Source organism: Lathyrus oleraceus, chromosome 2, assembly GCF_024323335.1.
Source record: "Lathyrus oleraceus cultivar Zhongwan6 chromosome 2, CAAS_Psat_ZW6_1.0, whole genome shotgun sequence".
NCBI classification, from domain to species: Eukaryota; Viridiplantae; Streptophyta; class Magnoliopsida; order Fabales; family Fabaceae; genus Lathyrus; species Lathyrus oleraceus.
Window position 1 is genome coordinate 84312451 of NC_066580.1, and position 72089 is coordinate 84384539.

Here is a 72089-nt window from a genome sequence, read left to right on the forward strand (position 1 = left end):
ATCAGTAATGATCTTATCTGGCACACCATAACGGCATATGAGTTGATTCTTGATAAACTTTACGACCACCTGCCTGGTCACATTTGCATATGACGCCGCTTCAACCCACTTAGTGAAGTAATCAATTGCTACGAGAATGAATTTGTGTCCATTGGACGCTTTCAGCTCTATCATGCCAATCATGTCAATTCCCCACATGGAGAAAGGCCATGGTGATGAAATCACATTCAGGAGTGTCGGAGGAATATGATTCTTATCCGCATAAATCTGACACTTATGGCATTTCTTCACATATTTGCAGCATTCATACTCCATTGTCAGCCAATAGTAGCCTGCTCTTAACATCTTCCTTGCCATGGCATGTCCATTGGAATGAGTACCAAATGAACCCTCATGGACCTCAGTCATTATCAGGTCTGCTTCGTGTCTATCCACGCATCTGAGCAGAACCATGTCAACATTTCTCTTGTAAAGCACATCGCCATTGAGGTAGAAACTGCCTGACAATCTCCTTAAAGTTTTCCTATCTTTCACAGATGCCCCAGGCGGGTAAATCTGGCTCTGAAGGAAACACTTGATGTCATAATACCATGGCTTATCATCTTTCACTTCTTCAACTGCAAATACATGAGTTGGTCTACCCAAGCGCATCACAGTGATATTGGGAACTTCATTCCACAATTTGACCATAATCATTGAGGCAAGCGTAGCAAGAGCATCTGCCATCCGATTCTCATCTCGAGGAATATGATGGAAATTAATCTCTGTAAAGAACGTTGAAATCCTCCTCGCATAATCTCTATATGGAATGAGACCAGGCTGATTCGTTTCCCATTCACCCTTAATCTGATTAACAACAAGGGTCGAATCACCATAAACATCAAGGTGCTTGATCCTAAGATCAATGCATTCCTCTAAACCCATAATACAGGCCTCATACTCAGCCATATTATTCGGGCATTTGAAAGTTAGCCTTGCTGTAAAAGGAATATGTGTGCCCTGAGGAGTAATGATCACTGCCCCAATACCATTTCCATACTGATTTACAGCACCATCAAATACCATTCTCCATCTGGAACCAGGCTCTGGCCCTTCATCGAGTGTAGGTTCATCACAATCTTTCATTTTCAAATACAGAATTTCCTCATCTGGGAAGTCATATTGAACTCACTGATAATCCTCAATCGGCTGGTGTGCCAAGTGGTCAGCCAAGATACTACCTTTGATAGCCTTCTGAGCTCGATACTCAATATCATACTCAGATGACAACATCTGCCAATGGGCAATCCTCCCAGTTAAAGCAGTCTTCTCAAATATGTACTTGATTGGATCCATTCTGGATATTAACGTAGTTGTATGATTTAACATATACTGGCGTAAGCGTTTAGCAGCCCAAGCCAAAGCACAACATGTTTTCTCAAGCATTGAGTATCGAGACTCACAATCAGTGAACTTCTTGCTTAAGTAGTAAATAACATACTCTTTCTTCCCTGATTCATCTTGCTGACCAAAGACACAACCCATCGTCTCTTCAAGAACTGTCAGATACATGATCAAGGGTCTTCCTTCTACAGGCGGAGACAGGATTGGAGGTTCGGACAGATACTCTTTGATATTGTCAAAAGCTTTCTGGCAATCCTCGGTCCAATTATGAGATTGATCTTTCCGAAGGAGCTTGAATATTGGCGCACATGTGGTAGTCATGTGGGATATAAATCTGGAAATATAATTCAAGCGGCCAAGAAAACCTCGGACTTGCTTCTCAGTTTTGGGCGCAAGCATCTCTTGTATTGCTTTGACCTTTGCAGGATCAACCTCAATACCTCTTTCACTGACAATAAAGCCCAATAACTTGCCAGAACGGACTCCAAATGTACCCTTGTTGGGATTCAGACGAAGCTTGTACTTCCTCAAACGCTGAAAAAGCTTCAACAGGTGCTCTACATGTTCCACTTCCGTTCTAGACTTAGCAATCATATCATCAACATATACCTCAATCCCCTTGTGCATCATATCATGGAACAAGGTGGTCATAGCTCGTTGATACGTGGCTCCGGCGTTCTTCAAACCGAAGGGCATCACTCGATAACAGAATGTTCCCCAAGGTGTGATGAATATTGTCTTCTCCATATCCTCGGGTGCCATCTTAATCTGATTATATCCGGAAAATCCGTCCATAAATGAGAAGACTTTGAATTTAGCTGTATTGTCTACCAACATATCAATATGTGGTAGAGGGAAATCATCTTTTGGACTAGCTTTATTTAAATCTCTATAGTCCACACACATTCGGACTTTTCCATCTTTCTTAGGCACGGGCACAATATTGGCCACCCATTGAGGATATGTAGAAGTCACCAGAAACCCCGCATCAATTTGCTTCTGAACTTCTTCTTTGATCTTCACTGCCATATCAGGATGAGTTCTTCTGAGCTTTTGCTTCACAGGCACACACTCAGGCTTCAAAGGCAGGAAATGTTGCACAATATCTGTATCTAGACCCGGCATGTCTTCATATGACCAGGCGAAGATATCAACATATTCTCGTAGCAAATCAATCAACCCCTTCTTAACAGATTCTTCCAGGAGTGCCCCAATCTTTACCTCTCCCACACAATCTTCAGACCCCAAGTTGACTGTTTCCAGATTCTCAAGATGCGTCTGAATGATCTTCTCTTCATGCTCAAGTAGACGGGTAATCTCATCAGGAATCTCTTCAACATCATCTTCCTCTGCCTCAAATACAGGGAATTCAAAATTGGGAGATGGCGTTGGGTCATTATGTTCAATGGGTTTAATCAACCTGCATAATGATTTTGGATATAAAAAGCTTTTAGAAATCAAACAAGGCAAATCATTATGCAGATGAAAAGATTGATTTTATTCTTCTTCTTTTTTAGGGTTTTATGTGATCACCAATTTCATGCAAAAAGAAAAAAGGGAAAATAATTGGGAAAACAAACATTTAACATGAATTTACTGAATGAAAATATCATTGTATTTATGTTGCCAACAATGTCATCACTCCTCCTTTTGGCATGGGAGAAGGGTTTTTAAACAAAGTGATCATTACGTTGACTTGTGGACAACTGTAGGAACATCCACAGTGACCCAGTTGTTGCAAATCCCTCCAAGGATGACAAAATTTTCAGAGTCCTCTGCATCCTCTTCCAAGACAGCAGCAGCTTCTTCCTCTTGACCAGTGTGGATAAAATCTCCACTCTTGAACAGCCCTTTCTCATTGAAGACCCTAGAAGAAAAGCCAATGCCAGCCCAAGACTTATTGTCTTCTAGCTCAATCATTTTTCCTAGACCAGCAACTGCACCACACTCAATGGCCAACTTTGCATCTCTATAGGAAGCAAATGAAGAAGTTCTCTTCTCAATAGGCTCAGCTATAGATAAAGCTTGGAAAGGAGTTCCAACTTCATCCTCAGCATCTATGTATGAGAAGGAAGACAAGTGGCTAACCAGGAGAGCCTTTTCTCCCCCTACCACTACCAGTTTCTTATTCTTCACAAATTTCAGCTTCTGGTGTAGGGTGGATGTCACGGCGCCAGCCTCGTGAATCCATGGTCTGCCTAGGAGACAGCTGTATGATGGGTGGATATCCATAACCTGGAAGGTAATTTGGAAATCACTTGGTCCAATCTTGATTGGGAGGTCAACTTCCCCAATCACAGTCTTACGCGACCCATCAAAAGCTTCCATAACTACTCCACTCTGCCTCATGGGAGGCCCTTGATAAGACAGTCTTGAGAGAGTGGACTTTGGCAATACGTTCAGGGATGACCCAGTGTCCACCAGCACATTGGACATGGCGTCGTCTTTACAGTTCATGGAGATGTGTAATGCCAGGTTGTGGTCTCTTCCCTCCTCAGGGAGATCAGAGTCACAGAAACTCAAATTGTTACAAGCAGTAATGTTTGTAACAATGCTATCGAACTGTTCTATAGTGACATCATGATCTACATATGCCACATCCAAAACTTTCTGTAGAGTCTCTCTATGGGGTTCTAAATTCAGAAGCAAAGACAACACGGATATTTTGGATGGTGTTTGTAGAAGCTGGTATACAACATTGTATTCACTCTTCTTGATGAGCCTTAGCATCTCATCACAGTCTTCTTTCTCATTGCCACTAGGGCCAACAGAAGCAGGAGTTAACAATGTAGAGGAGGATTTAACAGCAAGTGTCGGATTAGGAGTATTCACCGTATTCCCAATCGGGCGTTCAACAAAATTAGCCTTAGCTTGAGGCTTGGGTGGTGCTGAAAACACACGACCACTGCGGGTCAGCCCACTTACATCAGCAATATTCACAACAGAGGAGGATGGCAAAGTCACCTCTTTCCCATCTTCTATAGCAACATCATTGTAACGGAAGGGAATTGCTTTTTCGGACGAATAAGGCACTGGACCAGCAGGTTTGATGATCGGGGAAGGAGAAACCTTCTGCTTGCTACCATCGTATTTGATGATAACAGGTTTGGGTATCCGAAATACTGGAGAAATTAAGTTGACCTCAGGTTCATCTTCGTCAACATTCCTATTCTGAAGGATCTCGATAACTCCTTCATCCAGCATTTTCTGAAGATCTTTGCGCACCTGGCGGCAACCCAATCTGTTAACAGAGCAAACTCGACACCTGTCATGATCGTGCTCATAGTGACTGTACTCGCACAACAAACGATGCAACTCAACCAGAGACTGTCGGATATGACTGACATATTTGACCTTGTACTTGCCAGGGCAGCCCTGGACCATGTTGACAGATTTCCCATGCTCGGGCAATGGGTTCTTCTTAACATTAGGACCTACGTCCTCAAAGCACAGAATACCACACCTCATAAGGTCGTGAACCTTGGTCTTCAAAGGGTAACAGCTCTCCACGTCGTGGTCGGGAGCACCAGAATGGTAGACACAATGTAATTCAGGCTTATACCACCACTGAGGGTTAGCAGGTATAGCCGGTGGGTCTCTCGGAGTAATCAGTTTCCTCTCTATCAAAGAGGGGTATAACTCTGCATATGTCATCGGAATAGGATCAAAAGCGATCTTCTTCCTCTCATAACTCGTGCTGGTTTGATTACTATTGCGAGGCTGGTAGGCCTGCTGCTGCGGACGGTGTTGTTGTTGCTGATATTGCTGAGGTGGTTGTTGATTGTTATTGTGATGTTGATACTGTTGATTGTCTCTGAAAACAGGTGCTATATGAGCCACCTAGTGCTGGTTATTGGCAGGACGCACAGTCTTCCTCCTCACAGAGGGTCTTCTAGGTTTCACATGGGAGGTCACACCATGTGCCTCTCCATCTTTCTTCTTCGCAAACGCCTCATAACGTTTGGCAGAAGAGCCTTCATCTCTGGTTAGACATCCTTCTCTAACCCCTTATTCTAAACGCATCCCCATATTCACCATCTCGGTGAAGTCAGAAGGAGCGCTAGCAATCATCCGCTCGTAATAGAATGAACTCAAGGTCTTCAGAAAGATCTTGGTCATTTCCTTCTCTTCCAGCGGAGGCACGATCTGTGCTGCCAACTCTCGCCACCTCTGGGCCTATTCTTTGAATGTTTCCTTGTCCTTCTGGGACATGGCCCTCAACTGATCCCTATCGGGAGCCATATCCACATTATACTTGTACTGCTTGACGAAGGCCTCGCCAAGGTCGTTGAAGGATCGGATGTTCGCACTGTCTAGCCCCATATACCATCTCAGGGTTGCACCGGACAGACTGTCATGAAAGTAGTGAATGAGCAATTGGTCATTATCAGTCTGAGTTGACATCTTCTTGGCATACATGACCAGGTGGCTGAGAGGACAAGTATTTCCCTTGTATTTTTCAAAGTCGGGGACCTTGAATTTAACATGAATGTTCATATTGGGAACCAAGCACAGATCGGCAGCAGACTTGCCAAAGAGATCCTTTCCTCTAAGAGTTTTCAATTCCTTGCGAAACTCCAGAAATTGGTCGTTCATAGCATCCATCTTCTCATGAACATCTGGGCCCTCAGATGGCTCAGAATGATAGATGGTGTCGTCTACCCTAGGCATGGTATGCACGACAGGTGGAGGAACAACAAGAACCGGGCTAGATGCCGGCATAGAAGCAAAAGTTGGAGCAGGACCCTCAGGCATGAAATTGGGAGGCATCCCCCACGGAAACCCGGTTGGCATGGCTGTAGGAGCAAAGTATGCACTAGCAGCGGGCACAGTTGAGGAAACAACCTCAGAGATGAATGTCCTCTGGGGAGGAGTTGAAGGCGTCGGAGAGGACTGGCTCTGGGCAGCCAGGAACGATTCCATCAAAGCACTCAGTTTGGCGACTTCTTCTTTGAGTTCACGGTTCTCTTGCTCTAGATGATCCATCAGTCTTGAAGAGTTGGCTCTAGTGTAGTACCGATGAGTCAGCTTGTCTTCAAAATAAATGAAGAACACAGAGTTAGACCACAGGACCAGAAGCCAGGAACAAAACTTGCTTATGCATATGATGCATGCAATGCTTGTGCATATGATTTGTTTTTATATTTCAAAGGAACTCTAGGGTTTTATTTGCAAATTTTGGAAATATTAAGCATTTTATCGCATATGGAAATATCTCATCAAATAATATCAGGAAAAAGAAGTACAACATTTGTCAATCGTATACAAGAGGAAAGGAAAATAATCATCCTATGGATCCCTATGCTCGGGACACAGGAAGATGAGATGCACGAAGCCTCTTCACTTCCCTCTCATAAGTTGCCTCTATATCTGCCTTTTCTTTGGCGAGTCGATCGTACTTCCTCTTCCAAAATTTGGAAGACTGAGGAAGTAGAGAAGTCCATGCATCATTAGGGTCATCAATAACCTGATGCTCAAGGAACTCAATCAAAGCATCTTTCTCCTTAATTTGCTGAAGCAACTCTTCCCTTTCACGGATCCAGGCACGTGAACGGTCTTCGTCTCTCAACTCCTCTACTCCTTGGTTATGGAGGGTTGAAGGCCCAGCCACAACCAAAGGTGTAGGTCTCGGATACTCGTAAGGCATGAGATACTCAGATGCTCTCTTCCTTACCCAAGCAGTGTAAGGCTCCAAAGCGATGCAATTCTTAGGACCCAACTCCTTCCTTCCTTTCTTATGAACCTTGCGCCAAGCGCGAACCATTCTGCCCTTCAAGCCTTGGGGATCTTTACCCTCCTGAAAGAACACACCCTCTAACAGAATGTTATTAGGTTTATCCTTTAGGGGGAACCCAAGATGACGACGTGCCAAAACAGGGTTGTAGTTAATCCCACCACATGTACCAAGAAGAGGCACATTGGAGAATTCACCACAAGAGTCGATAATATGCACACCATCATATACACGGTTATACCAAGAGATATCATCATTAGTGAGAGACATAAGTCCCGTGGACCACCGTAGACATCCCTTATTCTCCTTGAAAGCGACCGTCTGAGGTAAGTGAGAAATAAACCACTTATACAACAGAGGCAAACAGCACACAATAGCGCCTCCACCCTTTGCATTCCTCATATGCAAAGAGAAATAAGTATCACCCAACAGAGTCGGAACGGGATTAAGAGCTAAGAAGATCCTAATAGAGTTCACATCCACAAACTTGTCGATGTTGGGGAACAATACCAACCCATATATGAGAAGTACAAATATGGCTTCAAAGGCGTCCTCACTCATGGCCTTCCCATAGATAGTAGCTTGAGAAATGAGGAACTCAGAAGGGAGACCTTCAATTCCACCTTTGGTAGTCATATGAGCACCAACCAGAGATTCATCTATGTGCAACATGTCAGCTATCTCTCGAGAAGTAGGAATACTCTCCAAGCCACTGAACGGCAACTGATCCAGGATAGGTATACCCACAAGATAGGCATACTCCTCAAGGGTAGGAAAAAGCTGAAAGTCCGGAAAAGTGAAGCAACGGTACAGAGGATCATAAAACTGCACCAATACGCTCATCAACCCTTCATCCACCTGAGTAGTCAGAAGAGGAAGAAGTTTCCCAAAGCGAGCCTTGAAACCAAAGGGATTTAGTACATAGGATGTCAGATTCCTTAACTCTTTCAAATCTGGTTGACTGAATCTGTACTTCTTTGTATTCCTTCTTTGTCTTTCCATATCTGAAAATTTTGCAAATAAACTCCTTAAGTTCCTTGAAAATTTTCTTTTATTATTTTGATGATATGGATGCAAATGGGTGCATGAATGCATGAATGCAACAATCACACTCAAGGATCAAGCAAAGCACACCAAACAAAGGTTATGGGATGGATCATATTATCCTTAATATCAATCATCCATTTTGGTGGATCATGGTTTACACCTTATCAACACCCAAGTTCCATTGATATTAAGGATATATGAACGGATCAACCATGAATCAAGGGTTTGTTGCAAGTCACGAGCATGGAGTCTCGGTTAAGAACCACCCAAAGGGAATGTACTAGGGTTTAAACCTACCAAACATGTTCTACAAGAGGTTCCCATAGTCATCATCCCATCTTTCGGATATTATCGGAGAAACGACTACTCGTATTCCAAAAATATTCTCAAGAGAGACTCTTATGAGTGTAGTATCGCATAACAATCGTATCAAATCTTACATTTGAACGACTTTTGCACTACATCCTAAGAATAGGCCAAGATGGGCTTGGTAAACTAAGGTCCTTGGCTTCTAAGGTCTATATTGGAAAGAGTAATGTCTAACCACAACTTACTTGTGTGACATTATTGATCCCAACATGACCTCCACCAAGTGAATGGACTTGCAAGTCAACTTGCTAAGGAATAACTCCACACAAGTCAACAAGACTATGCCATTCTCCTATCCTAAGTGCGCTCGAGTTCGGGTATAGAACTCATCTCAAAAAGATCACCAAGCATACAAGGAATTAATATCAAGCAATTCAATCATTACATACAATACAGTAATCCCAAATTGCACAAAAATATGTCCCAAAACAATATAATACAACAAGCATGAAAAGTTGGCAAAACCCACTAGGAAATCCCTCCCCAGCAGAGTCGCCACTTCTCTGTAGCGGGGTATTCGTTACCATTGGAGATATTGACTAAACCCAAGGTAAACCATACAAAGTCGAGTCGCCACCGCACTTCTATTTATCCAAAGGAATGGTTAGAAAGCGAACAAAAACCTAAAAGTTTTAACAAAAACTAGTAAAAGAAACAGAGATCTGGGTAAGGGGGTTGGTTATGCAATGGGAAGGTGTTAGGCACCCAAAACATCCTAGGTACTCCTAGGGAGCCCTTTTCATACTTGTTGCAAAGGTTGTTTGTTTTGTGAAAATTTTATTTGTGCAAATATGATTGAAGAGATGAGAAGAGAATATACAAGTTATTTACATTTTGTGTTTGGATGGATAAACCCATTGCCTACATACCCTCTTATAAAAAGATTAGGATCAAAACCTCGTAGTTCGGGGTAAAAATCTCAAAACAAATGAGTGGATTGATTGGTCCAAAAGCCTTAAGGTCTTTTGTTATCAAAGGGAGAAAACTCAACCTAAAACCACAAGTCCACCTGTGAGGATAGCTTCAACATGCTAGTGAGGGGTTAACCCTATAATAAGCATGGAAGACTCATTGTCCATCACTAAGGACAAAGGTGAGTATTACATCTACCACAAAGATAACTCAAACCTAATAGCTAAAGGTTATGAAAAAAGTTGATTAAGAAGTGGTCATTGAAACCACAAAAGGAATTTGAATGGGTTATATTTACCAATTAGAAGTATATACAAAAGTAGTCAAAGTTGACTTAAAGATTCAATTCAAAATGAGTGTTATGAAAAGAAAGTTTGAAAATCAAAAGCATAAGGCTTAGGTTTCTAATGTTGAAAACAAAGGTTAAATGTTTGCACAAAAAGGGTTTTGGCTTGGGTTAGGGTGAAGAGATGAAGAAGGAGGGGTAAGTCCTAAGGAAAACAAAAACATGAGGGATAAGAAATGAAACCACACTAGGAGTTCCTCTCTTGAGATCATATTGATGATCCAAGTGGCTCCCATCCTTTGGAATAAACAAGCACAAAGTATAAGCAATCAAACAAGTCTCACAAGAGATCCTCAATGTATCTTGCACTTGGATGAATATGGTAATGATCCTCCCATTAAGCTCAAATGGAAACTCCTAGTTCAAGAGCACACACATCAAAAGTTCCAGAGACCAGGGAAACAACAAACTAATAGGGAGATTAAGACTCGAGCCTAATAGTTGTCATGCAATCAACATCCCTAAGTTGAGGTCTCTAACAAAAACTTAACTCACAAGTAAACAAACATCACACCCTATATCCATACAAGAGGCTCAAACAATGGGTGGGCTTTAGTCAAGAGGGGTCATGTCAACCTCGACAAATAAGCCAAACTGTAAAGGGTAATTTGTAGCTCTTAACAACTAACATTGAACGTTAGGGTGAAGCTTATCAAAGTGTAAATGAGGATGAGACCTCATGCTCTTAACCCTGGCCAGGGTGAGCTCATGACAAAGAAAGCGTGGGGATCCAGAAAGTGGGATCCTTTTCCACTTGACAGACTTTGGACAAAGATCTGGGGCACATGTTCAGAAGCATCAGCACGTAGTGCGAGCATAAAGAACGACTCACTGAATAACGGGGGATTGACTACTAATCCCTTTTATCCGTCAATTGCCTCTTCTCTTGGAGGTCTTATCAGATAACACATGCCTCTCCTTGGAGGTCTTTGAGCACAATTTTAAACAAACACAAACAGAGCCTCTGAAGGAGGACTTGCCAGCAAAATGCCTGCCAAAAAGGTGACAGGACTTCAGACTACATGAAGTAAGAAGCTAACTACCTGAGTGGTGTGTCAACCACAATCCAAAGCTCAAGCAAAAGCTAAAGCAAGCAAGCAACTAAGGTACCTATACAAATACTAAACAGTCAGTACTTCAGTCATAAAACCAACAGACAAACAGTGAAACTCTCCAACAATTGCACAATTCAATGCATAATACCCAAGCACTCAAATGAGCTCATGAGTTCACCATATCACTTAAAACCCTACAAAACAAACATAGGTTAGAACTCAAATGCATTTGCATCTCACAAGGTGAGAACAAACTCAATTACCAATGCTAAGTATCCAATCCTGAAACAAAACAACAAAGTTAGCTTATGTACATCCAATCAACACAACAAAGCACAAACAACCAATGGCATGAGATGAATCAAATCTCAAGCCCTAAACAGAACCATATGAATCACTAAACACCAATCACCATGGCCAAAGATCCACCATACTCCAAATATCATTCAAATGCTTCAAAAAGCCTCAAAAATATGCACAAAATGAGCTTCCAACTTAGAAAATCCATATCAAATCAGAAAAGCATGCAGTGACCTTGAGATTTTTTGTATAAGTTTCTCATGACATGAATATTCAACATGCAAAAAATCAAATCCAGAATGATGCAAATGCTATGTGAACAAAAATGCACCAATTCAATGTCAAAAATGTGACACAAATTGTCACATTTATCTCTATGTGTCAAAAATGATGATAACATGTGAGAAAAATTCCAAGCCAGTGACTAATAATTCACATCATGTATGAATGTCAAGTATGCAAAAGATTAGATCAAAAGGTTCAACATAGAGAATTTCACAAGGCATTGAATGCAATAGGTCCATTTGGCACAATGTTCATAAAAAAATATCCACATAAAAATCCAGACATCAACAATTCATGAAATCAGCACCATAAAAAAATAGACATCAATACAAAACTATGAAAAACAATTGGGATTCATTTGGATCATTTTTGTATTTTTTATGAATTAATCAAAACAAGCAAAATAATTGAAATATTAAAAGGAAATGGAGGGAAACAAATTAATTCAAATAAACTCAGAAAATACCACAACCACACGATATGGCGCGCTCATCAATCCAATGGTCCAGGTTCAAATGTTGAAACGCACCGTTTCATTAAAACACATCAGCATGCCACTCAGCGCTTCAACGCACGCGTGGCTCCAGTCAAAGGAATCACATCCAATCAATCGTCCAAGCAAGCGCACACATGGAATCCATATCATAAACCCTAGCTAACACGCAGACGCCGGAGCTACAGCTCCGGTCGTCTTCTCCGGCGAGACGCACGGTGGCTCCGCCGTAAGAATTTCCAGAATTCTCTCAAACTTATATCATTCGAACCGGTTTCTAACGTAGGTTCCAGATATCATATCAATTCAACCTAATTCCTTCTAGATTTTTCAGATCGAAGGGAAACATTTTTGAGATCCAAACTTTCAGTCCACAATAAATCCTCCATACTCAGTCATTTTCAATTCTAAACATATACTCATGCTCTACACATCAAGATCAAGATCTACACATCTATGATCTAAAAACAGCAAAAGGAGAGATCGAAATTGAAGTCACCTTGGAATGGAGCTTTCTGAAAACGTGTCCTCACAAGCTCTACAGCTCCAGATCTTCTCCTATGATCTTCCTATGAAGCTTTAAGCAAAAATGAACGGTTGAATCCTCTTGAATCCACTTTAATTTCCAAATTTGATTGCCATGTTCATGCTCTTGTACTGCTCGATTCCTTGATGAATTGCTCCAAACAGTGGATGAATCTTGCTCAGTGAAGCACCAGGAACAAGAATATGCAAAGATCTTGGAGAATTGTGTGAAGAAAAATGCAAATCAAAGAGAGAGAAATTTGAAAGAGTTCTTGAATTTTTGATTTGAAAATGCTTGTTCTTTCAGTTATGATTAGGGTTTCAGTATTTATACTTCATGCTAATGACAATGCTAATCATATTTTCCATTGGTTAATCATGATTAGTGAGATATGAAGCATCTTGCAAAAATGCAAATTAAGCTCTCCTTGCCATAATACATGTGATCAACTCCATGTTATGGTTGGAATTCACTCAAAAGCAACCAATGGTCAAGATGGAAGTGTTATTTTGCTTGTATCTTAAACCAAAAATGAATGTTGAATATTTTCTTCAATTTGCACATGTGTGAAATAATGAACATTTGACCATTATCCCTTTGCACAATTGAGCCAAATGATGCCATTTTGAGATGTCTTGAACATGAGAAGCATTTTGCAAAAAGAATGAACCAATTTGAAGCATTGTATCAAAAGTTATGCCATTTTGAATTTCCATGCATACCTTGTGATCAAATGATCATAACTTCTCAACCATTCATCATATGGACATGAATTAGGACTTTTTGGAAAGGGGAGACAAAAATCTACAACTTTCATGTTCACCAAAAATCCATTTGAAACTTCTTTGATATTGACAAGTCAAGTTGAATGTGGACCAAAAACTTGCCAAATTTGGAAACTTTGAATTATAGGTCATTTTCCATTTTTAGTAACTTTTGCCATGACCTTTGAATCTTCAAGATGGATGTTTAGAATGATGAATAGACCCCATTTGAACATGATTGAGGTGTTTCAACTCATTTCCCCACCTCATAGCCCTCAGTTGACTACATAGTTGACTTTTGGTCCTCAGATGACCTTGAAATGCCTTGATTGACTTGAACCTTTACCACTTGATGAAATTGCTTCAAAATGAAACCCTAGCTCATGTAATCTCCTTATAATAATCATGTGATCCTCTTGCACAAAGGATCTTCTTGAAGCTCATCTCTTGCACAAAGGATCTTCTTGAAGCTCTTGACCTGGTGATTGCTTAAGCTACAACAAAAGATATTAGTGACATATTTTTTGTGCTTTTGGTTAGCAAATGAAACAAGAAAAGCAATGATATACAATTCAAGCATGCTTGGTGATCTCAAACCACTCACAAGAGATCCCTACCCAAAGGGAAAGGGAGCCAAGATGCTCAATGATCCTTGAGGCTATGCAATGCAATGTTATGATGCCATGAGGGATCTTAGGGGAAAAATGGGGTCTTACACCAATGAAAAGTGTTTGTAAAAGATGGTCAAAGTTGACTTAAAGATTCAATTCAAAATAAGTGTTATGAAAAGAAAGTTTGAAAATCAAAAGCATAACGCTTAGGTTTCTAATGTTTGAAAACAAGTGTTAATGTTTGCACAAAAGTTTTGGCTTGGGTTAGAGTGGAGGGAAGAAGAAGAAGGGCTAAAGACCTAATCATACAAGAGATGAAGGATAAGAAACAAGACCACAAATGGAGTTCCTCTCTTGAGATCATATTTATTATCCAAGTAGCTCCCATCCTTTTGAATATGCAAGCAAAAAAGTGTAAGCTCAAGCAATCAAATTAATCAAACAAGCTCTTAGAAGATCCCCAATGGCTCTTGTATCTTTCACTTTGGATGAACATCGCAATGGTTCTTCAATTTGGCTCAAATAGGATTCCCCTAGTAAAAAAGAAAACACGTCAAAGAGTTCTATGAAGTAAATCAAGAATGGACAAGAGTGAGTTTAGAGCTTTGGTCCTTCTAAACCATCTTCAACATTAAGGCCTTTTTACTCTAATTTTGCATAGGGAATATCCTAGAAACTAAGTCCATTTGTCCATTTTTTGCATTTGGTCCACAACAATCAAAACAAAACACAAGCACAATAATATATACACAATTATGTGCTCAAGTGAGCAAAAGGCAAATTGCATTAACATAAACATGTGCTCAAATGAGAAAAGGAAAAAGCAAATGAATAATATGTACAAGAATAGTAAATTGCATAAATGTAAAGAGCAAGAATTAAATGTTAATGGTTAGTGTCATACCCCAATTTTGTCCGGGCATTTTAAATTTTCATAATTTCGATTTCATTTTTCAGTTTACATCATATGCATAGCGTGACATGCATTTCATCATGAATAACACCTGAAATGTCGGTCAGAACGAATTTATTTGAGAATACAGACAAATCGGTTGAGTTGTCAAAATTTGAGGAAGCACTGTATTTTTTTTAATAATAAGTTTGTTTTGTGCTGACAATTTTAGTGTGACCGGTTTAATTTTTTCCGAATCAAATTTGTACTCGATTTTTATTTTATTAATTGGTCAAATATTTTTGGTTTAGTTATTTATTTAAAATAATTAAAATCTATTCAAATTAAACATTAGTTAGAAACTTTATGAGTTTATTTTTAAAATAAATAATAAGTGTAGAATGTATATATTGGATTCTAAGAAGAAAAAAAACAAAAAGATCCTCACCCTCTCTTTCACGTTTTTCCCCTAAAACGTCTCTCTCCCCTCTATTCGACACGTGTCCCGGTTTCCCTCTCTCCACTCAATATTTCCAGCTCACCCACCTCACGCAGAAAATCCCTAGAAAATCTCTCTAACGCAATCTCTCCACTCACGCACAACAGACAACAGTCTCTCAGCCCACTCTCAATACAAAAAACCCTCACGTCTCTTACTCAGAAAAAAAAACTTCTCACCTCACACTCTCCAGCTACCACCTAACAACCTACTACACTAAAAATTCTCACAACTCCACTCAGAAATCCATCTTCGTGGCCTCGCCGCCGCCACACACAAACCCTATTCATCGTCTCTCTCAACCAAACCTCAGTGCCTTACCTTCAATCGTCCTACCGTCACCGTCAAATCACCACGAAACACCAGCTCCACCGTCAAACCCATCTTCAACTCTCAAAACCCTACCGCCTCACCTTCCCTCACTCCATCTCTTCACTCACTCTCAAAACCACAACACGAAACTCAACGAAATCCCTCAAAACTTCACCTCGCCGTTACCGTACAAACCCTACCGCCGCCGACCTTCACCGCTTCAAAACCTTCATCGTCCGTCAAAACCACAACCCACGAAACCACCCCAAATCGCCATCATCATCATCGCTAAGTTCCTCGCTCATCCTTCAATCCACCGTCAAAAACCCCAAAACCATCACAAAACCCAAACGCCTCCAGCAGATAACACAATAGCTTCAACTCAAATCTGTTTCGTCATTTTCGAATTCCAGGAGGTTATTTTCTTTTTGGTTGTCTCTGTCGTTGATCTGTGTGCAGGTTGTGGGTATCATTCTAAGATTTGGGGAACAACCATCGCGGACGACACACAACAACACCAACAATCATTGTCGGTTCCAGCTCAAATCACCTTCGATAGCAACAACCAAATCACCTCGTCATGCCACGAAACCGCCGGTAAAAGCTATTCAAAGAAGGAACCCTCCCAACAATTTCACGTATGCTTCAATAGAGCTCTTGACGATTTCTCTCAACCATGGTCATAATCGTCGGATTGGCTCTTACATCGTGCTTCTTTAACCAAAATAGCACATTCAGTTTTCTTGGGGTAACATTCTGAGTTTTTTTTATTGATTCTCACATTTTTTTTTCTCACACTACAATATACCAGGCATTGCTGTGTTTATGTTGATGTTGAGTATTGTTTATCAATAGAATGGCATAAGGCTTGGTCTTATTTCGTATTAGAACAAATGGACGTTGCTCAGGTTTTGAACCTATTTCTGGACGCTGACTAGTGCGTACTAGTTAAGCTCATTTAGATGGTATCTACTTATTTATTTTCAAATATAAGCTTTCTCTTTCGTTAATTGTCTAGAGCGTTTTGGTTCAGGCCTGCCTGGATAGCCTTTCGGTGATGCTCTGCTTATGTTGAGGCTTGTATGTTAATTTTCTTTTGTTTTCATCTATGCTTGACTCATTGTGCACATTGAGGGTGATATGTCCTATTTTGAATTTTTATGAAAGTTGTGATATTGAGAAGCTTTGAGGAGGTATATGTAATCGTTTGAGCCGATAGTTTTATATGTTGTTTATGGTGTTGGAATCATTTCTTTAACGGTTGGAAAAGCTGCGTTCTCATTTACCCATCTAGTTATGTATATCCATGTTCTTTCAGAAGTAAATTCAATTGGGATATTGGATTTTTTGGAATAAATAACTAGGCCCATTAGTTTATTTAGATATTGTTGCACCTCTTATATGGTAAATAACTTTCAAGCTATACTGATGTCTTTATTGTTTAAATTCATTGCGTTTTAATTGGGGTTGAGCCCGTGGATTTGGTAATCTTGTACCAAAGTACCGCCCAAATTTCAGTATATCAAAAGAACACTTTCACCGTGTTATGAACTTGTGAATAACATTAATCCTTGTTATCTCGCCTTAACCGGTTTTGAGCATATTGTTACCGATTCAATTTTTATAAGTCAACGTTGTCACTATTTTGTTTTCATAAAAAATATTATTAATTGAACTTTTGTTTGATTATTTCTTTTTAATTAACCTTAATTAAATTAATTATTTGAGATAATTAAATTAAAGGATTTTCTTTTCCACCGTGTTTTCATAAAAACAAAGTCAATTTTGATTCACCAAGAACACAAACCAATTTCAAAAAAGCACAAATCATACAATTCTCGATTTAAACATCGAGCCCATTTCAAAAACACCCTTATAAGTCGATTGCTCTTCGCATCGCCATCAACCTCACATAGCTTACTCTTGGGCTTCCTTACAATGAAACCTACTTGGTTATTGATTAATCGAGTAGATGAAATAATACACAAAACAAAATTTATTTCATTCATAAATATGAACTCAAACTATTTTCCAAACCAACTCAATTTTGAAAGACTTTTCTTTTAAACATAAACTTGGGATGAAAAGGAGATAGGAGGCGTACGCCTTACTATTTCTCAATTACTCGAATAATTGGCGTACGCCATATTGCGCGAGTTCTTGTCACCCGATTAAGTCTTAAATCACACAATTGCAAATCACTTTTCAAAATCAAATATAATTTCCAAATTCAAATCATAATCATTTTTACAAATTCCAAATCCTTTTAATTACATATTTTGGATGAAAAGGAGAATAGTGAGCATCCGCTTCATTATCTCTCGATTATACGAATAATTGGCGTACGCCATATTGCTCGGATTTTCGTCATTCAATTAAAACCTTAATAATCATACAAATTCAAATCACTCTTCCAAATTAATATAATTCTTACAACATTCTCTTAATTCCATATTTCAGATGAAAAGGAGAATAGTGAGCATCCGCTTCATTATCTCTCGATTGTTCGAATAATTGGCGTACGCCATATTGCTCGAATCTTCGTCATCAAATTAAAGCCTATCAAAATACAAATCATTTTCACAAATCAAATACGACATCCAAACATATCTTTTACAATTTAAACTTCGGATGATAAAAGATGAGAGGCGTACGCCTCGCCATCTCTCGATTATTTGAATAATTGGCGAACGCCATATTGCACAAATTATCGACTTCCGACTAAAACACATTAAATAAACTTGGATAAAGGAATAAGTGGCGTACGCCTCATTATTCTTTGAATAAGCAAGTAGGGGGCGTACGCCTCACTACCGTGCATATTCAACATCCACAAACAAACTTTCAAAATAATTCGAACGAAAAGGGACTAGAAGGCGGACGCCTTACTATTCCTCGAAAGAATTGGACGATTGGTGAACACCACATTGCTCAATCTTTCGTCGTTCTCCAAAAAATATTTCAAAAAAAACAAATCAAACTAATTTCTCGCCCCCGCGCGATCGAAACCAATCAAACCCAAACACATCAATTCAACTTGTCACCCCCGCGTGACCAAAACCCTTTCAAAAAGAACACTGTCAATCCTTTCTAATGCGCACAACAAACCAGTGCTTAAGCCTCCGCCGAGAGTAGACAAGCCAGCGTTTAGCCTTTAGAACGCCGACCTACACAGTCGTTCATCAAACAAAACACACCAAAACCGTAGTTGCCCGAACTACGAATGCTCTGATTTCCTTATTACACCATAAGGATACGTAGGCAGGAGATTGCTGTATCTTCGCGAGCACACTAATAAAAAACCTCCCCTTTCCCCTTCTGAGGTCTTCATCCATCTTTATTATTAACTCTAATTACTCGAAGCAAGAAAATAACATTCAACTAACATTTAAATAGCAAATTAGACTAAAAGGTTCCCGTTGAGTACAACGGACGTGAGGGGTGCTAATACCTTCCCCTTGCGTAATCGACTCCCGAACCCGAATATGGTTGCGACGACCATTATTCCATTTTCTAAAAGGTTTTATCGATATTTTCCTATTCCTTCATTGGGATAAATAAAGTTCGGTGGCGACTCTGTTCGAACTAAATTTTTCCGCGACCATCGCGAGGAATCGCATTTTTTGAGGTGCGACAGATGGCGACTCTGCTGGGGATCCTGCTCCAAGCAAGAGAGAGTCAAGCCTAACTTAGTCAATTTGCTATGAATGTTAGAATACCGCCTTTTATTTGCTTCTGTATATCTTGATGTATTATTTGAGCTATGTAATTTATTCTGCTATTATGGTGGGTGATCTATGGTGTTTGACACATGCTGTGAGATAAGCTCCGTACCCAAGCTTTGAGAAGAACTTAGAACCCGGAGTTGTGTAGTATTGAACCGAGGGGTGTACACCTCATTGGGACAATACGAGAACTCCACCTAGAGTAGATCTGCTCTGAATTTCCATCATAATATGGCTAGCCCATCATTGCGAGGAAACGATGAATATGATCCATGACTCTGGGAACCTCATCTTAAACTGAAGTTCGTCTTCATGATTGGCGATCGTGTAGTATTGAACCGAAGGGTCTACACCCTGTTCGAACAATACGAGGATCCCACTCAGAGTAGACTGATTCAGAATTTCCATTTCAATGTGGCTAGCCCATTATTGCGATGGAAGACTGAACTTGGTCCATGACTCTAAGTTCTTATCCTGAAAACGAACAACCTTAGGAGCCATCCTTTGTGTGTGGGGTAGAGAACATAGAACCTCCGTATAAGGTGTACCATATGATACTCATGATATCCTGGATCCTAATTATACCTGCATTACATTTTCTTTGCATACAAATATAAAATTGCATGCATTCGCATTTCATCAGCATGGATTGCATATCATTTTCCAATACAAAAAACTCATCCCGTCCTTTTGCTAATTACCAGCAGGCTGATTTCCTGGCACTCGTACTGAACCTTTGAGAGCTACTAAAAGACAAGGGATCACTGAGAACATAATCAAGTTGAGTTGAAAATGGATATGAACAACATGAAAGGAAAGGTAGACCAGATGTTGGAGGCTAGGCTAGCCCAATCAAAAAACAATTTTCAACATGGTGTCACAGAGAATGTTGGTTCCTCATCAGGCTTTACTGTAATTACCAACCCAATGTATGACCCTCTGTCTGACTATAATCCTCCACAAGTGAACATTCCTACTCAATCCCAGTTGATGCCATTGACCAATCCTGATGTTGAAAGGCTTCATGCCCTTGAGGAGAGAGTCCGAGCAATGGATGTAAATGACAATTTTAGGCTTGATATGTGCTTAGTACCAGGCCTGGTAATCCCCCCGAAATTCAAATTACCCAACTTCGAGAAGTACAAAGGGGATAGTTGTCCAAGGCACCATTTGGTGATGTTCTTTCGAAAAATGGCATCACATACTCACGATGACAAGCTGATGATTCACTGTTTTCAGGACAGTTTGATTGGAGCATCGTTGAGCTGGTATATGAAATTGGAAAGAAGCCATATTCAATCATGGGAAGACTTAGCGAATGCTTTTTTGAAGCAGTACAACTACAACTTGGACATGGCTCCAGACCGAAGGCAGCTGCAAAGCTTATCCCAAAAGAGCAACGAATCTTTCAAAGGATATGCACAACGATGGAGAGAATTGGCAGCCCAAGTGCAACCACCACTCTTGGATAAGGAATTGGTTGACTTGTTTATGGATACCTTACAGAGTCCTTACTTTGAAAGGAAGGTAGGCAATGTGTTATCAGACTTCGCCCACTTAGTGACAATTGGAGAACGCATCGAGAGTGCCCTAAAAAGCGGAAGAATCCAAAGCGCCTCGAGCAGCCAAGCTAGCGAGACAGAATCCCTCAACAATTCCCAAAAGGAAGAAGAGGATGAAACCAATGCAGTCATAACAGATGTCAGGCAACCAGCAACGCCGAGAGCACCATACCAGCAACCATGGTGTACTCCTTACGCAAATCAACGATCTCGTGGTCGAGGATATCAAAATCAGCCTTCGAACCAATCTAGGCCTCGAAACAATCTGGAAAGAAGGAATGCTCCTCTCGATCCAATTCCCATGTCATACAGTCAACTTCTACCATATTTGATTCAAAGTTCATTGGTGGATCCCAAGTCTCTCAGGCCATTACCAGAACCATACCCACCTGGATATGACCCTGATGTGCAATGTGGATATCATGCCGGGTCAATAGGGCACTCGACCGAAGACTGCAACGCTTTCAAAGCCAAGGTTCAACAGTTGATCGACAAAAAGTACATATCCTTTCCAGACGGAAATCTGTTGGTGCATGTCAACCTCTCGTCTGAATAAGTTCGAAGACTTCAAGAGAGTATCTTATAAGGCCAATGGTTCAAGCAGGAAGACATCCTTAACATTGGCAATCATTGGACTGATTTGTTTTCATTTGCATTTGTAATTTCTTTGTTGATTAAATGCTACTTGCTTTTAAATTTTGTTGTCTTTAATGGTAATATTAATGAAGTAATGACGCATATTTTGAACAAATTATCTCACATTCGCTCATTTTTCTTCTCTTATATAAAAAATATACATCCATGTTCTCCACCTCATCTCGTTTATCAAACTGTTGTTTTAGCAAAACTGGAGGGAGGATGACGAAAATAAAATACCCATAATTGCTGACTGTATGCTTTCAGATAAGATCCTGCTGATGATGTACAGGCATTGTTTCAAATTCCCAAACACTGGAGAGATAAGGAGTTAATCCCTAGTCAACCACTTCGAGCCTAGAAGTAGGAGTTTCTTTCGGATCTAAAAAACCATACATTAAACCTGGGGTAGGGTAGTGTTCAGTTAATCTAACTACACATTCGGATTACAAGACGAAATATCCTGTTTGTGGATCAACTACATGACATTCTTCGCACACATCCTAAAGTGTCGAAGGAACCCTGGAAAATCCAAAAGTTATGACGGTTGTTCTTCAAGGACCATTGACTTGGCAGTCACAACCTATCAAAAATAAAATCAAAGAAAAGCCCGCTAAGTTGAACACCCAAGAGGCAACTTAGGCAAAAATTAGGGCAATCCCGATGGACTAAAAGCTTCAAAAGTAGTTCAGGCAAAAGTTAGGGATCAAGAAAAAAAATCAAAAGAGGTCACGAAAATCCTCAGCAAAACCAAAACAAGATTCAGTGACCACCATACTAAAATCAAAGGGTCACCGACATTCAAAAAAAAACAAAATAAGGTGGCTGCCATTTCAAGAGACCTTGAATCACCATCTTTATCCTTACACCTTCAAAAAGATGAATGTGTATGTTGAATTAACTGAGCGTAGGATTGGAGTTTATCAAAAAGAAGGGTGGGTACAAAAATAATTTTGAGCCTCATATCCTTTGTTTCGATAACCATGAACCAGGCCATGTTACAACCCATAAAAGACCTAATTGAAGCAGGGTTTATTCTGAAAGCATACTACATCAAAGTTGTGTAAACTGACTCCTAAAGATTTGCTAAACTTCAACATCGATGTCATTATTCTCACTGTGTCTTTCACACTTTAAAATTGCTAAATCAGCCTTACATTTGGACTCATGGTCCACTTGTTTCACACTATCACATCATTCAAATAAATGATTTTTCAAAACTTGCGTGAGTATCGCATTAAAATTACCATTTCTGAACAGACAATTTTAACTGCAAGTCAGTACTTGACGTCAGGGAAATTCCAACAATAGAGAACAATTAGAGGAACTTGGACATTCGTTGGTGCTAACAAGAATCAAGGCTACCTCATAATCCATGAATCAGGGGCATGCCACCCTAAACATCGGTCAATCATAGGAAGATTACTCCAAGAATTGGTCAGCCTGAAACAGTCTCCAAACATCTGTTAATCAGGGGCAAGTCATTTCAAGAATCAGTTGATCCAGAGCAAATCATCTCAGGACTCTATTAACTAGGGGCAAATCACCTAGAGATTTTGTTGGCCAGGGGCAGACCCCCTCAATATTCAGTTAGGGTGAGTTAAGTCGCTTCAACGCTCATACCGGGGCAAGCTACCTCAAGAGCACAGAAAAGTCAACCACTCCAAGAGTCGATTAACCAAGGATAAATCCTTTCATGGATCAAAATTCTGGGGCAAGCCGTCTCCAAATTATGGTACAATTGCTTTCAAAATCCTTTCAAGGTAAACATTTTGCATAAACCCATCACATTGGGGCAAGATGAGCCATACAAGAGCGAGCCCTCTCCATGTTTTCAAGCAGTTCAGGCAAAAGCTTTTTCCGCAAGTCAACTGCAGAGTTCAAGATGAGTGTCGGGGAATCATGATATCACCCCATAAAATAACCTGTTGACAGACAGAAGCCTTCCTGCAAAGAACATTCTCTTCCAATACCCACGCAGGGGCATTTTGAAGGCCTTCAAATCATTACATAAATCATCCTCATGCATCAGTCATGTCGCTTTGCTTTAACATAAAGCTATGCATATCATAGCATTCATCGGGTCTAGCCCCATAACATTGAACCTGACATCAAAAAGCCTTGTAACACAAAATACGACACCAAAGCCCAACATCACTTGGCAATTCAAAGTCCAGTTCCCGTCTGGCAAACCTTTTCAAAGTCTAATTCTCGTTTAGCATTCATTTCAAAGTCCAGTTCCCGTCTGGCAAACCTTTTCAAAGTCCAATTCTCGTTTGGCATTTTATTTCAAAGCCCAGTTCCCGTCTGGCAAACCTTTTCAAAGTCCAATTCTCTTTTGGCATTTTATTTCAAAGCCCAGTTCCCGTCTGGCAAACCTTTTCAAAGTCCAATTCCCGTCTGGCAATTTATTTCAAAGCCCAGTTCCCGTCTGGAAATTTATTTCAAAGCCCAGTTCCCGTCTGGCAATTCATTTCAAAGTCCAGTTCTCGTCTGGCAACTTATCCCAAAGTCCAGTTCCCGTCTGGCGAACTATATCAAAAATTAGTTCTTGTACGAAAAATCATTTGCCAAATACCAGTTCTCGTCTGGTAAATTATCTCTTAATACCAGTTCTCGTCTGGTAGGTCACTTATTTCGATACCAGTTCTCGTCTGGTAGTTAATTATTTTAACCAGTTCTCGTCTGGTAGCCTACCTTAAAAGTCAGTTCTCGTCTGACAAACAAAAAAATAAAAGTCCCATCTGACATTTCAATTATTTCCACCAGTTCTCGTCTGGTGACATATCCTTCAAGTTCTGTTTTCATCTGACAGTTCAATATTCTTCACCAGTTCTCATCTGGAAATTCCCATTTAAAGTCCAACCTCATTGGCAATCAAGAATAAAACCCTACAAAAACATCCAATTACCCAATTGCATTCCCACATGCATCACATGCATCATTTCATGCATAATTTTCCTGCCAAACGGGAAGATTCATCAAATACAATCCTATCAATCATCAGCATACCCATGCATAAGCACTCCTGTCAAAACAGAAATTTCATAAAAAATGAACAAAATTACTCGCATTCATACATACACATCCTAAATATCCCCAACGATTGCATCTCTTCATGCATCTAATGCATCATCCCATGCATGGCATTGCCACCCAAAGTGGAACATCATACAAACACAAAATATCAAGATCCAGGGTCATCCATGTGTATCCCGGACTTTCCTCAATAGAGTTATTACCTTGCATGTGCTCGTGGAATTATTTCCCAGCCAGTCATTCTTCAACTTTGTGATTAATAATGATATTCCCCAACCTCTTTGCTATCATTGCTCCCCAAGCAGAGGTTACCCTAAAAAGTCTCTTATGAGCTTTTCCACTGCAGAGCATTTATAGTAAATCTCCTCCAAAAGGAGTCTTGTCTAAAATATTTCCCCCAACAGATAAACATTTGAGATACTGCTTCATTTATATGGAGAATCTCAGTTGTCTGTTTGAGATGCTGCTTCATCAATATGAAGAGTCTCATTCAGTTTTTAGAGATACTGCTCTAGTATCCTCGAAGAGTCTTAGATTTAATTAAGGTATCATTCCCTTGTTCGGAATATCTTAATTCTGTCAGATAAGATGCTGCTTCGACTCGATACAGAGAATCTCATTTCCGCTGTTTGAGATACTGCTTCATCAATATGAAGAGTCTCATTCATTTTTAGAGATACTGCTCTAAGTATCCTCGGAGAATCTTAGATACGGTTGAGGTATCGATCCCTTGTCGGAATATCTCAATTATATCATATAAGGTACTGCTTCGTTGATCCTCAGAGAATCTCATGCGTTCAAATCGAGACACTGTTCTGCTAATTATCAGAAAGTCTTAGATACAGTTGAGGTATCATTCCATTACTGGAATATCTCGATTATGACATCCAAGATACTGTTCTGACGATTCCCAGAAAGTCTTGATTGTTTCATTTTACCTTCTAATAACTTTTTCTTACTGTATTTCCCACTGCATTTTCTTTCTGCATTTCTCCATTGCATTTCAAAGGACAAAATTCGGGTCTTTTCGTATTTAATTATCTTCCACCACGAATGTACAAAGACTATTGTCATTTATACTTTCTGGTTCAAGGTAATTAAATAGGGGCAGCTGTCATACCCCAATTTTGTCCGGGCATTTTAAATTTTCATAATTTCGATTTCATTTTTCAGTTTACATCATATGCATAGCGTGACATGCATTTCATCATGAATAACACCTGAAATGTCGGTCAGAACGAATTTATTTGAGAATACAGACAAATCGGTTGAGTTGTCAAAATTTGAGGAAGCACTGTATTTTTTTTAATAATAAGTTTGTTTTGTGCTGACAATTTTAGTGTGACCGGTTTAATTTTTTCCGAATCAAATTTGTACTCGATTTTTATTTTATTAATTGGTCAAATATTTTTGGTTTAGTTATTTATTTAAAATAATTAAAATCTATTCAAATTAAACATTAGTTAGAAACTTTATGAGTTTATTTTTAAAATAAATAATAAGTGTAGAATGTATATATTGGATTCTAAGAAGAAAAAAAACAAAAAGATCCTCACCCTCTCTTTCACGTTTTTCCCCTAAAACGTCTCTCTCCCCTCTATTCGACACGTGTCCCGGTTTCCCTCTCTCCACTCAATATTTCCAGCTCACCCACCTCACGCAGAAAATCCCTAGAAAATCTCTCTAACGCAATCTCTCCACTCACGCACAACAGACAACAGTCTCTCAGCCCACTCTCAATACAAAAAACCCTCACGTCTCTTACTCAGAAAAAAAAACTTCTCACCTCACACTCTCCAGCTACCACCTAACAACCTACTACACTAAAAATTCTCACAACTCCACTCAGAAATCCATCTTCGTGGCCTCGCCGCCGCCACACACAAACCCTATTCATCGTCTCTCTCAACCAAACCTCAGTGCCTTACCTTCAATCGTCCTACCGTCACCGTCAAATCACCACGAAACACCAGCTCCACCGTCAAACCCATCTTCAACTCTCAAAACCCTACCGCCTCACCTTCCCTCACTCCATCTCTTCACTCACTCTCAAAACCACAACACGAAACTCAACGAAATCCCTCAAAACTTCACCTCGCCGTTACCGTACAAACCCTACCGCCGCCGACCTTCACCGCTTCAAAACCTTCATCGTCCGTCAAAACCACAACCCACGAAACCACCCCAAATCGCCATCATCATCATCGCTAAGTTCCTCGCTCATCCTTCAATCCACCGTCAAAAACCCCAAAACCATCACAAAACCCAAACGCCTCCAGCAGATAACACAATAGCTTCAACTCAAATCTGTTTCGTCATTTTCGAATTCCAGGAGGTTATTTTCTTTTTGGTTGTCTCTGTCGTTGATCTGTGTGCAGGTTGTGGGTATCATTCTAAGATTTGGGGAACAACCACCGCGGACGACACACAACAACACCAACAATCATTGTCGGTTCCAGCTCAAATCACCTTCGATAGCAACAACCAAATCACCTCGTCATGCCACGAAACCGCCGGTAAAAGCTATTCAAAGAAGGAACCCTCCCAACAATTTCACGTATGCTTCAATAGAGCTCTTGACGATTTCTCTCAACCATGGTCATAATCGTCGGATTGGCTCTTACATCGTGCTTCTTTAACCAAAATAGCACATTCAGTTTTCTTGGGGTAACATTCTGAGTTCTTTTTATTGATTCTCACATTTTTTTTTCTCACACTACAATATACTAGGCATTGCTGTGTTTATGTTGATGTTGAGTATTGTTTATCAATAGAATGGCATAAGGCTTGGTCTTATTTCGTATTAGAACAAATGGACGTTGCTCAGGTTTTGAACCTATTTCTGGACGCTGACTAGTGCGTACTAGTTAAGCTCATTTAGATGGTATCTACTTATTTATTTTCAAATATAAGCTTTCTCTTTCGTTAATTGTCTAGAGCGTTTTGGTTCAGGCCTGCCTGGATAGCCTTTCGGTGATGCTCTGCTTATGTTGAGGCTTGTATGTTAATTTTCTTTTGTTTTCATCTATGCTTGACTCATTGTGCACATTGAGGGTGATATGTCCTATTTTGAATTTTTATGAAAGTTGTGATATTGAGAAGCTTTGAGGAGGTATATGTAATCGTTTGAGCCGATAGTTTTATATGTTGTTTATGGTGTTGGAATCATTTCTTTAACGGTTGGAAAAGCTGCGTTCTCATTTACCCATCTAGTTATGTATATCCATGTTCTTTCAGAAGTAAATTCAATTGGGATATTGGATTTTTTGGAATAAATAACTAGGCCCATTAGTTTATTTAGATATTGTTGCACCTCTTATATGGTAAATAACTTTCAAGCTATACTGATGTCTTTATTGTTTAAATTCATTGCGTTTTAATTGGGGTTGAGCCCGTGGATTTGGTAATCTTGTACCAAAGTACCGCCCAAATTTCAGTATATCAAAAGAACACTTTCACCGTGTTATGAACTTGTGAATAACATTAATCCTTGTTATCTCGCCTTAACCGGTTTTGAGCATATTGTTACCGATTCAATTTTTATAAGTCAACGTTGTCACTATTTTGTTTTCATAAAAAATATTATTAATTGAACTTTTGTTTGATTATTTCTTTTTAATTAACCTTAATTAAATTAATTATTTGAGATAATTAAATTAAAGGATTTTCTTTTCCACCGTGTTTTCATAAAAACAAAGTCAATTTTGATTCACCAAGAACACAAACCAATTTCAAAAAAGCACAAATCATACAATTCTCGATTTAAACATCGAGCCCATTTCAAAAACACCCTTATAAGTCGATTGCTCTTCGCATCGCCATCAACCTCACATAGCTTACTCTTGGGCTTCCTTACAATGAAACCTACTTGGTTATTGATTAATCGAGTAGATGAAATAATACACAAAACAAAATTTATTTCATTCATAAATATGAACTCAAACTATTTTCCAAACCAACTCAATTTTGAAAGACTTTTCTTTTAAACATAAACTTGGGATGAAAAGGAGATAGGAGGCGTACGCCTTACTATTTCTCAATTACTCGAATAATTGGCGTACGCCATATTGCGCGAGTTCTTGTCACCCGATTAAGTCTTAAATCACACAATTGCAAATCACTTTTCAAAATCAAATATAATTTCCAAATTCAAATCATAATCATTTTTACAAATTCCAAATCCTTTTAATTACATATTTTGGATGAAAAGGAGAATAGTGAGCATCCGCTTCATTATCTCTCGATTATACGAATAATTGGCGTACGCCATATTGCTCGGATTTTCGTCATTCAATTAAAACCTTAATAATCATACAAATTCAAATCACTCTTCCAAATTAATATAATTCTTACAACATTCTCTTAATTCCATATTTCAGATGAAAAGGAGAATAGTGAGCATCCGCTTCATTATCTCTCGATTGTTCGAATAATTGGCGTACGCCATATTGCTCGAATCTTCGTCATCAAATTAAAGCCTATCAAAATACAAATCATTTTCACAAATCAAATACGACATCCAAACATATCTTTTACAATTTAAACTTCGGATGATAAAAGATGAGAGGCGTACGCCTCGCCATCTCTCGATTATTTGAATAATTGGCGAACGCCATATTGCACAAATTATCGACTTCCGACTAAAACACATTAAATAAACTTGGATAAAGGAATAAGTGGCGTACGCCTCATTATTCTTTGAATAAGCAAGTAGGGGGCGTACGCCTCACTACCGTGCATATTCAACATCCACAAACAAACTTTCAAAATAATTCGAACGAAAAGGGACTAGAAGGCGGACGCCTTACTATTCCTCGAAAGAATTGGACGATTGGTGAACACCACATTGCTCAATCTTTCGTCGTTCTCCAAAAAATATTTCAAAAAAACAAATCAAACTAATTTCTCGCCCCCGCGCGATCGAAACCAATCAAACCCAAACACATCAATTCAACTTGTCACCCCCGCGTGACCAAAACCCTTTCAAAAAGAACACTGTCAATCCTTTCTAATGCGCACAACAAACCAGTGCTTAAGCCTCCGCCGAGAGTAGACAAGCCAGCGTTTAGCCTTTAGAACGCCGACCTACACAGTCGTTCATCAAACAAAACACACCAAAACCGTAGTTGCCCGAACTACGAATGCTCTGATTTCCTTATTACACCATAAGGATACGTAGGCAGGAGATTGCTGTATCTTCGCGAGCACACTAATAAAAAACCTCCCCTTTCCCCTTCTGAGGTCTTCATCCATCTTTATTATTAACTCTAATTACTCGAAGCAAGAAAATAACATTCAACTAACATTTAAATAGCAAATTAGACTAAAAGGTTCCCGTTGAGTACAACGGACGTGAGGGGTGCTAATACCTTCCCCTTGCGTAATCGACTCCCGAACCCGAATATGGTTGCGACGACCATTATTCCATTTTCTAAAAGGTTTTATCGATATTTTCCTATTCCTTCATTGGGATAAATAAAGTTCGGTGGCGACTCTGTTCGAACTAAATTTTTCCGCGACCATCGCGAGGAATCGCATTTTTTGAGGTGCGACAGTTAGTATTAGAGTTAGTGTTCCATAACGCAATTTAGCGCTATGTTAAGCAATCGTAATTGGACTTATGTAGAAGTCACAACTATCTGAGGTCGGTCAATAATAATGTAGGCAACAACACAAGTTAGAGATTTTGATTAGTGAATCAAACTCCTACAACTTGTCATGCCAAAAAGAAGATGAGAAATGATCTTGTATTGATTTAGGTTTTTTGCTTGATTAGGAAGCAACCTATCCTTAATGCAAAGCCATTCACTTGATCCATGATCAAGTTGAATTAGATTTGAATCAAGGAAGGTTAAACCTCCAGTATCAAGGCTAACCACCAATCTTTAACTCATTGATCAAAAAGAAAAAAGAAGAAGAAGAAGAAGAAGATGAATATTAAAGCACATTAATGGAAATGAAATGAAATAATCAACAAGCATTGACCAAAGATAGAGAAGATCAAGGTCAAACAATAGAAAACAGAAGCAAAATGAAGATTAAAAGTCAAGAAACAAATAAAATATTTTTGGTATTTTTCAATATTAAAATGAAACTTGAATTAAAATAATAAAGAAAGGTCAAACTTCAAACTCACTTCAAATCAACTTTGAAAAGTCCAAGTGAATTATCCCAAGTTCAACAAGGTCAAACAAAGTTTGACAAAAAAATTCAACATTTTTAGAAGTCAAAAACTATTTTTGATCAATTAAAAATGCATAAAAATTACCTAATTGAATTAAAATCTCAAATAAATCTCTAATCAATTAATAAATTGATAAGAATATTTTTCATAGATCTATCATCATTCAAAGAGGTTGGAAAAATATTTTTTGTATTTTTTGGATATCAAAAACTATTTTAAATGAATTAAAAATAACCAGAAAAGAGAAAATTCCTAAAAAATATCAAATGATAACATAAAAAATATTAAAAATCATTTTTAGAAACTAGAAATTAAAAGGAGAAAAATGAAATTGGTCTCATATTTTTTGGACCAATAATGAAGGAGCTATGAATTTTTAAAAAGAAATGGAATTAAAAGAAATAGAAATCAGAAATTAGAAAATGTGAAAATGCGTGGACCGTCTGATGAGACCTCATTAATTGACGTGGATCATCACGCGGTCAGGAAGCGCGCGTTCACCATATGCACAAGTCAACTGAATAACACATGGCCTTTAAATAAATCATAACGTTGGATGGACGAGATCTGGTCTGGAAAATGAGATGGATGGTTCAGATCTAATCTGGAGAAGGGACGGTGACCAGCGCCACCGTCTTCTCCGGCCAAGCTCAAAATTGCAGAGAAACAAATGTTTACCAAATGCTACGATCCAAGCACCATTCGAAAGCTGGGGTGATGTACATCACCCCTGTACCAACCAAATCCACTCTAGGCTTCTACATTGAGAGAAATCAGAGATGGGATTTTAATGGTGTTCAACTGAACTTGCTAGATTTCAAAAATTCGAAGCTCAAGAATGTTGCCTCTATGCAGAGGACTTCAGATCACACAACAACAACAAGAAATAAGCACAATATAAGCTGATTCGAAGAAAATAAAATGTGAAGTGAACCTCTGATTTGCAGAGCTTAGAGTCATAGTTTCTTGGTGTTAATGCTTGCAGTACACTCTATGGATCAAGGTGATGAGGTTTAGGAATTTTTAGATCTAAGAAAACAATCGATGCAACTGAATTCTAGATCTGAAAATTGAGAGAAAAAAGAGAGAGTTCCTTTAGAGTGAGGGTGAGGATTCAATTTCATAGCATTTAGGGCGCCTTCGGGTTAGTGAAATGAAGAGCAATGGCATTGTATTTATAGGCAAGGCAATGCTGAAATGCATTATCACAACTTTGCATAAATGGAAAGGGCCTCCATGCATGGGCCTATACAGGCGCATGGAGGGCCCAATTCCACTTGGATTTGGAAGCTGATGCTAAGCATGTACAAACTGGACATGCAAATTGTGTATTAATGGATCATGCAATGTAAATTTAAATGATTTTCAAAGATGGACCATTATGTTCAAGTCTTCGAAAATGCCATGTCCAAACTTGAAACACCACCTCATGAGTAATGGTTGGAAAGCTTTTTGCATGAGAATTAATTGTTATGTTGATCACAACTTCATTTGAGCCTTGGAAATTGATGAAAAGTGGTTATGAAGTGTAGGGTGCAAAACATGTACATGTGAGATTTTTAAAAATGACCAAAGTTCAAGCCCTTTGTTTTCATTGATGCAAGCTCTAAATGACAAAATATTTAACATCAAAGTTGTAGATCTTTTAAGCGACAATCAATTTGGACCTATATTTTGAATCATTTGGATTTTTGATGAAGAAGTTATGGGAACTTGAAGTTGGACTTTTTCACATTTCAATGCATTTGGTCCAAAGTGATCTATAATGTTTTCCATTATCATATGTATTTCTTTTAGGATTTTGAAATTTTGCTCAACATAAAAATTGAATTAGACATCTTAAGCTTGCCAATTCATTTTATACCACCTCAAAATCATGAAAAATGAATGAGTTATGTCCTTGGGAAGTTGACCCAAAATTAGGGTTTCAGTCAAAATGACCTATAATGTCTTGGAATGGATGATGACCTTCCAAGCTTCAAATAAATTTTTGATGAACATGAAAGTTGTTCATATGGTCCTTAAGAACACTGTTTCTCTTAGGGTAATCTCCAGTTGACAAACACATAAAACGTTAGGTCTCAGTGTACTTCAAAATAGTCAGATGAATTGACTGGTCAACTTCTCAAGTCCAAACCTCATGTCTTGATGAATTGATGATTGAGGACACTCAAATAAATTCAAATATGCATGAAATGATGAATTAAATAACTTTCCTTGATTGCATTTGAACATGGGTTGAGGTTGCTTCATGAGCAAGGCACAGTTGATGAACAGGTGAATTAGGGTTTCCTTGGGAAACAAGCCTCAAGCCCCCTTGATTTGCTTTGATAAAAATGAAGAATTGAGATACTTGGGAGGAATATTTGATGGATGAGAGCTTTGAGAACCATTGCCATGCTTGTTTTCATCTTCTCTTGGCCATATCAATGCACATAGGACCTCCTAGAAGCTTTGGATCTTGTGACTGCTCAAGCTACAAACCAAAGATGTTAGTGACATATTTTTGTGCTTTTGGTTAGTAAATAAAATGAGAAAAGCAATAATATACAATTCAAGCATGCTTGGTGATCTCAAACCAACTCTCAAGGGATCCCACCCAAGGGTTAAGGAGCCAAGATGCTTATGATTCTTGAGGCAAGATGCAAATGCAATGTTATGATGCAATGAGGGATCTTAGGGTCAAAATTGGGGTCTTACAATTAATAACTTAGAAAATATAATCTAGGTTATGGAAAATATGTGATATATGTATGAGAATACGGTATTCATCTGTACGACGCTTATGTGGAGGTCGTGGACGAATTGTTGCCATGATTGAGAATGAGACGCATTGTATGGAACATACCATGTTATTATTTTTGTATTTTGGTGAATGAAGTCACCTGTGATTGATGGATTTTGTTATGGTTCGTGGAACCGATGATTATGGAACCGATCATGTATTCAGATGTGTGTTTTTTGTGGTGGTACACATCTCTATTGGTATGCTAAGACGTGTAAGCATTGGGATGTGGGACCAATGATTCGAGCCTCAATTGGGTTTGAGCCCCAACCATGGCAGACATGGGGGAAAGGTGGACACCAAAGTGGGATAAGGCCCATACGGTGAAAGAGACTCAAAGTGGGTAAAGTCCCATACGAGTGATGGTTCTCAAAGTGGGTTTAAGTCCCATAGGGGAACCGGATATCCACCGCGAAAGTCGAATCATACGAGCATGCATGAACCTGGCCTGGCTTAGATGTGAGTCTGTTCGGGAATTGATGTTTCGTGATCTGAATAATGATCATGGTTGAGTTATGAGAACTCAGATGCATGTTGCCATACAATTGCGAGATAGCTTCCCCATCGCTCAAGTCTTCGTTCCCTTGTTGACTTTAGTTAGATATGAGTTGAATATTGGTTAGAAAACCATGTAGAGCCGAGTGGATCCATAGGATAGGAGAACTCACTGAGATTATTATCTCATCCCATTATTGTTGTTATTTTTCAGGTATTCCTTACAGGTTGAATTCAGTAGAAGTTGTTATGGATGTTTCAAGGGACACAGTTATTCGGATCTTCCGCTGTGGAGTTGTGTGCAGTGAAGATATTGCACGTAGTTCTTAGATTTTTATTGTTTAGGCATTATTGTATAACATGTTCCATTGATGTTTTAGTTTGGACATGTATATATATATATATATTGATGCCATTAGGAACTTATGTTGGATCAATACGAATTATTAACACTTGTATGATATTATTCTAGATATATATTATACGGATTGTTACAAAAAATTTAAAACTAATTTTGTATGACTTCGAGGTGTTAACCAACTACTAATATTTTAATTGTTTTTTACCAAATATTCTAAATACATTTAATAAAAAGTGTTTTGTCTGTCTCGCTTGCCAATACTTATTTGTGACTAAATGTAATTATATATGACTGTGAATATTTGACTTATATATCCAAAATTAAATATCATGTGTCTTTATATAAAATTTAAAGCACTTAAAAAAACTAGTACCCATTCATTCTTATATTAATTTTTATATTTAAAGAATAAATTCAACATAAACAAGACCACAAACAATTAAATTTTCGATTAAGTGTATTAAAAATAGAAAAACCACACATTTTTAATTGTTTAATATAATATTGCTCAACATATTTTTTAGTACTTTTTTAGAGTAAGACTATTATATTTATAAAAAGTACGTACTATTTTATTGATAACGAATAAAAAAGCATAAAAAATTAAGGTAACTTTTTTTTTATAATTCTGGTTCAATGTACTAACTATTTTAAGGTAACATTTTTTTATAATTTTCGGTCAAATATAAATTGAAAACTCTTACAATATTACAATTGTCAATGGTGTCCATTTAATATCTTTTTTGAAGGACGGTTCACATAATAGCTTTGATTATATATTTGTTTTTTTTTTATTCATTTCTTCAATTATCTATTTTACGCCTAAGTTTATATATTAACTTATTTATAGTTTATTGAAAAAACTAAATTTTTAATTTTCCTTTCTTTAATTTTAGTGCATATTATATTAATAAAAAATACTAATTTCAGACTTTTTTGCATTATTACCTTGTAAAAAAACTACAAACTTGTGGAATTACCAAGGATTGAATTCTAACTGACCAATAACTCGCACCCATATAGCTCAACTAGCGAACCCATTTGAGTTACCTCACCCATAAAAAAAAAATTATAAAAGAACTTTTTTTTATACAAAATTAAATATTTTTTAAATGAATATTATTTTGAAATTTAAATATAAATTATATATATGTTTATCTCTTTATCATCCTATACGAGGGATAGTGGTCAAAGTTTGATATACTCTACACCGACAATTTAAAAAGTCTCCCTGTTAGAGTCCATACCCATAATTTAAAAGAATCTTTATGCATGTATCCTTATCCACCCACGTGGGAACCAATGTTTATAGTTGTATAAGTATGTAAGGAAATTTAAGTACCCTTATCCATATGCATATATCTTGAAAAAATAAATGTGTCAATTTTAAAATACTTATCTTTTTAAGATTTTAATAAAATTAAAAAGGATTTCAAGCTTTTTTGTGGAGATATTAAATACACAAACATTTTTTACTAAAATTCTTAATATTTTAGTAGTTATGATTTTTTAAAAATAATATACATAAAAATTAATATGATTGTTTAAATTAAACTAAATAATCATATATTGAGTGCGTAAAGGGTATAGTAGGTATTATGGTACCTGAGTCGCCACATGCCTCTTTAATTTAGTATATAATTATGCAGCCCCCGGTCCATATAATTTTTAATGCATTTCAGCCTAACCATTATGTTTTTTTAGGATTGCTTTTATATATTCATTAATGTCATGTTAATTCATATGATATTCTTCTCCTTCGATTTTATTAGTTATAAAATGGCCTATCGAGTGAAGAATGACTACAAAAATTCTTTTAGAATAAAAAGACATCTCAACCAAAAAATATCCTTTTGAGACCTTGCATGCACTGAAACATATACGCTCTAATAAAATTTACAATAAAATTAAATCAATAACGAATAACAATAGAATATAATTTATTATCCAATCTTATTGATTAAATCCTGACATGACATATATTTATCCCGATATGATAAATGATTGGTTCAAAATGATAGAAGAGATACAAACTTTTAGGGATTCATATTATAAGATTTGGAGGAGTAACAACATGGGGTTTGGAACATACAATTGGTTGACAAATATCACCAGGATCTTTACAACAACGTCGTATGACTTATACATTTCCAACTTGTACACATGCAATTGTAAGTACTAAAACCACAAACTTCAAGAACATCTTCAATAAAAATTCCATCAAAATTAGGTAGTTTTGCAAAGAAAATAATGTGATTATATAAAAGTGATTTATATTTCTAAAATATTACACTTACTTATTGGCATATAGAGAATTTGTCATACTCATATATGGTAATACGCTAACGTAAAAAATTGAATCCAATTTTTTAAAACTAATTTTGTATGACTTCGAGGTGTTGACCAACTACTAATATTTTTATTGGTTTTTACCAAATATTCTAAATACATTTAATAAAAAGTGGTTTATCTGTCTTGCTTGCCAATACTTATTTGTGACTAAATGTATTTATATATGACTGTAATATCACATATTCCCTTAAATGCTCCATTAGTTGTCAATTGAGATCAATTGAGTTCCTATGTATGCTATCTTTTGTCAGTTGGAACAATTAGAGCTCCTATGTGCTTTAAATGTTGTCAATTGGGACCAATAAAGTGACCAATGAACTCAGAAGAGATTAATTATTAATAAAAGAGACAGACCAATATTAATAAGTACAAGAGAGGATATTTTGATAACATTAGTAATTGGTCAATTGGTGCTGGAAGATAAAATATCAATTGAGATATTTTATTACTACCTAATATTATATATATATATATATATATATATATATATATATATATATATATATATATATATATATATATATATATATATATATATATATGTGTGTGTATTATATGTTATATACATTTGTGTGGTTAGAAAGAAAGAAAAGAAGAAGTGGATAAGAAGAGAGGTAGTAGGTAAGATAGAGAGAGAGAGTTATTAGGAAGTGGGAGAAGAGAAAAGAAAAGAAAGAAAGAGGAAAAGAGGAAAAGAGGAAGAAGAGAAGAAGAGGAAGGAAGGAAGAAGATGGAAAAGCTCATGAAGATCATGTTCATCACCACCATCATCTCATCTTCATCATCACCAATTGCATCTCCATTTCAAAACTTTCATCTTCAAGGTGAGTTCTTAGATAGATTTAGCATTTGGGGGAAAATAACCTATATTTGGGGGGGTTAGGATTTGTGTGAATTTGTGATGAACTTGTTGTTTTCATACTCCTCATCCATGCTATGTGTTGATATCATGTTGTTGTTTTTGAAGTTGTGATCCTTGAGTGTTTGATGCTTATGTGTTTTGTTGTTGAACTTATGGAGGTTAATCACATAATTTCATAACAATATATGTTTTAGTATGGATTGGGAGGGTTGAAATTGGAAAAAGGAGTGGTTAAAAGATGAATTAAAATACGTCACTGTAATAATTAATCTATTGACATGAATTAATTATTTGATGAATTAAAATACGTCATTGATAGGGGTCGAACCCAAGACCTCCTTGATATGGTACAAGCCTTACCACTAGGCTAAGGATCTTGTTGTTGAATAGTCATGCAATGAATAAATGTTAATCTAAATCTTGATTAAGATAGATTAATGAATTAATTGAGTGTTATAACTCCGTTTTGGATGCGGACGGATGCGTTAGTAAGATAACAAAAAAGGCTATTATTATGATACCATGTTATAGTATATTATGTGTCTTACAAATTCTATGAATTATATTACGATGGGTGTTAAACATGGTTGATATGTTTGATTGTGAAATAACATGATTAAAAACCTTACAAAGGTGAGTGAGGAAACCTAGGAGTATAACATGATTAATAACTTAGAAAGATAATCTAGGTTATGGAACATGTGTGATATGTATGAGAATACGGTATTCATTCGTATGACGCTTATGTGGAGGTCGTGGACAAATTGTTGCCATGATTGAAAATGAGACGCATTGTATGGGACATGCCATGTTATTATTTTTGTATTATGGTGAATGAAGTCACCTGTGATTGTTGGATTTGTTTATGGTTCGTGGAACCGATGATTGTGGAACCGATCATGTATTCAGAATTTGTGTTTTCTGTGATGGTACACATCTCTTTTGGTATGCTTAGACGAGTAAGCATTGGGATGTGGGACCAATGATTTGAGGCTCAACTGGGTTTGAGCCCCAACCATGGCGAACATGGGGGAAATGTGGACACCAAAGTGGGATAAGGCCCATACGGTGAAAGAGACTCAAAGTGGGTAAAGTCTCATACGAGTGGTGGTTCTTAAAAGTGGGTTCGAGTCCCATATGGGAACCTGATATCCACCGTGAAATTCGAATCATACGAGCATGCATGAACCAGGCCTGGCTTAGACGTAAGTCCGTTCAGGAATTGATGTTTCGTGATCTGAATAATGATCGTGGTTGAGTTATGAGAACTCAAATGCATGTTGCCATACAATTGCGAGATAGTTTCCCCATCTCTCAAGTCTTCGTTCCCTTGTTGACTTGAGTTGGATATGAGTTGAATATTGATTAGAAAACCCTGTAGAGCCGAGTGGACCCATAGGATAGGAGAACTCACTGAGATTATTATCTCATCCCATTATTGTTGTTATTTTTCAGGTATTCGTTAATGGTTGAATTCAATAGAAGCTGTTTATGGATGTTTCAAGGGACACAATTATTTGGATCTTCCGCTGTGGAGTTGTGTGCAATGAAGATATTGCACATAGTTCTTAGATTTTTATTGTTTAGGCACTATTGTATAACATGTTCCATTGATGTTTTTAGTTTGGACATGTGTATATATTGATGCCATTAGGCACTTATGTTGGATCAGTACCAATTATTAACACTTGTATGATATTATTCTAAATATATATTATACGGGTTGTTACAACAGTTGACCAATGTATATTATTCATGTATGATAGAAAAAATAGATGTTTATGGGCTGAAATTGTGTACTTAAAAAATAACGTAGAATCAAGGGATTGGTTGATTAATGGGGACTTTAATAATGAAATCATAAATTCCATGGAAATCAGAGGGAACTTTGATTAGTATGAAGGCATCTACATTAAATATCATACCCAAAGAACCACCTAACAAGTTTATGGGAGATAAAGGTGTTCTAAGCTAAATATACCTTCAATATTTTCAAATCAACAATCTTATTTGAATAAACTTCACCTTCTTGACATACTACCTCTTCAAAATTCTCATGGTTTTTCTTAGAATGATATGTAGCATTAGAAATGGTGTGGACATAATATGAGGTTTTGTTTGGAAATTTGGAAGGGGAAGGAGTGGCTTCTAGAAAGCATATTTGGACACACAAAAATTCAATTTTCAAAATATATTGCTCTCTCTCTCTCTCTCTCTCTCTCTCTCTCTCTCTCTCTCTCTCTCTCTCTCTCTCTCTCTCTCTCTCTCTCTCTCTCTCTCTCTCTCTCTCTCTCTCTCTCTCTCTCTCTCTCTCTCTCTCTCTCTCTCTCTCTCTCAATTAATATTAGCATTACTTATCAATAAAGTAGATATTTTAGTATCTATGTCAGTGCTTCAATGAAAAACAATTTTAAAATTTTTGTTTTGAACTTACAAGTTAATTATTAATAAAACAAAAGCAAAAAAAAGTAATTTATATGAACATTATATAACTAATCATTAAAAATACATGATGTCATTTTATTTGTTATTGAACTAATCCATACCAGTTCAGTCACTTTCTCTAATTCATTTAAGGCAATTAAATGAACATAATTTGTTGCAAGCTCAGTGAGTACAGCGAGTTTAATTTAGTTTAAAATAGTAGTAGGCAATATAACAAAAATTTAAAACTTTAATAGTAATAAATTAATATAAAAACACATAAGCGCGCACACACACAAACGTTTCTAATATTTGGATGACATGATACCTTTATAGTTGAAAATTGGTCTATGTTATGCGTGGTGGATTGTTGGATTAATGTCATTTTCACTACTCTCTTATCCTATATTTACTTTTTATTAATCACTCAAAACAATGAAAACTACAATGAGATAATTTAATACTACGTGTAAAAACAGAAGTACATTATTCTGATCATGCATAACATCATAATAAAGGTAGTGAGCATATTCTAACCGCTCTATTCATCAACCTTTTTCTGCATTCTTATTCCCTCAATTATGACTCTCTCTCTCTCTCTCTCTCTCTCTCTCTCTCTCTCTCTCTCTCTCTCTCTCTCTCTCTCTCTCTCTCTCTCTCTCTCTCTCTCTCTCTCTCTCTCTCTCTCTCTCTCTCTCTCTCTCTCTCTCTCTCTCTCAATTAATATTAGCATTACTTATCAATAAAGTAGATATTTTAGTATCTATGTCAGTGCTTCAATGAAAAACAATTTTAAAATTTTTGTTTTGAACTTACAAGTTAATTATTAATAAAACAAAAGCAAAAAAAAGTAATTTATATGAACATTATATAACTAATCATTAAAAATACATGATGTCATTTTATTTGTTATTGAACTAATCCATACCAGTTCAGTCACTTTCTCTAATTCATTTAAGGCAATTAAATGAACATAATTTGTTGCAAGCTCAGTGAGTACAGCGAGTTTAATTTAGTTTAAAATAGTAGTAGGCAATATAACAAAAATTTAAAACTTTAATAGTAATAAATTAATATAAAAACACATAAGCGCGCACACACACAAACGTTTCTAATATTTGGATGACATGATACCTTTATAGTTGAAAATTGGTCTATGTTATGCGTGGTTGATTGTTGGATTAATGTCATTTTCACTACTCTCTTATCCTATATTTACTTTTTATTAATCACTCAAAACAATGAAAACTACAATGGGATAATTTAATACTACGTGTAAAAACAGAAGTACATTATTCTGATCATGATAACATCATAATAAAGGTAGTGAGCATATTAAACGCTATATTCATCAACCTTTTTCTGCATTCTTATTCCCTCAATTATGACTCTCTCTCTTCTCTCTCTCTCTCTCTCTCTCTCTCTCTCTCTCTCTCTCTCTCTCTCTCTCTCTCTCTCCTCTCTTCTCTCTCTCTCTCTCTCTCTCTCTCTCTCTCTCTCTATCTCTCTCTCTCTCTCTCTCTCTCTCTCTCTCTCTCTCTCTCTCTCTCTCTTCTCTCTCTCCTCTCTCTCTCTCTCTCTCTCTCTCTCTCTCTCTCTCTCTCTCTCTCTCTCTCTCTCTCTCTCTCTCTCTCTCTCTCTCTCTCTCTCAACAAGAGACCAAGAATATATTAACGATACAATTACTAAAAATCCATTTTCACACCTTCTTAACCTATTGAGAATCAATTAAAATCATTTTCAACAATAATATTTCCTCTTACAACATGGTCAACTACTTTCATTTTTATTTCTTATTATACCAATTTTGTCTTACTATTTTTTTACGGGACTTTATATTATATAAAAAAAAGTACAACTTGTAAGTTTATTTACTTAACCTATTAAGAGTAAATTTGGAAATGTTTGGAATAGAATTGATTTCTTTTACTCTCAATTTTCTCTCCAAACCAAACCATGAAAAGGTTCACACAGTGTAGTAATACTTTTGCCCACATCTATATAAGAGAGACCCCAATTTGACAAATGTAGTATATTATTATTAACTAAATTTTTTGTTACTCTTAAATTTTGATAGGAGGCATGTATGTTTCAGACAGACAAAATTAATTTACAATCCAAATTTAGTTATTAATAAAATTAATATACAAAATAATATAAGATTAAACAGAATTGGATAATAAGTATATATATATATATATATATATATATATATATATATATATATATATATATATATATATATATATATATATATATATATATATATATATATAATATATATATATATTATATTATATATATATATGTATATAACTTGGTAATACTTCCACGTGTACGCACATGCACCCTCTCATGATCTCTAATTTCTAGTACTGGTACATCATCTCCTTACTCCCAAACTGAGGGTGTGGATTATCTGAATCCCAGAAGAAGGTAGGCAAATCATTGGTATGAATGAATCTTTGCAAATCGTATCTATGACGAAAGTTGAAGAAGAATTCAATCGATGATATTTTAATTTAGCATCCAGCTAAACGTGATTGTTGAATTAGTTTGATCCGAATAAAAAAATTGATTGATTCAGATAAATGGTTAGATCTAAGGTCTAATCATGGAAATACGTGGGAAAAAATATTGTTTCTGATTTCATATTGGAGATGACTCACATTGCTTTAGTGCAGTTATGCCGGATGGACCTACAAAGCTAACACTTAAATATTCAAGTTAATTTTTTCGTCACAGAGATGGTGTGAGTCATGAATAAAAAAATCATACAAGTGTTCTATGCCAATGATAGTATCTATAAGATGGGTGGAATTGTGTTTCGCTGTCTTTGAACTTTGGGTATATATATATATATATATATATATATATATATATATATATATATATATATATATATATATATATATATATATATATATATATATATATATATATATATATATATATATATATATATATATATATATATATATATATATATATATATATATAAGGGCCACAAACGGGGCGACACGAGACTTCTTCGTCAGGCACCCGTCCCTTAATATGTCGCCTAAACATAATCCTGAGTAGAAACATTAATGATGATGTATACATGACTCATAATCGCGTGTGTAAGAAGTCATGGTCACGATTCCTTAAGAAGAAACAGTTAACAACTTCCCTGGTCAAGGTGGAGTCGTTACCACTTGGAAGGAGTTCTCAAATTCAGACCTATTGGCCTCTATAAATAACTCAACCTTAGATTTGAAAGAATATTATGAATACACATAATATACTCCTAGATAAAAAGTTTTTCACCTCACATGAGCCTACTCTCTCCATACAAAAAACACCTTTGAAACATAGTCTCTCACCGTCTTGAGCTTGTCCTAAACCACCAAAAATCCTTAAAGCCTCTAGCCATTCCTACCAGCATAGGCGTCTAAAGCATATGTAATGTTTTAGCAATTGTGGCGCCCACCATGGGATTCAATAAAACTAACTTGGATCCCACCTTTCATTATCACCGTCAGTTTAACGTTCACTAAAAACTCCACTTCTAACCTCAATCATTCCTAGTCATGGTTGCTAGGAGAGCACAATCTCCCACATAGGAGGATGCGAGAGGTAGCAACGATTCTAATGTCATAACGGATATGTGCTCCGTCATGGATGAATTGTGTCGCCAAAACCAGAACCTAAAGGACAATCTCTTCAACTTCCAATAACGTTAATAAGAGGCTAATCCCATAGAGGAGATGGGAGTGATGGACCTCTAGCCATTTTCAGACAAAATATAAGAAGTACATATTCTTATGGGTTTAAAGCCTCTCTCCTTGGCAAAGTTTTTTGGTTGTGGCGACCCTTACGAACATGCCGTCTCCATCAATACGTATATGGTAATCATTGAAGCGCCCCAATGGGACATGGGCCTACCCCGAGCTTCCATCGGCACCATAAATGTTTTCCACCCGAAGTAAGAAATGTTTGTAGGCGCATTTTAGAAGGGCCTCATAACACAACACTTCATTAAGACCATCTCCTAAAGGCTATCACATTCATTAGCATAGGTGGCCATAAGTGCAGAATGTTATATAAAGGGCGAGGAAAAAATGTCGAGAAGCAATCTTTTGCATGAAAGAATGTGTTCGTAGCACCGAAGGCTCACAACACTCACGGAAGAACACTTGCACCTCGCTTATCAAGAACAAAACAACATTTAAATGAGGAAGAAAAGTTGTAGAGGGATTCACGCCCCCGAACACTCGCCATGAACAGATCTAACGGGAGTTTCTCCATTTACATAATATCCCCACGCCTTCAACTCCAAAAGCATATGTTATGGTACCTGAACCTGACAGATGGTGCAAGTTTCACAAGGTTAAAGAACACCACACCAAATATTGCTACCAGCTTAAGAATGAGATGGAGAGTCTGATCTATGAGGGATACTTTAAGAAATATGTCAAAGGAATGAGGTACTAATACCCAGGACCCACTGCTCTGCGCCGTCTAGAGGCCTAATAGCATGAGGTCCATGACCTAGCCTACTTTGGCAGGCCCACGGTATAAATACCTTCATAAGAGGTTCTAAGGTACACAATATCTAATCTCCATTTTCACTACCAACTATCTTAATCCCTAAATTGACTTAGGTGTTAGAGTGTTAACCATGCAGGTACCCCTCCCCCCCCCCCCCCCATAGGTATACCGCATCGAAGATCACAACCATCGGTTAACTTCAACGCAACGAGTCTGATACCTCAGTTTCAAAGAGCATCGTGATCACAACCTTCGATCCACGGTGTCACGTCAATGTATTGCATCAGTAGCTCCGTTCCACCGTAGTTTCCTTCATCAACGCCATTTCTAGTTCCGCAATTAAATATATACAATCAAGATTATAAAAAATATCAGGAAAATGGGTAACAACTTGTGTCGCTACCCCTTTTTGGATGACAAAACCAATCCTCTTAAAAACTATATTTCTTGTCTTAGGTGACACAGCATTGCTATGCATGAGCCTTTGCAAAGGTGTTGGGTAAGTTTCAACAATCTGATTCATGAAACAAATAAAAGTATTGGCCTAGAATTTTATGCAAACGCATAATTTGGTGAGGTAAACTTCTACACCTCTTATGTGCGAGGTAAGTATATTGACTATTCTCCTTCTGCTATAAATTCTCTTTTTAATTTGCAACTTCATCATGTGTGTGCTCTCATGAATTACAGACACGAGCACAAAGTTATAAACAAGGAAATGGACCAGGTAATGTTAGATACTTTTTGTAGGCTAAGGGAAGAATGGGTGATAGAGCGTGGCTTAGCACTACGTCTCAAAACCGCCGAATTCCGCCAAACTTCTAGGGATTGGGCCTCATTTTATGTGAAATTTTTAGAAGCTGCATCTAACCAATCACAATTTATTATGAAGTTGTGTTTAGGTATTTTATCTCTTTTAAGGGGGGAAACCTATTAACTTTGGGCGTTTTATTTATGAAAATATCAAATATATTGCTAACAGTGTACAAAAGGCTTGTGGACATTTTTGTGTTATAAATGAATTGTGCAGGAAAGCTAGTGTGTCAGTTTACCTCAACGATGAGATAAAGCACATCTCAACGCTTCAGTAATAAGGAGACTGCAAAACATGCATCGAAGAGAAGTTGTTCAAAATGATCAAGAAGACAATCAAGCTGGAAATGATGAAGGATTCTACCAACCACAAGTTCAACAACAACCACAGCAAATGCAAGGTCAACAAGCTCCAGAGTTTCAAAGAAGAATGGAATCTCACGCAGTGGGGGTTACAAGGTGGATAACAGAAGTTTCGCCCACTTTATATGTTGACCTCTGAGATTTGATCGTGTGTTCTGAGACTTATATAATCGGAAAGAAGACCACATGTCGTCTCAGAGCTTAAGAGCCTGGTTTATAGCATCATAAGTGGTTTTGAGATTATTTGGAGCCATTGTAGGCCAAGACTTCAAGGGATCTCATATTCCAATCTCTTCAATTTTTTTGGTAGTGTATTTTGAATTATGAGTAGCTAAACTCCTCTAGGTTAGGTTGTGTTATGATGAACTTATTTCAATATTGTTGGGCAATATGTTGATTTGACTTTACATGAATGCTTGATCTATAATATTATTCAATTGTTTCTCATTCGTAATACTTTTTATGTGAGATATTCGTTTAATCTGATTTTGGACACATAGGAATTACTGACCATTAGTCTATGTGTTGGACCTGGGGCAATTGTCATGCTTACGTTGGTTAACTAGGAATAGGAAACCCCAAGTAGTGGCTAGTGAATTAACGCTTTGTTACATTGCCCAATCCTGCTTACGCTAGTGGACTAGGGATAAAAAGCTCTGAGTAGTGATTAGTGAGTTATATCGCAAGGGATTAGTTATAACAGTTTTGTTAATTTGTCGTGGGATTATAGTGATGAGACTATTCATATAAGGCATCAAACATCAATAATAAAGAAATAGGGGATTCTAGACACAACCTGACCGCTCTGTCTGAACTCTTTGCTATTTTTGCTTTGAAATCTGAAACACCCCCACCCCATTACTATTTATTAAGCATTCCACACTTTTTATCTTGTTAAAAAGCAATCTTTGTGGATTCGATATTTTCCATATAGACATTAATCACTAAACTATTGGATTTCTTTAAAACCGATACTATGAGGAAAATAATAGAATCAACTATCAATAAGATCGATTATTATTCACTAATAAAAATGAAGATTCACACCCAACATGGAGGATTAAGGCACGACTCGACTGATATAGAATACGACTTAGAAGAATATAACACAACAATAAACAACATCATAGAGATATGTCATGCGATTAAAAATGCACAATAATCATACATAGAATTTATACTATTATACTCAAAGCAAATACATCTTCATTCATTAAAAAAATAGAAGCACTACCCTCATGTTTTAGTATCAAATAGCAATTATCTTTAATTATAAATAAAAAGGAAATTCAATTATTTTTTTCCCAAATTCTAAATAGATCCAACCAGCAACACCAAAAGGTCAAGTCAAGGAAACATACATGCAACACAAGTTTGCAAACGCAAGTGAATATTCTAACATCGAAAGTGGTGAGGTTTGACTTATTTGTTTGATCAAAAAGTGTAAAATGTTCTTGTCCAAGACAAACCTCTACCTCTTACTACTATTATGTTCCTCTTCATTTATGGTTTCACTACCACAAAACAATCCTTACCTAACATCCACAACACTCTTCCTTCAAAATTATCATAAAATGGTTCAAAATTTCAAAGTGTTTATGTATCCACCAAACACAAACCAGTTCAATTTTGGATCAGAACTAGAATCTCTCTTCTACTCTTCACTTCTAAACAGTTCTTACCTTACCCAACACCCACAAGAAGCACACCTCTTCTTCTTCCCTTTCTCCTCTGAAATCTCCACGCGCTCTCTCGCGCGTCTCATCTCACGCATCCGCAACGATTTTCCTTACTGGAACCGCTCTCTCGGCGCCGACCACTTTTACCTCTCCTGCGCTGGAGTTTCTAACATAAACGACAGGAACATCGTTGAACTGAAAAAAAACGCGGTTCAGATATCGTGCTTTCCCACGCGCCGTCATAGGTTTGTCCCTCACAAAGATCTTACATTACCACCGATATCAAATCTCCACGCGCCGGCTATATCAGGTTGTGGAGATTTCTGTTTTGTTGACTACGGAAACGACATGGGGAAAGCGATGCGTTTAGGGTGCGTACCTGTTGTTGTGGTTACGGATGGAGATGTAAACGACATGCCGTTTATGGATGTGCTGAGGTGGAAGGAGATGGCTGTGTTTGTGAAAGGTGGTGTGAAGAATAATACTGACACGTGGAAGAAAAGACAAGATAACATGAAGAGATTGTGTGTGGAAGGAAGTAAGCACTTGCAGTGGAATCGACCTCCTCAGCCGTTGGATGCATTTAACACTATAATGTATCAGTTGTGGCTTAGACGCCATACCGTTAGATATGAAAGCAGCATTCAATCAAACTGATTGCATATCTTGGATGTTCATACTTCATATACACAGGCAATTATGTAATGTTTATAGCTTATTTTTAGGTATATTAATATATGTTATTTCATGTCTAAAATCAAATAAATAAACTTGAGTTTTTGCTTTAAACCTTTATCATGAAAAATATGTTATTTTAAGTGATTGAATTTTAAAAACAGTTAAAATTATTGATACATAATTAAATAGGATCTCATAATAGATTTGTCCAAAATTTGAAATTTTGCGCTCTAAATTTACATTCCAACAAATAAAACAGAAAAGTTACTTTTTCTTTTCTTCAAGAGAAAACATAAAAATAAAAGAAAAGTGAAACCATCTCTGAACATCAACATTACTAATATCAGCACTTAATCTGTTTTGAAATTAGAATCTGCTTCAAATTTGTACAGAAAATCACTTCTTGACGAATTTCAAAACATCGCCAACAAGATGTAAAGAGCCGGTCACAAGAACCTGAGGCATCAACCAGATAATTTGCATGTTAGATAATTTGTGATGTGAAACCAGATATCTGTATCTCTTTGGTGTAATTTATATTACCTGAAAACGAACCGACTGATTCTGTTGACTTCTGTCTCTAAGCCATTTGATTGCAACTGGCAATGACGAAAACACGGCGCTGTGTTCACAATTACTGTCACTCACTTCCATACCATCTTTTAGTTCTTCAGAAACAGTGTCAGTAATTTTACCTGTTAAGCCAAGGGATCACAGAGTGAATAATCAAATTAGAAGCCAAAGTTCTGAAATTGCAATTTGTGTCATGAATCAATCAATAATACCTTTGTTGCCTTGCATGAGATTTTCCCACACTCTTTGAAGATCGAACTGCCACGACAGATCGACTTTAGAATCAGTTATTGTTGTTGATGCTTGGGATCCAACTTTGTTAAACACAGATAAACTTGGTACAAAGAGTGCTTTCTTGAAATAAACTCCTACAATTTCAATTTAATTTTTCCATTATTCCATGGACAGAGAAAGCTTCCTTTAGAAGAATTTTCAATATAAAAAATAGTTTGCATTACTTTTTAATCCTAACAAACATCAATAATCACAGTATTACCGAAGAGAAAAACCACTTATTCGCGGAAACCATTATAGGACTAAACCATAATTGATAACAGTAGATCCTGGCGAAATCCAGAGACTACTAACCGTGATCAGCACATGTTTCCATCAGACGAGGAAGAAGCAATTGAGGATCTCGTACAGTCAAGCAGTTGAAGAGCAAAATCTGCAGGTCACTCGACGACTTTAACTCAACTTTTCAATTTTAAAATGAATCATCAACTCCGATTCAAAGAACAAGCAGTTCTGTTCTTATTTCACAAGTTTATAACTTTTTATTTCCAGAAAGTAAAAATTTAAATATGTACTCTACCGGAGTGGATTTTCTCTGGAATCCTCTTTCCCCGTGTTGCATCTTCACTATCTCATGTGAGGATTTAGGATTATCAAGTTGTCGATGAAACAACGTTTGGTCCGGGTTGTTTTCTTTGATAGCAAGAGAAAACCACCGTGCACACACTTCCATGCTTTCAGGACTATGAGCCCCGTCTAAATAGAAAACAAGTTCATTCGACCGTTCACTCTTGAAGTGTGTGTCGGTAACTATCTGAGCCCTTCCTTGCAAACTTGCACTCGTTAACCCTTTTATGAACTGTTCTGGCAAAGTGTCCTTCATGCAGGTAGATGATTACTTAATCATTAAGGCTTTAAAAACGGGGAAAGGTGTAAAAATATCTAGTTTTAGAACTTACCGTTCGTTCCAAGTTCGTGTCTCCGAGATGCCCTGTCCTTTTCAGCCAAGTAGAGCACAGTGCAATGGCAAGACCGGCATTTAAATATTGATGCTCACCTTCAAGACCAAGTGTTAAGCCGTTTAGCAACTTGGCATCTAACGGAGGCGCCACTTGAAGCGGTACATTTAATTTAGAAGCCTTCTCTTCAAGTACATGCATGGCTTCTTCTGGTTGTGTCACTGTAAAAGCCGGAATCCGATCCTAGAAACAAATAAACAAATAAATACAGGGAAAAACAAGCAAATTGTTGATAGACAGAAAATGATTTTTGTCATCTCGAAAAGAATAAAAAAAAAACCTTAAATATACCGGCCTTCTCACCAGCGATTTCCCCCAGAGTATTTCCTGTTAATTGCTGTACAAATTAGTGAGCATACAATCATGTGTATTCAATTCAATCATATTCAGATACTTCACATATATCATATCAGTTTTTCGAACGCATAAATCAATAGCTATAAGTATGGATTACATTAGCCATTACCTAGAATTTTAAAAAGAGAAAACTAACCAAGAATCTCCATGTGGTCATACCCAAGGGAAGTAATTCCACACACGATAGGTGCCTGAACCTGAAATACAAACATACATGCATGAGCCTGTTCCGAGATATAAACTTATAGAAAAACTAATACAAATACCGATATTCAATATTCATACAATGATGTCATGTTAGACCAATATGTTTCGGATGGAAAAAAAAAACTATACATACCACATTTGTCGCATCATATTTTCCACCTAATCCAACCTCCATGATAGCAACATCTACCTGCATAAAAGTATTCGTAATAACACCGAGAATATAAAAAATAGTATATCTACCAAAGATTTCATAGAAATTCAAAGCACAAGGATCAAACCTCCTCCGCTGCAAATATTTTGAAAGCAAGTAAAGCAAGGAAACGGAAATAGTTAGGCATTGGAATATTATCATCTGTTTTTTCCTGTGCACAGTTGAAATGACAAAACCAGTTACTTAACCAAACAACCACAATATCAGGTAATATTTTTATTCATTTTCTCGTTTAAATAACACTAGACTCATTTCTGCCATATCATACATGGAAACATACCTTTAGTCTATCATAACACCACCAGAAGTATGCTAAAAATTTCTCTTGACAGATTTCGATACTGCAGAAGCAACAAAACTAGTGCTAAATAATCAAATAACTGAAGTAATGCTGCAACAAATGAATCTGAAGCACTCACCCATTTAAACGAAATCTTTCTCGGATATCAATGAGGTGAGGAGATGTAAAAAGTCCAGTACGAAAACCACAGTTGCGTAATATAGATTCTGTGAAGGTGCATGTAGATCCCTATGGAACCACAATTATCATTACAATTTGCATATAGTTACTAAGTACAAACAAAACTAAGGTACAATGGTATAGGCACTGTTCCTATTGATTGTAGAAACCAAATGAAAATTCTCATGATGGCTTCAGTTCCAAGCAACAAGCAAGCGACAAAAGAAAAAGAGATTACCTTCCCTTTGGTACCAGCCACATGGATAATCTTCATATTTGAAATCTGCTCCTCCAAATCTAGCATCTATGAAAATTATATTTCATTATTAACAACAATCATCCAAACAAAATCACCAAATACTCAAAACCCAATTGGCCAATTCACACATTTAGCACAACCACGCCTATGCAGCTGCGGGACCGTCATTGAAGGCGTGCAAGGAGGACTATCACGCATAGCCTAAATTTTTTCGGGATAAATTGCAGCTAAAAGGCTCATAAAATATTTGTTATGCTTAAACCATAACAAAATAGGCCCCTATTTGTTTTTCCACATTTTAAACCAGGGCAAACCTACGCAGAACCTCCAAAAAACGACAATGTGCCGTTGTATATCCATATGGTGTCCGACACATGTCAATGTCTGAGACCGACACCATACATACACTTCTATTATTACTTTTATTTTCTTAAATTATTATAAGTGTACATGTCAATCATGTCTATCTAGTGTCTATTTGATAGTAAAACACAAACTTTTCAAAATTTTACCTTGATGTATTGAAATAGAACATCAAATTGATCACCGAAATTGGTACCATCAGCACGAGTGCGTCTAATGATCAAAGACGACAAAGCCTCTAATGCTTCTTCATAGGAAGTCAAAGATGGCGATTTCGAAGACCCATTACTCCCATCTGCAAAAAGGAAAAGACCCCACAAAAGTAAATAGGGAATTAATAATAAAAATCAAATTTTTAATTTGAATTGAAGCACCCCAGAAGGCAAAGATTGAACATGGAATTCAAAGGATTGAAAACTGAAATTTTGATGAATTGGGAATAGTACCTTGTTCAGTCATAGCTTTTGAGTGTGTGAATTATGAAGCAGAGAGTGAGTGACAATGGAAGGTGGAGTGAGATTGAAGGATTAAAAGGGGATAGAAAGAATTGTTTTTTTTGTGGTATATGCGACTTAATATGATTCCATTTTTGTTTACTATTGGTGTTGGTGTTGGTGTTGTTAGAGAAATATAATAGAAAAAGACAAGTTCAATACATGTGTAAATTTAAAATGAAAAAAAGAATTTAGAAGAAAAATAAATAAATTTTCATATTTGAAAACAAAAATTTATTTTTCAATTAAATATAATTGTTGATGGAAATAAAAAAGATATTGTTGGGATACGGTGAAATGGAATATGCACCCTTATTAAGTGGTATTAAATTTGAAATAATATAAAATATTTTTTTAAATATAAATGTCAATTTGAAAGAAGTCATTTAATTATAAAACGAACAATAGTAATATAAATTATGAATATTTTTATATATAATAATTATAAAATAATTATATTTTTATTTTAGATAAATTTTGTGTTTTAAAAATTCATTCTTCTTCTAGAAGTTGTCTCTCTTCTTTCCTCAACCCTAATTTTCTCATTTTTCATTCACTAAAGAGAGGTGGTTTTAGGATCAATTTTTGATCTAAAATCATCCCTCTAAATTCTTTTTCTTTTACTTTTCATTCAAATAAGTGGTTTCACATGTATCTTTAGTTTTTGCTTTGTGATTTCATCGTCTTAGTGCGACTTGTGTTGGTCGTCGTCTCTTTGCGGCGTTATTTTGTTTTCTTGTCTTGGTGTATTATTTGTTCGATTCAGATTGACGGTTTAGTTTCGGCTCAATGCATATTCAATCAATGGTTTTGACGTCGTCAACGCTGCAGACTCGGAGACATGGATATTTCGAGCATTTCAATTTTGTCATATTTGTAGATTTTGTCATATTTGTGTTAGGAAGTTTATTATTATTAAAATATTAGTTGTAATTTGTTTGTTTAGCAATTCCTAGTTTTTAGGAAAGACCTATTCTTTAGGAAGAACAAGGTTTGTTTCTTTTTTGATTATTACCACGTTTCAAGTTTGTTAGCAGTAGATTCTGTTTTGCTCGTAAGGCTATTTATAAGCCCTATTCTCTTAATGAATAATTATTCCTTCCAGCTATTTGTTATTCTAAAACTAACATTTGGTATCAGGGTTGTGCAAGGGATCAAATTAAAAGTGTGTGAGCAGAATGACAACTTCAGAAAAGTTTGCGCAGCCGTCAATTCCCAAGTTCGATGGCCATTATGATTATTGGTTAATGATGATGGAGAACTTTCTAAGGAGTAAGGAAATGTAGAATCTGGTTGATGAAGGAATCCCTGCAGCAGCAATTAGGACATCATCGGCAAGCGAGGCGCAGAGAAAGACGGTGGAAGAAGCCAAACTCAAAGATCTGAAGGTCAAGAATTTTCTGTTTCAGGCCATTGACAGAGAAGTTCTTGAAACAATTCTTGACAAGGGAACCTCAAAAGCAATTTGGGACTCAATGAAGCGAAAATATCAAGGGTCTACAAAGGTGAAAAGGGCACAACTACAGGCATTAAGGAGAGAGTTAGAGTTGCTGGCCATGAAAGAAGGAGAGAAAGTAGACACTTTCTTGGGGCGAACCTTGACCTTAGTGAACAAAATGAAGTCAAACGGTGAGACAATGGAGCAGAGTATGGTGGTGAGTAAGATACTTAGATCTTTAACTATCAAATTTAACTATGTTGTGTGTTCAATAGAGGAATCAAATGATCTAAGTACTTTGAGTATTGATGAATTACATGGAAGTTTACTAGTTCATGAACAAAGAATGCAAGGATACCAAGAGGAGGAACATGTGTTAAAAGTGGCTCATGATGATCGATCAAACAGAGGTAGAGGTCTAGGCATGTTCAGAGGAGGACGTGGCAGAGGTAGAGGGAGACAACCCATAAACAAAGCAGTCATTGAATGTTTCAAATGCCACAAATTAGGACATTTCCAATATGAATGTCCTGATTGGGAAAAGAAAGCTAACTATGTTGAATTAGAAGAAGAGGAACTTTTGTTGATGTCATATGCAGATATTCATCAAGAAAAGAAAGAAGAGATATGGTTCCTGGATTCAGGGTGCAGCAACCACATGATGGGAAACAAAGAGTGGTTCTTTGAATTGGAAGAAAATTTCAATCGAACAGTGAAGCTTGGAAATGATACGAGAATGGCGGTAGTAGCAAAAGGGAGTATAAAGGTGCAAATAAATGGCATAATCCAGGTAATATCTTATGTCTATTATATTCCTGAGCTTAAAAACAATCTATTAAGTATAGGGCAACTTCAAGAGAAAGGATTGACCATTTTAATTCGGGATGGAACTTGTAAAGTGTATCATTCTAAGAGGGGACTGATTATGCAAACTAATATGAGTGGAAACATAATATATTTTGTGTTATCTTATATGCCTCAGAGAAATTCCATGTGTTTGCAAACTGAAGATGTATCAGAGAAAGAGGCGCGCATGTGGCATAATCGATTTAGGCACCTGAATCACAAGGGATTAAGAACATTGGCCTTCAAAAAGATGGTGATTGGCTTACCTGTTCTCAAATCTCCTAATGAGTTATGTACAACCTGCCTAACTGGAAAACAACACAGAGATACAATGCCAAGGAGGAGTTTGTGGAAGGCATCAAAACAGCTCCAGCTAGTACATTCAGATATATGTGGCCCTATCAAGCCAGCATCCCACAGTGGCAAGAGGTACATTCTAAGTTTTATCGATGATTATTCTCGTAAAACTTGGATTTATTTCTTACATGAAAAATCAGAAGCTTTTATTACTTTCAAACATTTTAAAGCTAATGTTGAGAAAGAGATAGGTGCATTCATAACTTGTTTGAGGACTGACAGGGGTGGCGAGTTCACCTCAAATGAGTTTGGAGAATTCTGTAAATCACAGGGCATTAGTAGGCAATTGACAGCAGCCTATACACCGTAGCAGAACGGATTTGCCGAGAGAAAGAATCGGACAATTATGAATGTTATCCGATCCATGCTAAATGAAAGAAAAGTTCCCAAAACTTTCTGGTCCGAGGCTACAAAATGGTGCGTTCATATTCAGAATCGATGGCCGACAGCAGCGGTTGAAGATAAGACCCCAGAAGAGGCATGGAGCAATGAAAAATCGGTGGTAGAATACTTTCGAGTTTTCGGATGTGTGGCACATGTTCATATACCAGATCAAAATAGGAGAAAATTAGACGACAAAAGCAGAAGATGTGTTCTTCTAGGAGTGAGCGATGAATCAAAAGCATGGAGGCTTTATGATCCAATCTCAAAGAAAATTATTGTCAGCAAGAATGTTGTTTTTGAAGAAGAAAAAGGTTGGGATTGGGGCAGATCTGTTGAAGAAATAAAGCAAGATATATTGGAGTGTGAAGATGGAGGAGATACTATGGCGGATCAAAATGAAGAACTTGGTGAAACAAGCCCAAATAACTTGAGTGGCAGTCCTGGAATTTTCAGCAGCTCCAACAAATCAAGTAGCCTGACAACTTCACCTCCAAATGAGCCAAGTTCTGATGATAACGAATTAGTTGAAGGGAGGGGCATGCGAGTAAGAAGAGAACCAATATGGATGGCAGATTATGAAACAGGGGAAGGTTTCTCTGATGATGAAAATCTGAATGCAATGATGATGGTAACTGAGAATGACCCTACAACGTTTGAAGAAGCAGTACAATGCTAAAAATGGAGGGAAGCAATGTCATCGGAAATTGAATCCATTGAGAGGAACCAAACTTGGGAACTTACTGTGATTCCTAAAGATATCAAACCTATTGGAGTCAAGTGGGTATTTAAAACAAAGTTAAATGAAGATGGTACTGTGGAGAAGTTCAAAGCGAGGCTCGTAGCAAAAGGGTATGCACAACGCCATGGTATTGATTATACTGAGGTATTTGCTCCGGTGGTAAGACTCGACACTATCCGTGTAATTCTTGCAATAGCTGCACAATATAGTTGGGAGGTCTTTCAACTTGATGTAAAAACCGCTTTTCTTCATGGTGAGCTGAAAGAAGAAGTCTATGTTGAGCAACCCGAGGGGTTTGTAATGAAAGGAGAAGAAGAGAAAGTCTACAAACTAAAAAAGGCATTATATGGGCTCAAACAAGCACCGCGAGCTTGGTACAGCAGAATCGAATCTTATTTCTTACGAGAAGAATTCGAAAGATGTTCTAGCGAGCATACTCTATTTACAAAATCAAAAGGAGGTAAACTCTTAATTGTAAGCCTTTATGTTGATGATTTAATTTTTACCGGGAATGATACAAGCATGTGTGATGAGTTTAAAAATTCAATGATGTTGGAGTTTGATATGTCTGATTTGGGGAAAATGAAGCATTTTCTTGGAGTAGAAGTGAAGCAATGTGCAGGTGGAATATTCATTTGTTAAAGAAGATATGCAAAGGAGGTTTTAGCTAGATTTGGTATGGAGGACAGTAATGCTGTGAAAAATCCCATTGTACCGGGTACAAAATTACGCAAAGACGAGGGAGGTGTTACCGTTGATGAAACTCTGTATAAGCAAGTGGTTGGAAGCCTTATGTATTTGACTGTAACTAGACCTGACATGATGTTTGGTGTTAGTTTAATAAGCAGGTTCATGGCTAGGCCTACTATGGCACATTGGCTGGCAGCAAAGAGGATTTTAAGGTACCTAAAAGGTACAATTAATCTGGGTATCTTTTACAGGAAGCAAGAATACAATCTAAAACTGGTGGCCTTCACTGATAGTGATTATGCCGGTGACTTAGACGATCGAAGAAGCACTTCCGGATTTGTGTTTAAATTGGGAGCGAGAGCTATTTCTTGGGCCTCAAAGAAACAGCCGGTTGTCGCTCTCTCCACCACGGAGGCGGAATACATGGCAGCAGCTTTATGTGCGTGTCAATGTGTTTGGCTTAGAAGAGTGTTGGAAAAGATTGAAGTCGAGGAAAAAACAGCAACTATGATCATGTGCGACAATAGTTCTACTATACAACTATCTAAAAATCCTGTGTTTCACGGAAAAAGTAAACATATCGATGTGAAATTCCACTTTCTTAGGGACTTAGTAAACAACGGAGTTATCAAGTTGAGCTATTGTGCTTCTGAGAATCAAACTGCGAACATTATGACGAAGCCATTAAAATTGGAACAATTTGAAAAGCTTCGTGGGATGCTTGGAGTTACGGATATTACTGAAGTAAGCTAAGTTCAGCTGAATTAGCTTAAGGGAGGGATTGTTAGGAAGTTTATTATTATTAAAATATTAGCTGTAATTTGTTTGTTTAGCAATTCCTAGTTTTTAGGAAAGACCTATTCTTTAGAAAGAATAGGGTTTGTTTCTTTTTTTATTATTACCACAGATTCTGTTTTGCTTGTAAGGCTATTTATAAGCCCTATTCTCTTAATGAATAATTATTCCTTCCAGCTATTTGTTATTCTAAAACTAACAATTTGTAGGCATTTTACTGTTATATGTTATTAACGATGATGATGTGATTTTATTCGCAAATTCATCTTATTCAGTTTATAACAATTTTGATTTTATATTATTCGATGTATTCTATCAATTTGAAAGAATGAATGTTGTTTTTAGTCCCAAAAAATATAATATTTTTATGTGTTCTTCTTTACTAATTTAAAAATAGGTTCAAATTTTGTTATTTATACTAAAATAAAATAAAATAGGAAAAAGCAAATGTAGAGTGAAATAATTAAAATGAAAGTGAGAAAGTGTGAGAAAAAAATGTGGGGGGAATTTGAAATTTGATTAAGAGAAGAAAAGGAAGACTCAGAAAGTTAAAAGTAAAAAATGGAAAATAAATGAGGTGGCAAAAAAAATTCAAATTTTTAGCATTTGTTAATTACAAATATATCCATATTCTAGTACAATTTTTAGAAAAGAGAATGATATATTAGAGAGTTTGGTGATAGTTTATAATAAAATAAAACTAACAAGATACCCGTGCGATGCACGGGTAAATTTATTTAATACGATATAAAATAAATTTAGATACTCGTATAAATTTGAAATGAAAAAAAATATATATTTATATTTTAAAATAAAGAATTCATCTCTCAATTAAAGGCAATTATTGGTTAAAATAAAATAGATATTGATCTGATAGTGACTCGTAAATGGAAAGTTAGTGTTCTACACCATTATTGAGTGATATTCAATTTGATAAAATACAAAATATTTTTACATACACATGTCAATTTATAATGGGCTACTTAATTGTTAAATAATCATATATAATTATAAAATAATTATGTTTTTTATTTTAGTTAAATTTTATGTTTTAAAAATTCAACGTTTTTTTGCGTTTTTCTTCATTAAATTAAAAAGAAGTTCAAATTTTGTTATTTATACTTAAAAAAATAAAATAGAAAAAAAATGAAGAGAGAAAAAATTAAAATGAAAGTGAGAAAGTGTGAAAAAAAAATGTGGGAGAAATTTGAAATTTGAAAGTTGAATTAAAGGAAAAAAAATAAAGAGTGAGGAAGTAAAAAATAAAAAGTGAGAAATGATTGAGGTGTTAAAAAGAGGTAGTTTCAATTTTTTAATATTTTTAATTACAATTATAACATTTTACTAGTATAAATTTTTAAAAAGAAAATGATATGTTATAAAATTTGGTGGTAATTTATTTTAATGAATAGATACTTGACTCATCAAACCTTAATTGTTTTAAAGACTTATGAGAATGTCAGGGGATCAAAATTTTCATTATTGATTTTAATTATTTTCTTGCTTCTTTGATGGTTGATCTTGTGGCACAATAAACAATCTATTCAAGAGTGTGTTTGAATAAAGTATTTTATCAAAGGAAAGTAATTTTTTAAAGGAACTTGTAATATATTATTTTGATAAAAAAAATATAAAGAATTGTTAAAATGATATAAATTTATGGAGTATTTTATTCATGTTAAATTTAAGGAATTTAAAGTGACATAAAAAAAATTCAAATATTAAATATTATTATTTAAGGAATTTATTCATGATTTAAATTTCTTATTCATTATTATAGAATGCAAATATTAAATTTTTATTATTATTTTTCTAAATTTTGTAAAATGATTCTCATATTTTATAAAAATTTCAAATTCATTTTAAAATTTTCAAAAAATTATAAATAAGTCTCTAATAATATTCAAATTTTACCAATGGGTCCTTTCAAATTTTCAAAAATTGCAAATTAATCCCTATTTTCCATCTTTTTAATTTGGTTTTAAAATTTTAAAATTTATGAAAATGACTCCAAAAAATTAACAATGAATCATTTGAATACTTCATCCAAACAAAAGAACTTAAGAATATGAATGGATTTTAATTTAATCATTTGAATTGTTTAGAATTTTGAATTTCTAAAAAATTCTCAATTACCTCATCCAAATATATTCTTAGGAAAAGCTTTCTCCCTATTGTGATCATACACAATTTAAAAGATTAATCTCTTCAATTATATATAAAAGATACCAAATTTATAAAATAAAATAAAAACAATGAATAGAAACTGCAATAAACAAGGGTTGCTTATTATGTTGCACCAACAAATATCAATTATTATTTGTTTTCTATTTGAGGTTTCTAAACTAGCATAATAATTCAATATTTTTCAATACATGCTACGATAGTGATATTAAAGAGCAGCTATAACTATGTTATGATATAGCGAATTTGAACAAATCCATATTGTTATTGTTATGCCATAAGTTATTTAATACTGTAATTTGAGAATTATTTGTGTTATGATAGTTTTATTAATGGCCTATTCCACATGATTAATAGATTTTGTGGTTAGATGCATAAAATGTGACAAGTTTAGGTTCTTATGCTATAGTAAGATGTTTGTTGGCCTCCTTTTACATATTTTTTTCTCATTTTGGTGTAATTGTACCTTCTTTTATGTGAAGTTTCGATTGAATAGTTATCTTTGAAATTGGAATTCAGTTTGTGTGGGACATCAAAAGAGACTAAAAAATTAATAGGTGATGAAGATTTTATGAAATTAATAGAAGCCAAGTACATGACTCAAGATATAAGGGCTCTATAAGGTATCATGTTGGAATTCTTTAGAATGTTCTTATACATATAAGCAACTACTTACAAGGTATCATGTCGAAACCCTCTGCATTATATTTTTTATGGGGTATCATATTGAAATCTTTTGAGGTATCCTTGCGCTTACGGACGACTTCTTACAGATATTATGTTGGAACCCTCTGGAGTATCTTGCGTCTACACACTACTCCCTACGGGGTATTATGATGGAACACTTTGAGGGTGCCTACAGACGACTCCTTATGGGATATTATGTTGGAATCCTTCGGTGTATTCTTGAGCCTACAGGGTATTATGTTGAAACCCTCCAGAGTATTCTTGTTTCTACAAATGACTCCTTACAGGGTATCATGTTGGAACCCTCTGAGAGTATCTTTGCACCTATGAACGACTCCATACGACATATCATGTTAGAATCCTCTCGGGTATCCTTGCATCTATGGGTGGCTCCTTACAAGGTACTACCAACCAAATCCGTAGAGGTGCAAATTGTCTGGAAAAGTCAAGTAGCCCAAATTATTGGAGTTTACTACTTATAAGCATTTATCCCTCATGCATGTTTTGTACTTGAGAGACTGTGTAATAACAAGGTTTGAACAATTAAAGCATTTCAGCCATACACTTCCCGTCCTTGTGGAACTGTGTACCGGTATGTCTATAATGGAATATTAGGACCCCGAAGAATACTTAAAGGATGGTGTGTGAATTTTTAGCGACCTCAATCATGATTTGCTAAGCTCACCACTACAAAAGAGAATGTAACCTCCCATTACCACAAGGGTGGCTTGACATGGACGGTTGGACGGATCCTTCTGATCGTAAGACTGATTCAGTATTTACTACCATAATTTCTTACTTAAACCACTTCTCCCTTTTTAGATAGGGTGCTTAAGGGACTCTATATCGGTATTTTAAGAATGGCTCCCCAAATAACATAGACGAGTTCATCATATCAATCGAATTCGATGGTCATAAACAATAAGGCATGGTTGTCAATGGCCATAACATACACACTTAGACAAAAAGATAAGATCGTTAAAAGCGAGATTGAAGGGACTCATATATAAATAAATAAACTAACAAAGAATGAAAAAAAAAACCAACAGAATAACAAATTTAATACAATTGAGATTTTATTGACTTTTACTTATTACAATGATACACTTTTTCCAAGTAGATTTAACAACTTATTAATCATTCTAGCTCTGTAACATAACAAACGTAATTAATTTGTAACCCACACATATTCTATAATAAATTATATCTTTGTGACATAACAAACTTAACTAATTTGTAACCCACACTTATTCCATAATAAATCATATTTTAAATTAAATGCACTTTTGGTCCCCCTAGTTTGGACGTTTTAAACAATTGGTCTCTCTATTACAAAACATGTCTTAAATTTGATTGCGTTTGAATTTGCATGATCCCCCATCCAATTTTGATTATGTGTCAATTCATTAATGACGTGGCAGGTACTATTTTGATACATCTCAGCATTTTCAAATATTTTAATTCCCACCTGGATATTTTAATGTAGAAAATACTAAAAAACATTTTAAAAATTGAAAAATAAATTATAAATTACTGAAATAGGAAATAAATTCATCCTCTCGTGTGCCCAGATTTTTGCAACCTTTCCTTCATCATTTTTCTACAACCTCAGATTTCCTTCATCTCCTTCATCGTTTTCCTGCAAAAACGTTTCTCTTTATTGTGTGCCCAGTTCGCCGTTTCTGTTGATGATGTCGCAATAATCTGGTTTCATCCATGGAAATAGATCTTCAAGTTGTTCTAGGTATGTATGCAAGTGTGGTTTGGATGCTCTATTTATGACAGTATGGACAAATGCTAACCCAAGTCGTCGTTTATATGGATGTGGGATGTATAAGGTATGTATAAGGATCTCCATTGATGTTTACAGATTCAATGTTAATGGTCGGGTATGTTGATGTTTACAACTTGATCTCCAATTATGCTTACAAGTTCAAGGTTTCAAGAAATGCAGTCACTTTGTTTGGTTGGATGAGGAGATGAATCCTTGGTCAAAAGAGTTAATCTCTGCATTATCAAAGAACATAAATGAAGAGAAGGCGACAGTTAAATCTTACAAAGCAAAAAAGAGGAAGAATTGAAGATGAAAGTGAAAATGTTGAAGAAACAGTTGAAGATTAATTGGATGTTATTGTTTGTTATGTTGTTTTCATTTGTTGGGACAACATTGATGAAATATAATGTAGGTTAATTAGGTTTTAGGTTATGTTCTTATGTTGTCTGATATAATATTGTAATAAAATTTGAATGAAAGTACTGATTATGTTCTAATATGGTCTGATACAATGGTTATGTTGTTATGTTGTTATGAGGATATGCATACCGATAATGTTATCTAATATAATGTTATGTCATGTTATAATGTTATAAAGTACTAAGGATAATATATAAAGTATTGATTATGTTGTCTGATATATTGAAAATACTGTCAAAATAAACATTAATATAACCAATATACATAACTGATATAATTTGAACTCAAAATACTGTCAAAATAAACATTAATATACAACCAATAGACTTAACATTGACCTTGTTTGAACATTAATATATGAACATCCAAAATAAAATCCAAGACAGTACTTGAGTCAAAATGAAACTACTTAAGTCATAAACTAGTTAAGTCATAAACTAATTAAGTCATACAATACAACCAAAATAAGTCATAAACTACTTAAGTCTTAATGAAACTATTCTTGAGTAGGTTGAGGAGCTTGTGAACTTTGTGCAATTTCTATTTTCTTTCCTTTGGACTTTTTTGTTCCCTTTCCACCTTTCACTTTCTTAGTCTTCTTTGACTTATTACCACTCTTTGGAATTGCTCTGTCAGCTGCCCTTTTGCCTTTACAACTCCTCTTATTATGTCCCATAGCACCATATTTTGCACATGTGACAGTTGAAAACCTCCTTGGTAGTATGTGGGAATTTCTAGGTTCATCATTCATCTTGTTCCTCTGTTTTTTGGCCTGCCTATGGCTCCCCTCATCACTGGTGGTGCCATTGCATTCAGATCATCTACAGGCCACAATTGTGGTCCATTGATTGGATACACAATGTTTGAGTAAGTGTCCATAAATGTATATTTCTTAAACAAAACATATCAAGTATAGAAAAACAAAACAGAACAAGTATACATAAACAAACTAGACCTATAGCATGCAATAACATAATCCTCAAGTTATTTCTTGATGTTCCATATGCATGTAATCACATGACAGCAAGGTATACCAGACAAGTCCCACTTTCTGCATGAGTAAGCTTCCTTTTTCAGGTCAACACAGTAAGTTTTAATGTCATTGGTGACACCAAATATTGATAGGTCATCATCACCATCCCATGTGGAACTCCACCCTTGTGCTTGCTTCTTATTCTTCTCAATAACTAACTGAATTCTAGGACATATGGATCCAGTGTAGCCATGTAGCAACTTCTTCTGACTTGTCATCCTCTTGGTGATGTAATGTTTGATGCCTTCCAAAAGAGTGATAATAGGCTTCTCCCTATGCTCCAATATAGCCCTAGTGAATGCTTCACACATGTTGTTCACTTGTCAGTCACACTTTGAATATATTTTGAAGTGTGATTTTCTTCAATGTCAAGCATGGGCATCTAACATGGCTTTCCATGCATCCTCTTTCATTGCCTTCATCCTCAGCATTGCCCTTTCCCATGTTGGAACTGTTGTTGCCCTAACAGTTGCCCACAACACTTCCTTTAATTCCAATCCAGGGTATTTCTTCTTCCAATTTCCATATAAATGTTTCACACATAATTTGGACTCCACAATGGCACTAATGCCTTAAACAGTTGGAACTAATCCCTATCACATGCAGAATATGGATAATATGTAAACATCTAAATGCATAATATGTAAACAAGTAAATGCATAAGTATAAGTGTAAGTGATTTACCTCTTACTAATCTAATATAAATTCATAAGACCTTTGACTGTATCCTTCCAAATCATGCATAAGAAGGTTTAAAAACCATTGCCATGAATCCTTTGTTTCAGATTCAACTACACCATATGCAATTGAAAAATTTTGGTTATTGCCATCCCTCCCTACTGCTGCCATTAATTGTCCACCATAATCTTCTTTCAAGAAACATGCATCAAACCCAATAAGAGGCTTGCATGTCTTTGCAAACCCTGCCTTGCAAGCCTCTAAACAGACATAAATTCTTTCAAACACATGGTTGTCATTACTATCAGCACATTGTATTACAACAGTACTATTAGGATTTGATTTCAATAACTCTTGCCCATAACTTCTCAAATGAGTGAATTGCTCAATACCAGCCCCTTGAACTAACTTCACTACTTTCCTCTTTTCCCTATATGCCTGATCATATGATAGTTTCACTCCCCATCTCTCAACAGCTTCGGCTCTGAGGCCTGATGGTTTCATAGAAGGACTATGTCTAAGTATGCTTGTAAACTTATTGGCAAGCCACTTTGTCTTTGCACTCCTGTTGTCAGCAGTCCTATGGCATGTATGGTATTCAATTAAAGTTACAACTTGCCAAAACTGGTTTCCAATCCTCTTACTAAATCTCATGTAGAACTTACAACCATCAGAGCATTTAACCACATTCCTTTTGGAATCATTCTTCTGATTCTCCATGGCATAGTCCTTGACAACATCCCTTATCATTTCTTTGTTAGTAAACATCATCCCTAGCTGAAACTTCATTCACTGACCAGACTTATAGGTAGGATACTTCATGCCTTCATCCTCATCATCATTCCCTGGTGGGGTATATAAATGGTCTGAATCCTCACTCTCACCATGACCCATCTCAGCCTGGTCTTTCTTGTTTTGGCAGCTAGAAGTCTCACCTAAAGTCTCTTGGGGAAGTACCTTAGTTCAACCCATCTCACTCTCCTCAGATTCTTCACTAAATTGATATTCATTATCCTCAAAACTACCCTCACTTGCAACATAATCCTCATCAATACCAGTAGTTCCTTCTTCAGCAACAACATTAGGATCAATAGTAACATCATCTTCAGCAACACCATTAGGATCAGTAGTTCCTTCTTCAGCAACACCATTAGGATTAGTAGTGACATCATCTTCAACAACACCATTAGGAACAATATTTTCTTCTTCAGCAACACCATTAGGATCAGTAGTGACACCATCTTAAACAACACCATTAGGATCAATATTTTCTTCTTCAGCAACACCATTAGGATCAGTAGTGACACCATCTTCAACAACACCATTAGGATCAGTAGTGACACCATCTTCAACAACACCATTAGGATCAGTATTTCCTTCTTCAACAACACCATTAGGACCAGTAGTGACTTCTTCAGCAATAATGACTTCCTTAGTAACATCTGCACTTTTAAACACAGTGCATTGTACATCATCTTCAGCATCTGGTTCAGCAGCTAGTTCACTATCATCAATAATCTGAAGAATCCCCACACTATGCTCTACACATCTATTACATCATAGCCTACAACATCTTTTGAAAATTGCAGTACATCCTGATCCTTGTTCAAGGGTCTAAGACCACAAGAAAAGTTATATGCAAGGTGTCAATACCACAAGCACTTTATATTTACATAACTCTCACTCTTAATTGTATCCTCTAACTCCATGTAAGACATATAATCAATATTCCAACTCCAGATCATCTCAGCAACTTCCCCATTTACATACCACTTTACAGGTGTCTCAACTAATTTACCCCTGTGATGTATTCTCAACCTAATCTTATTACTCATAGCAGGCCTGAAAAAAATTGACAAAAATTGAATTAAACAAACATAAACTAACACAAGGGACCACAAGGACACAAGGGACCACAAGAACCACAACAATACTTTAGCAATACTAAACTAAGGGGACCATAAGGACAACAATACATACCTTACACAGTACTTGACCATCTCCTTTTGACTTCCAGACTTCTTCATCTTCGTAACAAATTGCACAAATTTCACGGTGTATACAACACGCACACAAGAAACGATGGAGATGATTGGGATATTAGGGATTGCCAAAAGGGGATTAGGGTTTCAGTTTCTGAAGAACAAACAAAGGCAATGAACGAGGAATAATTTATTTCTTATTTCAGTGATTTATAATTTGTTTTTTCAATTTTTAAAATATTTTTTAATATTTTCTACATTAAAATATCCAGGTGAAAATTAAAATATTTGAAAATGCTGACATGTATCCAAATAATACTTGTTGCGTCATTAATGAATTGACACATAATCAAAATCGGATAGGGGATCATGCAAATCCAAACACAATCAAATTTAAGAGACCAAAATCGTAAATTTTATAATAGGAAACCAATTATTTAAAAGGCTCAAATTAGGGAAACCAAAAATGCATTTAAACCTTATATTTTTCTACAAGTGTACTTGTTAGTTGTATCATATCATATATTATATAATACTTCTGTTTCATAAAAAAATATTTTATTTATAATTTTTCTCTATAATACAAGTACTAACATTTATTATTTTTTTCAACTACTATACCATAAGAAAAAAAAATTCTATAAGATTTAGGAAGTGAGTTTTAGGATGCTCGGTTTGTATTTTTATATATTTGATCATACAACACACTTAAGTGCGATTCAAGGAAAGATATTATTTTAAATAATAAATCATTGTTTAGTTTAATTTTAGCATATGGGTGAGAAGAGATTATTTGAAACCTTTGTACATCCTTCCCATATCAATTTGGCTTTCTTCTATAAAATCTCTTCCATTCCTTCCCTTCTTACAAGTCTTTTTCATCTCAACTTCTCATTTGAACCAACCAAACGACTCTTACTAAACCAAATATACGTATAGTATATATCTGACAAATCATCACATTTTAAATTTATATACTTATTCCACAAATATATAATCTGCAAAATATAGATCACCAACAAATAGATTCCATAATTAAAAAATCACCTCTATACATTTTCAATACCTATTCCAGTAACATGCGATTCACTTGTGATTTTTTTTCCCAACCACCACTATCAAAAAGCTGAAACCCAATTGCGTGTCACAAATCAAAGATAAATTGCTAGTCTGCAAAAGATAAAACAGACCCCACGGGATAAAGACGCTGTCAGAAAAATGTAGCGACCTTATTCACATCGATCAAAGCAACTGTCTAAGCTGCTCGTTTTCCTTACGCAGAGCCTTCACTTCTTTCACTAACTCGGCGTGATTTTCCAGAATTGAGTTCATCATGGTTGACATTTCCATCTGTTCAACAAGACAATTAATTAAGAAAATGAAAAATGCAAACGGACTTCATTTATTCAAGATGCATACCCCTTGCAGATGAAACTGTCTTAATACTTCAAGATGGACGTTTCTCACATCCTCATGTATAGATTTCTGAAAGGAACCTAGAGTTTCATTCAATGTCCGCTGAAAAAGTTGAAGTGTAAATGAAGATCCTTGTGCTTCTGACTGAGATGCTTTCTGTTGTGGTATTGTTCCCTATCATCAAATTATATAAATCAATAACATTAGAAAACGAGAGGAACATAAATACATTTCAAAACACTACCATAACGGATGTCAACAAGCTAGAGTTAATATTAACGTGTCTAACTAAATTATAAATATTAACATACATTTGTCAGTAGTAGAGAGCCTGATTCTGTAGGGATAGATGTTTCTGACTTCAATAGCAAGCTATTTAGAAGTTCTTCTCTGGTTTCGGCTCCTGATTTCTTAATCTTAGGTGAACCACCTGCAAGAGATGCACCATCGCCGAAGGCAGGTGCGGTGCTTATTCTTTCTGCATAACTAGAAATTCTTTTAGAAAAGGATTGCATTCTAGGAGAATCAGATATTTTTGGAGAGTCAATGTTTGCCTGTCCAACAATGCTGGCTTTTGTATTGATGGGAAAAGGTAAAGAAGTAGAGAACATGTGATCAGAAAACCCCAACGAAGTCTCCTGGCCTGTAGAAACATCTTTTGTGCGTAAATTGGAAAAATTTAGGCTTGAACTGCTGGTATAGGGACTGATACCAGATGATGAGGATGTATCCTGCACTCCAGAAAGCGTCAATCCTGCTGCCTGACCACTGGAAGCTAACATCCCAAAACGAGATGGTGCATTTGCCTGACGTGGGTAAATATATTTATCAGCTAACTTCTCACCACCCCATGCCTCTGGAGGAGTGATGGAAGATTCTTCACTCTTCGTGGATGGAGGAGTTAACCCCGCAAATGGAAAGGAAGATTGAGTGATATCCTACAGCAAATTGGTATTATAATAAGTAAAAATATGATTAAATTATCCAGACATGTAAAAAAATGTGTTTTGATTTGTATCCTAAATCATGTGTCTTGAATGTTAAATGTGAAAACTGAATAATATATTTCAAGCATGTATAATGTACAAGCACTAATCTATTTAAATAAATTAATAGTTTCAATAGTAAAAATAACTACAGTAAGAATAAATTATTTACAATATTCAAAAATAGGAAATTATTTCATACATAAATTCCACTAGTATCATCACTGCTATAAATTTAGAAATCATGTCATCAGATTTGTTAGCATTTGATTTGATGTTAAATAAATAAACTATTGCACCCTTCTTAAATAAATAAACTATTGCACCCTTCTTAAATAAATAAACTATTGCACCCTTCTTAAATAAATAAACCTAGGGCTGACTTTGATGGACAAATTTAAAAAATTGATGATATTATGTAGTATGTTTAAAATCAAATGTATGAATCAAATCCTCCCTGAAAATTCTAGGATGCAACCATTAAGATAACAATTTGCAGAAAGATTCCTTAACCGTCTCAAGAGAAAAGAGGGAAATCCTTGGGATTGGACGACAAAGTTTAACAAGGATAAAAAAGAAAGATAAATGGCCTTTCAGATTAATGAATTCCAAATATACAGCTCTTTTCATCAAACAGGTTTTCCTCCTATATTAGGGTGTGTTTGTAACAATGTTTATGTAATTACACTGCAGAAAGAGAACTTTGGAATGTGAAACTTAATATTTCCAAACATTTTTCATTTCCTAGAAAGAAAAATCCCCATATTTTGCTTGCTTTTACATCCCATGACTAGTGTAGGCATATTATTTTCCCATGGGAAAATGGGAGTTATTTGGAAACCTGGCCAACCATTAACTTCTGCTCTAAGTTCCTTCTACCACATTTGTTCTCCCACACTTTTAGTATGTTTTGATTAAATAATGCTTGAAAAATAGAAAACATTAAATGCTATCCACATTTTTTAAACTTATCCATGACTAACAGGCCTGGTCAGAGTATCATGGAAATGTCATTCCTGAGAACGTGATATGCCATGAAACCTGACAGTTTTCAAGTGCTACACATTAACATTGTTTAATTGACAGGCATGGTTGGCAAGATATAAAGATTTGTTGCATCGAATTGAAGGTTTATTCATAGATCAACATTTCACGTGAAGTTATACTCAAAGTTAGGGAGCCACTAACCTGCTTGGTAGTTGAGCCAGACTTCCAATCAGCTATTGCATGATCGCTGCTTACGACTTCTGAATTTGGAAATCTTCGACTGGATGATAAAATATCCTTCTTTACCCCATTTCCATCCCACATTGAAGGTGTTATTGGTGTAACATCTACAAGAGGGGAGAATACATCTATTTCCTCCGTCAATTTATAACGCGGAGCATTCAACCTGGACAGTGTTCCACCTAGCCGTAAATTGTTTCGAAGTGGTGTTTCCTCTCCACTAGACACAGTTGGTAGGCTTGTTATAAATTCACTGCTGGATGTTGCAAGCAAAGATGTATCAATGGAAGCACCCAGCCGACCAGAATTCCAAGTACCAGATACTGATGTGGATAGGGGGATGCTTGATGAAGTTGCAGGAGGTAAAGGATCAGGCATAAGGATTGAATCTTCAACAGAATCTCCCACAAGAGCAGTCTCAGCAGTGCAATTCCTTTCATCGACAATAACTGGTTTTGATCTTTGCCAACATAAGCTTGTAACAGCCTGTTGCATGGTAATAATAATTTAGTAGACTATAAATTGATAACCTGACATCAAAAGGTTAATGCTTTCACTTGAAGAACATAAGAGAATATGAGAGAAATTCTAAAATGGTTGAGTGATTTGCACTCAGCTGATCTTAAAGTTATTTTTAAACAAAAATTTTAGTAATTAGTTTCATGTTGAGGGTAGGAATCGACCTTTCGATCATGCAGTACAAGACAAAACATTGGAAATGAATTAATGAAGCAAAAGAATTACCTCTGAACTACCATAAGCGTGAAGAACGCCAACAGGTTGTGGTTTTCCACGGACATCATAGAAAGCCACACGTCCACTGCTAGTTCCGGCAGCCAGCATCCAACCATCATCTTTGAAGGCTACAGAAGAAAAAGGAGCTTCGCAAGAAATGCAAGATGTTGTTCTTCTAGATCCAGAGTCATAAGTGTATAATTTCTTATCAAGGCCAACACTAGCAATGATCTGTTAATTGGAGAAAGAAATCAGAAAGCAAAATTATCTTGACCAAAGAAAGGGTAATAAAATGTTCAAGGCAACATGAAACATCCTCGCTACGTAAATAAATCTACAAAAAGCAGTCGGAAAAAAAAAACCTTATCGTTGGATGGAGAGAAGCTAATGCCAGCAGTTGGTGCCGAATGCTGCTTCATCCATGAAAGCTTAATATTTTCCAAAAAAATATGAGCTGTCAACTTTAAAATACCCATTCGGAATCTTGATAAAAATAATAATACTAAACTGCTTACTAATAGCATGATCGGTTATAGTTTACAAACCCAAAAATGAGTTCCATCCACAAATAACATGTTCGATAAAACAATGGATGAGTGAGTATGTTTGAACATAATTTTGGGTCTCAAACCACGGCTCAAGTGAAAATGCAAAGGTTGTTTTTCAGTTAAGACAAACCGCTATTTGCAAACTATAATAAAGACAAGATAACGACATGATTAAGAATGCTGTAGATGGGGAAGATGTTCAAGTGAAGTTATGCTCTATTACAATTTTGAAAGGAGAGCACTGATTAATTGCTTCAACAATCAACCAAGTCAAAAATTGTAGTGCATTGCATACCTTAGGGTTGCGTCCAGTTGTATCCCACAGATGTACTGTCCCATCATCACCAGCTGTCACAAGAAGGTGACGACTAACCCGAGAATAATCAAGAACTCTCAACATCTGGTCTTACAGTTTCAAATATAGCAGATTAGTCCATATATACACTTGCAAGGCAAGCAGAAGGTTCAAGTTCAGAAAATGAGAAAAACCTGTTGATTGGGATCTTTGAGTTCAGCTGTCCTTTGCCCAGAGGCAAGGTTATGAAGTATAAGGTCCCCATTGAGGCTGATAGAAGCCAAATGCTCGTCTTTACAATTGTACATTACACCTGTGACAGTATTAGTATGACCCTTAAACCTTTTAATACAGCGCTTCCTTTGCAAATCCCATATCTTTACAACTTGATCACTTCCTCCAGAACACATATATCTGGATGCCTTGTTGCTGAAACTGATAGCCAGTATTGACTCCTGCCAATAAAATAAATCAGCATGAAGTAAAAGAACAAAAAGTGATTAGTCATGCTGTAATCATCAACTTTCAGTACCACTAACACCAAAGAGTGAGCATATTTTTGCAGAAAATAAATGGAAAGAAAAAGAATATGCTTACGCCAGAAGGTGACTGACTCTAATTACCAATGTTGTCAAGATTGATCTTGCCTAAGATTGGGAAGGGGTAGGAAGATCCT

General features: G+C 36.2%; 6 protein-coding genes and 1 long non-coding RNA gene across 8 annotated transcripts in view; 4 read left to right on the forward strand and 3 right to left on the reverse strand.

Moving 5' to 3' along the window:
- The first annotated feature begins 20045 nt into the window (after window positions 1–20045).
- LOC127122022 (uncharacterized) lies at window positions 20046–21371 on the forward strand. The gene is made up of 2 exons (XM_051052437.1): window positions 20046–20354; window positions 20493–21371. The coding sequence occupies exons 1-2, from the start codon at window positions 20046–20048 to the stop codon at window positions 21369–21371; spliced, it is 1188 nt and encodes a 395-aa protein (XP_050908394.1).
- A 15894-nt stretch (window positions 21372–37265) lies between these two features.
- Window positions 37266–39261, forward strand: LOC127121139 (uncharacterized). The gene is made up of 2 exons (XR_007803327.1): window positions 37266–37491; window positions 38985–39261. It is a non-coding gene; the product is annotated as an uncharacterized LOC127121139 (long non-coding RNA).
- A 7680-nt stretch (window positions 39262–46941) lies between these two features.
- LOC127118239 (probable glycosyltransferase At5g20260) lies at window positions 46942–48130 on the forward strand. The gene has a single exon (XM_051048394.1). It carries the CDS (start codon window positions 47111–47113, stop codon window positions 47996–47998), a length of 888 nt encoding a protein of 295 aa, XP_050904351.1. The 5' UTR covers window positions 46942–47110; the 3' UTR covers window positions 47999–48130.
- Window positions 48131–48168: 38 nt separating this feature from the next.
- On the reverse strand, window positions 48169–52347 carry LOC127118238 (folylpolyglutamate synthase). The gene is made up of 15 exons (XM_051048393.1): window positions 52152–52347; window positions 51855–52000; window positions 51322–51387; window positions 51043–51152; window positions 50904–50964; window positions 50691–50774; window positions 50543–50599; window positions 50339–50399; window positions 50126–50172; window positions 49786–50028; window positions 49407–49703; window positions 49181–49259; window positions 48805–48960; window positions 48563–48714; window positions 48169–48475 (listed from the first exon to the last, which is right to left on the reverse strand). Exons 1-15 carry the CDS (start codon window positions 52162–52164, stop codon window positions 48416–48418), a joined length of 1632 nt encoding a protein of 543 aa, XP_050904350.1. The 5' UTR covers window positions 52165–52347; the 3' UTR covers window positions 48169–48415.
- A 4294-nt stretch (window positions 52348–56641) lies between these two features.
- Window positions 56642–57406, forward strand: LOC127122023 (secreted RxLR effector protein 161-like). The gene has a single exon (XM_051052438.1). It carries the CDS (start codon window positions 56642–56644, stop codon window positions 57404–57406), a length of 765 nt encoding a protein of 254 aa, XP_050908395.1.
- Window positions 57407–64236: 6830 nt separating this feature from the next.
- On the reverse strand, window positions 64237–64974 carry LOC127122024 (uncharacterized). The gene has a single exon (XM_051052439.1). It carries the CDS (start codon window positions 64972–64974, stop codon window positions 64237–64239), a length of 738 nt encoding a protein of 245 aa, XP_050908396.1.
- Window positions 64975–67125: 2151 nt separating this feature from the next.
- LOC127118240 (protein NEDD1) overlaps window positions 67126–72089 on the reverse strand; it is a 7089-nt gene continuing 2125 nt past the window's right edge. For both annotated transcript variants that reach the window (XM_051048395.1, XM_051048396.1), the window contains 8 exons: window positions 71608–71868; window positions 71414–71518; window positions 70933–70998; window positions 70580–70801; window positions 69797–70321; window positions 67934–68560; window positions 67626–67796; window positions 67126–67556 (listed from right to left, as the gene is read on the reverse strand). In XM_051048395.1, coding sequence (XP_050904352.1) covers window positions 67449–67556; window positions 67626–67796; window positions 67934–68560; window positions 69797–70321; window positions 70580–70801; window positions 70933–70998; window positions 71414–71518; window positions 71608–71868 — 2085 coding nt within the window. In that variant the 3' untranslated portion in view covers window positions 67126–67448. The remainder of the gene's footprint in view (window positions 67557–67625; window positions 67797–67933; window positions 68561–69796; window positions 70322–70579; window positions 70802–70932; window positions 70999–71413; window positions 71519–71607; window positions 71869–72089) is intronic.

Coding starts and splice junctions, on each gene's coding strand:
- LOC127122022 (XM_051052437.1), top strand. CDS start 20,046: ATGGATATGAACAACATGAAAGGAAAGGTAGACCAGATGTTGGAGGCT. Junction 20,355..20,492: donor TGTGCTTAGTACCAGGCCTG/GTAATCCCCCCG, acceptor CACTGTTTTCAG/GACAGTTTGATTGGAGCATC.
- LOC127118239 (XM_051048394.1), top strand. CDS start 47,111: ATGTTCTTGTCCAAGACAAACCTCTACCTCTTACTACTATTATGTTCC.
- LOC127118238 (XM_051048393.1), bottom strand. Junction 50,400..50,542: donor AATATGATGCGACAAATGTG/GTATGTATAGTT, acceptor TTTGTATTTCAG/GTTCAGGCACCTATCGTGTG. Junction 49,260..49,406: donor TCCAGAGAAAATCCACTCCG/GTAGAGTACATA, acceptor AGTGACCTGCAG/ATTTTGCTCTTCAACTGCTT.
- LOC127122023 (XM_051052438.1), top strand. CDS start 56,642: ATGGAGGACAGTAATGCTGTGAAAAATCCCATTGTACCGGGTACAAAA.
- LOC127122024 (XM_051052439.1), bottom strand. CDS start 64,974: ATGATAAGGGATGTTGTCAAGGACTATGCCATGGAGAATCAGAAGAAT.